The 70926-nt window shown below is 49.2% G+C and overlaps 1 protein-coding gene across 3 annotated transcripts; it reads right to left on the bottom strand.

Moving 5' to 3' along the window:
* Nucleotides 1–636: 636 nt before the first annotated feature.
* TCEA2 (transcription elongation factor A2) lies at nt 637–27292 on the bottom strand. 3 transcript variants are annotated; one of them, XM_077335879.1, is made up of 11 exons: nt 26991–27292; nt 25153–25269; nt 21605–21667; nt 20424–20529; nt 19344–19434; nt 10324–10448; nt 6882–6938; nt 6357–6511; nt 4899–5045; nt 3504–3575; nt 637–953 (listed from the first exon to the last, which is right to left on the bottom strand). In XM_077335879.1, the coding sequence occupies exons 3-11, from the start codon at nt 21656–21658 to the stop codon at nt 945–947; spliced, it is 816 nt and encodes a 271-aa protein (XP_077191994.1). In that variant the 5' UTR covers nt 21659–21667; nt 25153–25269; nt 26991–27292; the 3' UTR covers nt 637–944. The 3 variants fall into 3 exon arrangements, with proteins under 3 accessions (XP_077191994.1, XP_077191993.1, XP_077191995.1); XM_077335878.1 differs by lacking the exon at nt 25153–25269 and having other exon boundaries at nt 26991–27291; XM_077335880.1 differs by lacking the exons at nt 25153–25269; nt 26991–27292 and adding an exon at nt 24371–25070.
* Between the last annotated feature and the right edge of the window lie 43634 nt (nt 27293–70926).

Consider the following 70926-nt stretch of genomic DNA (forward strand, 5'->3'; position numbering starts at 1 on the left):
TGTGGCGTGGGATTTTTCAAAATGGCAGCTGGAGAGGGCCCTCCTACCCTGCACCTGCCATTTCTGGCTCTGAGTGAAGAGGAGAGAAAAAGGTTTTCATTTTTCTTTAGTGTCTGCCCTTGTTTGGGCAGGTTAACCCGCCCCCTCCCTCCCAAACTGGCCAGTGATGGGCCTGGAGGTGGTGGGAAGGGGAGGGCTCCCAGATATTTAAACCTTTTCCCGGTTGAATCTCCTCTCTCTTCTGGGGGCCGTGGCAGAGAGATGTGGCCAGGTGACATCACTTCCTGGTACCACGAAGCCTGAAAAATATTTCAGTGGTACCTCCACGGTCCAAAAGCTGGAAAAGCCTGTAGTCTACATCATTATACTGGCTTGGAACTGGTCACGCAGCCAGTTCTAAGAACCGCACTTGGCCAGTGAAGACTCCACGAAATCTGTGAAGAATGCCCAAGTCTGAAATAGCTTTAGATCTGCAGCACTGGCACCCACCTCCATAGCAGGGGTGGTGTTGCAGTTAAAATGACATTCTACGTCTCATGCATGGAGCTTCACCTGCCTCTCTGTGGGAGACGAGTTCCTTTTTACAGAAGGTGCGATCGAAACAAGGAAAGCTGCAAGACTCGATGCCTGGCCGGATTTTACAAAAAAAAAACAAACAACACGTTTAATACTGTTCCAAACCCCTGGCAATACGGACTAGGATGAGAAACGACGAAGGCAGTCCGGTGGTGAGCGTTCCGGGCGGCGCTGACCCAACCTCCGTCCCAGCTGCTGCTTTCCGTGGGGTGTTCCAACGGGCAGCCGGGCCGTCCTCCCTCGCTTGGCGTAGCAGGCGCGAAGCAAACTCGGTGATGAAAACGGTACAAAATCTGCTGGCAGCGTTGGGGGATGCAAGTCGGAGATCAGGCCCGGGATTGGCTGTCGCTGGTCTCGTTGGAGACGTCTCAGCAGAACTGCAAGAGGCAGGCGGGGGAAGGCTTGGGGTTAGAGAAATGGGGAAGCGGCAACGGGGATTTCCAGACGCTCCAGTCAGCCAAGACTCCCCAAAAGTAGGGGAGAAAAGGACACTGCTGCCCAACGGTTGCCCCCTCATGTCTCTCCCTCAGACTCTCGCTGGCTGGCAACCTTGGTTGTGATGCTACCACATCACGATTCACTTGGTATAATGAATGTGATCTATGCTAAGCTGCCTTTACTCTGCTCTTTACTCTGCTCTGATTCGGTTTTGCTTGGAGTCCTGTGTTCACTTTTGGGCACCCCAATTGAAGAGGGATGTAGATAAACTGGAGCGTGTCCAGAGGAGGGCAACAAAGATGGTGAGGGGTTTGGAGACCAAGACGTATGAAGAAAGGTTGGGGGAGCTTGGTCTGTTTAGCCTGGAGAGGAGATGACTGAGAGGGGATCTGATAACCATCTTCAGGTATTTAAAAGGCTGCCATATCGAGGATGGAGCAGAGTGGTTCTCTCTTGCCCCAGAGGGACAGACCAGAACCAATGGCATGAAATTAATCCAAAGGAAATTCTGTCTAAACATCCAGAAGAAATTCCTGACAGAGCAGTTTCTCAGTGAAACAGGCTTCCTCGGGAGGTGGTGGGTACCCTGTCTTTGGACATTTTTAAACAGAGGCTGGATAGCCATCTGACAGAAAGGATGATTCTGTGAAGGTTCAAGGGGGTGGCAGGTGACAGTGGATGAGCGAAAGGGTTTGAGTGTCCTGCATAATACAGGGGGTTGGACTAGATGACCCGTGAGGTCCCAACTCTATGATTCTATGATTCTTTGCAAAGCATTTGATTGGGGAATCGGGGCTTTATCGTCATGAAGGATGAGGATGGAATGCATCAAGGAGAAGAGGGATAAGCCTGGCAAGGGGGGGGGGGGATGGACTGGGCCTCATGTTAAAGGAGAAACCCACAACTATGCTGGTTTTCATGCCCAAGCATTTGGCTGTAATCCAATTACCCATTCACTGAAAAATTCTACCCGCCTAGATTTTCAAGGTTTCACAACGAGGTCAAAAATACAGCTACCATCATCAGTGTATCTAATTCTCAACACAGCGGATACCTAAATCCAGAGATTGGGGCCAAGCACAGACAAAGGAGGATGTATAAGGGCCAGGCCAGGCAGCATCCATTGAGCAACTTGATATGTAACTTGCAGGACTCTCTGGCCCAGCTGCTTGCTACTGTTCAACAGCAGCTAAGCCATGGAAGCCAGAGTGGTACTGGACTTTTGGGGTCTTACTGAATTCATATTCAGTATGCTCTACTGCTTAAACTGGTTGAATAACCATCCCTTCTTTTCAGAAAATTCTGAGAACGGCACTTCCCTGACAGTGTTTCAGGACAAGGGGGCAGTATTTCTGACGCATTTTCAGTGTCCTCATTAAATTAAAATTCCCAGTTTTATTGATGAACAGCCATTCTAGTAAGTGAAACCAACCTGATTTTGTAACCTTGCTGTGCATTGGACAGAAGCCTTTGGTCAGAATGCAAGGAACAGGACCACTAATTTTCTGTGCCCTGGGAAAGCTTTAGGCGCCTTTTCGGAGGCGAACCTACCTGATCTGCCATGGGACAGTTACATTTGAGCTCAGTAGCACCTTAGACACCAAATGTTTGGGATAAAGGCTCCCTTCATCAGATAGCAGGGATGTAATACCAGGGGTGGCCAAACTGTGGCTCTCCAGATGCCCACGGACTACAATTCCCATGAGTCATAGACTGAAAGCTCTGTTTCCTTCAGGGGAAACTGATCGCTGAAGTCTGAAGATCAGCTGCCATTCTGGGAGAACTCCAGACCTACTTTGAGGTTGGTAACCCTAGCATTTCTGGACGTGAGAAAGCTGGAAGTTTCACAAGTAATGCATGGCTTGGTTGGTCTACTTTTCCAAAGGGGGAAATATAGAAATGTCCTGGGTGATGGCAAGCTCTTGCATGCAACATCATAGAACAATATGATTTGGATCTCACCTTTCCCTTTCCCTTTCCCTTTCCACAGCAGCAAGCAAGTCAATTATCACTGACACCAAATTCTCAATGTCACCTATTGCCCCCTCCCCAAATCCTGACTGGAGGACAGGGGTTCGTGGACCCCCAGCAAGAGTGTGGGGGGAGGAGAAAGGGGGAGTCTGTAGTAAGGGTAGGGAGATCCCACCTACAGGGGGAAGATTTAGGTAGAATCCAAGCCATCCTCTCTCTGCAAATGTGCCATGAAGACAATTGAGAGCGTTTGGGCTTTCTTTTGTTTGAGCTGAAAAGGAATCAGTGAAGGGAGCCATTCTGAGCAGAGAAATGTCAGGGATACGCAGCTTGACCCTTTTTCCTGCTCACAAAATGTCTACTGAAAATCCTCTTCCTGAACTGCATTTTCCCCTGCAACAGAAAGAGAGAGAGGCAACGCAAATCTGCCAGAATGGCAGAAAGGTCACGAAGTCGTTTCAGGTGGGAGGAGGCTGTGTTGCCAGGCCTCAGGCCAAGATGCAAGGAGTCCCTCTTACCTTCCAGCGGTTTCCACACTCGTTGCACACGACAAAGGTGGTCATTGGCTCATCCGAACTGCGGGTTTGCACCTGTGCGAAAGAAACAAGCAACAGAGGGAGGACAGCCACCTGGAGGACTTATATCTTGGAGGGCTTATATCCAGTTTATATCTGGATTATATCTTGGAGGGCTTATATCCAGTTTATATCTGGATTATATCTTGGAGGGTTTATATCCAGTTTATATCTAGATTATATCTTGGAGGGCTTATATCCATCTTATATCTGGATTATATCTTGGAGGGTTTATATCCAGTTTATATCTGGATTATATCTTGGAGGGCTTATATCCAGTTTATATCTGGATTATATCTTGGAGGGCTTATATCCAGTTTATATCTGGATTATATCTTGGAGGGCTTATATCCAGCCAGTGCTACGCCATCTGCACTGGTTACCAGTCTGTTTCCGGATCAAGTTTAAGGTTTTGATTTTAACCTTTTTCGGCTCGGGCCTCAGCTTGGCGGAATGCTCTGCCAAAAGCAATCAGGGCCCTGCAGGCCTGTAACCAGTTCCGCATGGCTTGTAAGACAGAACTGTTCCACTAAGCTTATGGCTGGGGCCAAGGAGGAACACCAAAAAAATGCTGGTCTCACCACTGGAAACTGAAGTCAGATCTGCCCCAAAACTCTGAACCCCCCCCCCCCCCGATCTGTTTTTATTAATTGGGGGTAAATGACAGAACAACGTGATTTTAACTTATTGTGTCCATATTGTTGTTACCTGCACTGAGATGAACAGGAAGGGCTGGTTAGAAAAATAAATATTTAATTTTATGTATTCATGCCAATTCCATGGATTCCCTCTCCCATCCCATCTCATGCCATTCTCAAGGACTTTGCAACTTTCAAGGTTTCTTCGGGGAATACGGCGGTATTACAGAAGGGGGGGGGGAATAAAGACCTATTCTATGAACAGAAAGCTCACAGCTGACTTATAGCAGCCCTTTGGTCTGTGGCCAAACTGGCTCTCCAGATGTCCATGGACTGCAATTCCCATGAGCCCCTGCCAGCATGTGCTTTCCTTTAAAGTACGTGCTGGCAGGGGATCGTGGGACTTGTAGTCCATGGACATCTGGAGAGCCACAGTCTGGTCACCCCAGAATATGGGAATGACACACCGACTTTCCTGGGAAGTCCCCTCTGCTTCCTCTTCCTGTTTTCATTAGCCGCAACTAACAGGCATCTCATTCTTTTTCTCTCTGGTTCTGGGGTGGAGGACCGGATCCTGACGGTGGCTCTGTGGAGAAGCCAGGCTCCCTCACCTCTCAGCAGGAAAGGAGGAATGAACAGAGCCTTGGTGAGCGAACCAGCAGTTCTCTTTAGGCTGTGCAGAGGCAGCCCCAAGCCTCACCTGGGTGTAGGTGCAGTTCTTTTTCTTGCACTTCCCGCAGGTGAAGAGGTCGGTCTGGGTCCCTCCCGTTTTTGCCATCTGATGCTCCCGTATAGCCTCCTTGGTCATGGCTTTACGGATCTCTTTCAGCTCATTGCTGGCCATTTCCTGACAAGGGAAAGAATGCAGATGTATTTACACATGTGCAGTTCTGTTAAAGAAATAATAATCCAGTTTCATCTGATCTCGGACGCTCGGCAGGATCGGTACATGGGAGGGAAACTACAAAGGAAGATTCTGCAGACATAGCCAACCACCTCTGCTTGTCACTTGTCCTGAAAGCCCCTTTCAGAGGTCACCATAAGCCAGCTGTGACTTCATGGCACTTTGCAATCATACAAACAATTCTGCTGAAAATATCCAAAGTTACTGACAATGGTGTTTTGCCCCACACTGAAATCCTGAAGCAAAAGAGCCCCCATCCAGAGCTATGCTCTTAAACAGGAGCACTTAACACTTGGAGATGAACTAGAAGCGTTGGTTCTTATATGCCGCTTTTCTCTACCCAAAGGAGTCTCAAAGTGGCTTCCATTCGCCTTCCCTTTCCTCTCCCCACAACAGACACCCTGTGAGGGAGGGGAGGCTGAGAGAGCCCTGATATTTCAGAAGAAGAAGAAGAGTTGGTTCTTATATGCCACTTTTCTCTACCCAAATGAGCCTCAAAGTGGCTTACAATTGCCTTCCCTTCCTCTCCCCACAACAGACACCCTGTGAGGGAGGGGAGGCTGAGAGAGCCCTGATATTTCAGAAGAAGAAGAAGAGTTGGTTCTTATATGCCACTTTTCTCTACCCAAATGAGCCTCAAAGTGGCTTACAGTCGCCTTCCCTTCCTCTCCCCACAACAGACACCCTGTGAGGGAGGGGAGGCTGAGAGAGCCCTGAGATGATGATGATGATGATGATTTCGATTTATTTCCCGCCACTCACAAATGGCTCGTGGCGGGTTACAGTGTCTTAAAACCCCATTAAAACTCCCATCAAAAGACTTTAAAATGTCACAACATGGCGGCACAATAATAAGATCTCCTTCCTACCCCCCTTCCTTACTGAAGAAGAAGAAGAGTTGGTTCTTATATGCTGCTTTTCTCTACCTGAAGGAGGCTCAAAGTGGCTTCCAAATGCGTTCCTCTCCCCACAACAGACACCCTGTGAGGTGGGTGAGGCTGAGAGAGCCCTGCTATTCCTGCTCAGTCAGAACAGCTTTATCAGTGCTGTGACTGGCCCAAGGTCACCCAGCTGGCTGCATGTGGGGGAAGGAGCAGGCAATCAAACCCAGCTCTCCAGATCAGTAGTCCACACTCCCAACCACTCCACCAAGCTGGCTCTCAGCTGGCAGGGCTGTGTGGGAGCCTGGAGCTCAGGAAAACCAAGCACTGCCCCATCAGATCCGGCTCCGCTCGCTCCTCACCCCCATCTCACCTCGGAGGTCATCACCGCAATCTGCTCCGGCGTGATCACTCCACATAAGACATTCTTCCGGAGGTCAGGATTCTTGGAGTCCTTCAGATTGGAGAGCCGGCTCCGGATGCGGTTCTTGTATTTCAAGTCTGTGTTCTTGACATCTTGGTAGATGAGTTCAAAGGCCATTAAGGAGCTTCCACTGTTAAGAACGGAGAGTCGTTCCAGAGACCATTTCTTTATTTTGCTCATGGAACGGCCTTACAGGTAAAACTTACGCTGCGTTACGCAGACTCGCACTGCTATGAATTCTCAAAGCAGTCTGGAACTGCAGGTCTGTGGAAGAGGGTACGGAATGACTGCCCACAAACTCTCCACGCTCTCAGAAATGCCCCGGGGTTCCTTAGGAGAAGGCAGTTTTGGGGTCAATTTACACAAGGGAGGGCGGAGGAGAAGCAGGGAAACAGAACGACTAAGGGCTTGCATCTGAAAACATCAGTCGCTCACAGACGGTCTTTCCCGATACCCCAAACAACGCAAGGATATATTCTTCAATCTGGGCAGCGAGATGCTCGCAGTCGGCACCGATGGCGACGTGGTCGTCTAGGGAGAAACAAAACGAAGGGTGTTAAGAAAGAACCCTGGGCGGGGCATGGGACGGATCGCAGCTTTCTCCCCAAAGGGACGGAATGTGAGTCTTGTTGAAGAGGGGGCCGACTTCCTTACTGCGACTTGGGAGACAAGGAGAAGGAGCAAGGGGTTCCAATGATGGGAAAGGAAGCTCCAATTAAATATTACACAGCATTTTCCAACCCCCCTGCACTGTGCAGGACACTCTCGCTCACCCACTGTCACCTGCCACCCCCTTGAGCCTTCACAGAATCAGCTTTTCCGTCAGATGGCTCTCCAGCCTCTGCTTAAAAACCTCCAAAGATGGAGAACCCACCACCTCCCGAGGAAGCCTGTTCCACTGAGGAACCGCTCTGACTGTCAGGAACTTCTTCCTGAGGTTTAGACGGAATTTAGAATCATAAAATCATAGAGTTGGAAGGGGCCTCATGGGTCATCTAGTCCAACCCCCTGCACCATGCAGGACACTCACAACCCTCTCGCTCCTCCACTGTCACCTGCCACCCCCTTGAGCCTTCACAGAATCAGCCTCTCCGTCAGATGGCTCTCCAGCCTCAGTGCAGGATCAGCCTCAAGCATCCAGGATAATCCCCCCTTTCTCACCAGGAGCTCCATTTTAAGCCACAACAGTTTCTTTTAGACTGAGACATGAGGACGGCCCCAAGGTCACCCAACCTTGTAGCTGAGCAAACATGGGGATTCTGGGTTTTATTTACAGATATACAAATGTTTTCCTCTCGGCTAACAAACCAGTTCATGAAAGCGTGAACTCCTTACAATCACATTCAAGACAATGACCGCCGTTGATTCCCCTGATCTCTAGGTCTCTGAACTAATCCAGCAACTAACACCCTGTAAGGATGTTATTCTTGTAACCCAAGCTTTAGATTCAGGTTGAACACCACCCCCGAGATGGCCAGTCTAAGAGTGGAGGAATAGACGCCGAAATAATAAATAAATATTGTTCCATATATAATTTCCTTATTTCACTCGCGGAACTGTATGCTTATAATTAAAACATTTCTGCACTGCAGGCTTACTCGGCATTATGCAGACTCTGACTGCTAATCACGGCTGCAGTCAGGTGTGGAAGGGGAGATGCGTGCAAATCCCCATTCAGCTGTGAAGCTTCCTGGATGACTTTGGGACGGTCACTCTCTCACAGGCTTATTTTATTTACTTCAATAATACCTTGCTTTTCTCCCCAGTGGGAGACCCGAAGCTGCTTTCACCATTATCTTGTCCTCACAACAACCCTGTGAAGTAGGGTAGGCTCAGCCTCTGCACTGGCCCAGCTCACGTGGTTTGTGGAGATAAAATGAAGAACAGCCACATAGGCTGCCCTGAATCCATGTAGGAAGGACTGGACCAAGGGACCAAGCCCTATGAAGATAGGTTGAGGGAATATTCAGCCTGGAGAAAAGGAGGCTGAGAGGGAACATGATAGCCCTCTTTAAGTATTTGCAAGGTTGTCACTTGGAGGAGGGCAGGATGCTGTTTCCGTTGGCTGCAGAGGAAAGGACATGCAGTAATGGGTTTAAACTACAACGATATAGGCTAGATATCAGGGGGGAAAAATTCACAGTCAGAGTAGTTCAGCAGTGGAATAGGCTGCCTAAGGAGGTGGTGAGCTCCCCCTCACTGGCCGTCTTCAAGCAAAGGTTGGATACACACTTTTCTTGGATGCTTTAGGATGCTTTGGGCTGATCCTGCGTTGAGCAGGGGGTTGGACTAGATGGCCTGTATGGCCCCTTCCAACTCTATGGTTCTATGATTCTATGGATAAAAATGTGACTGACAGAGAGGGGTGACTGATGGACTGACTGGGGTTCTGCACCAGCTTTTGATTTTGTTTCTTTTTAAAGCACAGAGTATAGACAGACACCGCTGTGTCCATTCCTTTATCACAGGAGGCTCCGTGCAGAGCAAAAGACGCTAGAATCGCATTTGCAGAATGTCGCATTTGCTGTTGTCTCAACTCCCTGCACCTTATTCATCATAAAGAATATTTATATTCTTCAGTTGTTTTCTGTTGCCCCAGAGAGTCAGACCAGAACCAATGGGTTGAAACTAATTCAAGGGAATTTTCAGCTAAACCTCCGGAAGAAGTTCCTGACAGTTAGAGCGGTTCCTCAGTGGAACAGGCTTTCTTCAGGAGGTAGGGTCTCTCATTCCTTGGAAGTTTTGAATTTAGGCAGATTGTGAGTGGGTGGGCAGAAGGGACTGTGTACATGCTTGGCTCTTGTGGCCCTTTCTTGCACACCCAGGGAAATGCCGATTGCCACTTTGGGATCGGGAGGTGAATTTCATCCAGGCCAGACTGGCCAGGAATTCTTTTTTCTTTTCTTTTCTTTTCTTGTCTCTTTCCTTTCCTTTCCTTTTTTTTTTTTTTGGGGGGGGGGGGGCAGGAGCTCACCTGGGCATGGAACTAGGGACACTGTGGGTAGACAGATAATTGTGAGTTGCCTACATTCTGCAAGGGGTTGGACTAGATCAGGGGTAGTCAAACTGCGGCCCTCCAGATGTCCATGGACTGCAATTCCCAGGAGCCACTAAGGCTCCTGGGAATTGTAGTCCATGGACACCTGGAGGGCCACAGTTTGACTACCCCTGGACTAGATGACCCTGGATGTCCCTCCCAGCTCTATGGTTCTGAGATTCTATGATCCCACTTTGCCAGTTTGCTCAAAGCGGCTGGCGGGGATACGCAAGGCCATCCGGCCAAGACTGTGGTTCTTAGAAACAAGGTTATTATTTCTGACTCATTTAACTGTTTCTAAGAACAACCGCGAATCAGCGTGGCCTGCGAGAGTTTCCCCGTACGTGTTTTCAAAGGGAAATGAGCAACCAGTTGGTTGAGAATTTCAGGACTTCTCCGCGATCGCTACAAACGTTTCCGAAGGGTATTCCTTTGGCAGCATCCAGATTCCAAGATCTCAAACATGAAGATACCGTATACTGTTAAGTAGGGCAGCACCCCTGCCTTATACATTGGCACACTGTACTCCATAACCCGTAGTACACCGCAACTGTCTAGGCTTAGGAGCAAGCCAGACACAGGAACACCCCGAAACACCCTGACCAGACGCACAACTAGGGCAGAATCCATCTTGGAAACCAGGACATGCCTCGACTTGCCCTTTGCTACAGGTTGGAATTTCAGGTGCTTCTGGACTCTGATTCCCCCCCATACCCTATAGCAGGGGTAGTCAAACTGCGGCCCTCCAGGTGTCCATGGACTACAATTCCCATGAGCCCCTGCCAGCGTTTGCCACAGCGCCTCCCGTCATGAGAATGTCGATGGGAGGAGCAAAAGGGGACGAAGGGCTGCCCCACACTCATCCTCCTGGCTACTCACTGTCTGTCTGCAGAGCAGAGGTCAACATTTCCCGGCATTTGTTGCGCACGGTGTCGCATGTGACAGGCACTGGCGGGAAGGTGGTGATTTTGGGAGTCGTTGGGGTCTTCGGAGGGTCCTGCCTTCTGCGGGAGCAACGAGAGAAACTGAACTGGTCAGAAGAATTTCTCGGGGGGGGGATCAAGAATAGCCTTGACGGCATCGATTTAGATGAGCTTTGTCAAAATCTGCTGGTCCACAGATTTGGAACAGGCGGACTAAAAGCACTCCTTGGATGTGGTGAAGTCTACGAGTTTAGACACATTCACAGAAGAAACTGTATCACTGACCAAACTGTATTGAGGACTATTAGCTGGGATAGCCAAATCTGGAGGTAGCATATTTGCAAAAACCATTTTCTAAGGGAGAAACTACAAAGAGACTTCCACCCCCCACTTATGGGCCGTCCAGAACATCTGGTTGGCCATTGTGGGAATCAGGACCCTGGACTAGATGGACCACTAGTCTGTTCCAGTAGAGTTCTACTTCTGTCAAGTGCTAGACTCCCAAGACGAGTCTTGTACACATGTCAATTCTTCAGAGAAAGTATAAGCTAAAATAGTTGTGCTCAACTCTTTTACCCTTGAGAAACCCCTGAAACATTCTTCAGGTTTTGAGAAACCCCAGAAGTGGCGCGATTGTGCAGAATATGGTTGGGAAGCAGAGCTGTGGACACGCCCACCCAGCGCCCCTCCCCTTTCCACCCCTCCAGGACTGTCATTGGCCATTGTGGGGGCAGTCAAAAGAACCATGTAACCTCATAAATATATAACAAATGTTATATATAGACAGAGAAAAATGTGTAATATATATAAATTTATATACCGGCACTCACGGGAGTACCATCTCATGGCGGTTTAAAATAAAACAATAAAATTACAATATAAAAGCCCCAAATCCACCCCTCACAACAAAGAGACTGATACCATCATGATCTGAGTCTCCAGCTTCCTCAAAAACCTCTTTTAACCCCATATATATGAGTAGGCAAATAGTAACGAACTTGTTGTATAACTTATCAGACTTGGTCTTAATTGCAATATGTAAATGTTCCAAAATGTTTTATGTAAACCACCCAGAGCCGTAGGGAAGGGCGGCATAAATAAATAAATAAATAAATAAATAAATAAATAAATAAATAAATAAATAAATAAATAAATATATATATATATATATATATATATATATATATATATATATATATATATATATATATATATATATATATATATATATATATATATATATATATATATATATATATATATATATCTTGGTGGCTTTCACCACATCGCTTGTTTGATCAAATCAGGGGATTTTTTAACCCATTATAAGGTTTCAGTAAGACAATTCCTAGGCAGCTGACAGATCCCTTGACATAAAAGCAGACAATTCAGGTGAAAGAGTAAGGAAGGTGAGAAGAGACAAATATTTAGCATTTGCTTTCTAAGAACACAAGTCATGAGGAATTCTCTTGCACCATCTCTTGCATCATAGGTAATGCAAAAAAAAAAACAAAACCCTGCATTAATAATGAAGAATGGAATTAATTGTCAGTAGTAGAAATTAACTAAGTAATTGAACAATAGCTGAAATACATGAGGTTTCTCGTCAGAAGCAGCAATGGATATAGTTGTAGCTGATTTTAAGGACTGCTTCTCCGGCTTCCCTTATAAGGAGTCCAGTTTAATGACTGAGCCACGTTTTACATCACTTATCTCTCTAACACATCGACAGCAGTAAAAAATGGGGGTTAGTGAGAATACATAGTTGCCCCCATCCTCTCTGAACACAAAAGAGCCAGTTTGGTGTAGTGGTTAGGAGTGTGGACTTCTAATCTGGCAAGCCGGGTTCAATTCCCCGCTCCCCCACATGCAGCCAGCTGGGTGACCTTGGGCTCAGCACAGCACTGATAAAACTGTTCTCACCGAGCAGTAATATCAGGGCTCTCTCAGCCTCACCCACCACACAGGGTGTCTGTTGTGGGGAGAGGAAAGGGAAGGCGACTGTAAACCGCTTTGAGACTCCTTCGGGTAGAGAAAAGCGGCATATAAGAACTAACTCTTCTTCAGTAATCTCAGGGTTCTCTCAGCCTCACCCACCTCACAGGGTGTCTGTTGTGGGGAGAGGAAAGGGAAGGCGAATGTAAGCCACTTTGAGACTCTGTCAGGTAGAGAAAAGTGGCATATAAGAACCAACTCTTCTTCTTTAAAACCTATGGACAGGGAGGTGCAGGGTCCTCCTACATCACAAAAATAGCCAAGGCATCGGCTGTGAAAAAAATTGATTGTTTTGGAGTACGTGATATCTATTGCAATACCCGACTTGTTTCATGCCAGCAAACCAAGATCAGGGATAATAACAGCATTTAACGCTATGTTAACATTAATGCAAGATTTTATTGAACGTTTAAAGTGCTTATTCCAAGATATTATCTACATATTGCAGATGGGCTTGCTTAAGTCCAGTCAGTTGCATTTGGGGCAGAACCGGCAGCTCGGTCCCCATGCTAACCGAATTCGTTAAGCAATTTAATGGAATCATAAAAATTCCTCACGTGCTGCCCATGGAGGAAGCCACCCTCTCTCCGTCCCTCCCACCTTGCATGTGAACCCCTGGCAGAAAGAGCAATCAGACAAAATAAATAAACAAATAAACAACCATAAATAAAAGCCACTTAAATTGGAAGAAGGCGTCAAAGGCTGGAGGGAGACATCAAAGTCGGCTGAGCAGAGGGACACGCCACTGATTTGATGAGGTCAGAATTGCCAGCCTGCCTAGATGGGAGGGATAGTGGAAACCAGATCTCGACAGACCTTGGAAGTTAAGCAGGGTCAGTGCTTAGATGGGAGACTGCCACGGAAGACTGCAGAGAAAGCCAATGGCAACCCGTCTCTGCTCCTCACTCCCCTTGGAAGCCCCTCTCTAGGCTTGCCGTAAGGCAATATATAACTGTGCTTACATATGGAACTGGCCTAGAGAAAAATATCCAGAACCTGAACGGGATGATACCTATATCCAGGTGTGACTGACCTGAGCTCAGCAACTTTCCGTGGCAGAGCATGGATCTGAACCTGGTTTTCCACGATCCGAGTCCAACACACAAACCATCTCACCATGTGGGTGTTGTGGGTTTATGAAGCATCTGAGAAAGTGGGCTTTGGCTCTCAAAGGTTTCTGGAATATTTGTTTATCTTTAAAGGTGCCACAAACTTCTGATCTTGGCTACAATAGACCACCCCTTAGTTTTGGTGGGGATTTAATAGAAGAATTGGTTTTTCACTACCCAAAGGAGCATCAGAGGGCTTCCAATCGCCTTCTCCTTCCTCTCCCCACAACAGACACTCTGTGAGGGAAGTGAGGCTGAGAGAGCCCTGAGATTCCTGCTCGGTTGGAACAGCTGTAATAGGGCTGTGACAAGCCCAAGGTCACCCAGCTGGCTGCATGTGGAGGAGCAGGGAATCAAAGATCTCTTGCCAGGTTAGAAGCTGCTGCTCTCAACCACAACACCAAGCTGGGTGCCCACATTCATTAACTGCACTTGTGATGTCCACAGAGAGGACATCATTGGGCTCTCTGTATTCCAAGATGATGCAGGAATTGTAGCACCTTCTACCATGCAGTTTTTGACCAAAAACCGGAGCGTTACCCCCTAACATCACCTCCAGGTGATATCAGAATGGCGCATTACTTTTCGATGCTCCTCCCCACTCTGGGAATGCAATCCCACCCATCCACGCCCTGCACCTTCAAGGGACCTGGCTAGCCTAGTGGAAAGTGATGCTGTGAACGGGAAGAGATCTGTTTGCCACCTGTAGGCAAATTTATATGCCTCACATTAGGGGTAGTCAAACTGCGGCCCTCCAGATGTCCATGGACTACAATTCCCAGGAGCCCCTGCCAGCGTTTTCTGGCAGGGGCTCATGGGAATTGTAGTCCATGGACATCTGGAGGACCACAGGTTGACTACCCCTGCCTCACATGATCACAAGGATCCCTCCCTCCCACTTTCACGCCTCCTGAGGGTTGTGTGTATTGACTCCTTCACTCAACTACAGGTGGTGGTTTCCTCTACTGCAGGAGTGGCTCAACTGTGGCTCTCCAGATGTCCATGGATTACAATTCCCATGAGCCCCTGCCAGCATGCCGGGATCTTTTGCATGCAAAGCTATTAGGTTATGTGGGAGAAGTCGCAAATTACAAACCTAGCGGGACAGCAGCCAAACCTGGGCGCGAAGCAGAATTCGTCTGCTTGCATTGCAGCTGTTTTTTAAATTTTTTAATTATTTGTTCAAATTTAAACTTGAGCTGATATTTGCTTAAAAATGGAAAGAATGATGTAAACAGCTTTGAGTCCCCAGGGAGGAGAAAGACAGGGTATGAATGAATTAAATATTGATTTAATCTCAGGGTTATAAATCTCAGTATTTAAATGTCAATATTGAAGCCTCCACTATTGAAGAATCTGCCCCCCTACAAGGGAGACGGTTCCGGGGACCTCTCAGGAAAAGGTTCAATAGATGGGCTTGGTTTTACACTCATCGTCATATTTGGGTCTCAGACCAGATTGGTATTACTTTTACATCCCCCCAGAATGTGTGGCGTGAATCACGCATTTGAGTAATCCAGGGCTACTTGCCATACAAGCCGCTGGTCCGTGCTTGCAGTGCACCCACCTTGATGGATGTATTACACTTCACCCTCTGTTCATTTTCCCACTTCTGTTTTGGAGATAAATCAAAATGGGTAAGCATGAATTCAGGTGGGTAGCCGTGTTGGTCTGGAGTAGCACAACAAAATAGGAGTCCAGCAGCACCTTTAAGACCTTGAATAAATCTTTGTTGGTCTTGCAGGTGCTACTGGGCTCTGATTTTGATGGGTAAGCAAAGTGGCAAAGAACAGACACGATGTTTGTGGCAGGGGGATGAGCTTCCATGAATCACTACTCACTTCTTCAGACTCACAAAAGCTCATGCCCTGTGACAAATTATGTTCACCACTTGCTCTTTTCTAGCACTTCTATCATGACCCAAATAAGAGGTTTTTGCTAAGGGTATGTTCAGCTAATCTGAGTCAAACCACCTCCCCACAAAAAATACCTGACTGTGTTACTTCAGGCAGATATCTATTTTGATCTTTTTTGCGGGTATCCAATGATTGTTTGCATGACTTAATTTTAGCTAAACCTATTTTATTCTGTTTTTAATTAATGTTGTTATGTTTACATGTTGTACACTGCCCTCAGCTGGTTTGCTGGGCGGGTAAGTGTAGAAATCATCAAATAAATAATAATAATAAAAATGCCTTTGAAGTGAACTCTCAGCTTGAAAGAGGCATTTAAAGGGACTGCAAGCCCTTTAAATGCCCTCAGATTTCACTTTTACCACCACTGTGCCTTGTGAAAGGCTTTTACATTTTAAAAGGACTGGATTCCCTTTAAAGTTTAAATGCCTTTTCCTCCCCTGGAAACAATGGAGGATGGGGTCACTTTCTTTGGGGGCCCATAGAATTGGACCCCTTGGCCTAAATTTTTGAGGCATCTCAAAAAAACAGCTACCCCCCAGCCCAGATAGCCCCATAACAATGGACTATAATGGTCCCCATGGGCTATAATGGAGCTGAAAAGACAACATTCCCAAAGGGAAGACATCATGGGGTTGGGAGTGAAATGGAGAGTCCCACTCAGTTTATTATCCTTTCCCACCACTCTGACATGAGGGGTGGAATCTCATGACCACTTAGGATGCAGGGGATGCTTCCACACAGAGAGGATTTCTCACAGGGCACTCATTGACAATGTAGGTATAGCTGCATTTGTGGCAGCAAAGGAAAACCAGGGCAGAATCTCCATCCTTCCCCTAGGCATCCCCTTCAACACCCCAGCCGTCCGTGCCGATGCAAAGGTGGTAGGAGGCCACTGTAATTCTTAGAAATTCATTCCTAGCCCAACTTCCCCCAATCGGGATCAAAAGAGGCTTGCCCTGTTCTCCTCCCCTTCATTTTATATGCACAGCAATCCTGCCAGGTAGGTTAGGCTAACAGTCTGACTGCCCCAAGGTCACCAAGTGAGCTTCCACGGCACAAAGTTGGGGTCTGAACCCACATCTCACGGATACTAGCCTGACATTCTCAACTGCTAAGCCAGGGATTCCAAACCAGGGGTCCACGGGAGCTCCGGAGGGCGTCTGTGGCCTTTCCCCCACTGGCTTAATGGACTTGGTTGCAAGCTAGGGAACTGGCCACTCCCATTGCTCTCCCTCCCAAGTGTGATGTGAGTTCTCTCGTGGTCAGGGAGAGAGCAGAGCCTGTATGCCTTCCCCCACTTTCAACCTCCTCGTGTCTCTCCCTCCCTCAGTTCTCCTCAACTCTGCCTGCTAATGTGGGGTGGTGATGTCACTTCTGGTGACATGTCACTTCCAGGGTTGGGAGGTTGGGAGGCGTGGCCAACTGACATCACTTCCAGGGCTCCTCCTCAATCAAAAGGTTGAAAAGGGCTGCACTAAGCACACTAGAAACCACCATTTATTTTAAGGCAGTCCTTGCAACTTCTGAGGGGAAATGGGGGCTGTCGCTTCATCTGTAGTCCTGCTGGGACTTTGCAGAGCCAATATATAAGGCAGAAATGCCCCCATTCTTCCACTTACCCCACTGCCCAGTGGCCGGCACACACAGCTGTTCCACCAACCTCCCCAAGCAAGACCCTGAGTTTGAGTCTAATTCTATTCTCAAAAAAAAAAAAAAATCCGCCTGCCCTCGTCATTCCATCTTTCCTGTTTTCCCGTCTGTGCACCTGTCAAGCACAGCTTTTCTGGGAGGTCACAAATTTTCTTCTTATCATCCCTGAGGCTTTGGGGTGCTCTGGCAGTGTGCCCAAAGAGGAAGAGCCAGGCCAGGCCAGCCCCTACCCACCTGCCTGGCATCTTCTCTCTCTTTTTTTTAAAGACCCAGTGAGGAGGTGACACCAATGAGGAGTTCCAGAAAACAGCATCCATCTGGGTGTGGAAGTCTGAAAACCCAGATCTTCCCACCCACACAAGACCAAACCTGTTTTGAGTATAATCTTATCCACGTTGGTCAATCTGGAGCAGCAGAAAAGAGCCAGCATCCAGTAGCGCTTGATAGACTAACACAATTTGGGATAGGGGAGGAGCTTTTGAGAGTCTCTGCTCACCTAGTTATTTCCCAGAAGGGAGACATCGAGAAATCCCAGGATCATTAGACAGAGGCAAATAACAGCAAACAAACTTTGTCTCTCATCTCGAAAACCCTGTGGGGTTGCAGTCAGCTGGCTGAAGAAGCAAACAGTGACTCACAAAATCTCTCACCCCGTCACAAACTTTGTTAACCTTTAAGGTGCTGCTGGACTCTTGTTCTTTTCTACTGTACTAAAAACTAGTGAGGCAAGGGAAAACTTGGAAGGGTGCCAATTGCATGAGGGCGTTGTGCCAAATGTCCCGGAAAACCCTCTGCTGTTTTGGAGGCACTACAGAGCATGTCTTCTGCATGGACACAGCCTGGGGCATGAGAACCAAAGTAGTGGCAGCCTGACTCACAGGAGAACTGGTCATTTGAAACCACTGGAGATGACATATCCCTGTCACCCGCCATTTCCAAACAAATGCATGAGTGTGGCTGTGGTCAGCTTGCTACAACACTGGGGAGTATATACAACCAGCTTTCCACCCCCTTGCAGTTCTTGTTGGGTCAGAATTGTAAGGAACCATCATACTGCTTAGTGGCTTTGCACTGCCCCCACAAGGAAGTTTTTATTTCATGTTTAGAACAGCTATGTCACAAACCAGTATGAATAAGATGACCTTCAAAACTACAGCATTTACTCAAATGCAAAACTAAAGGTTTTTTTCTAGACATACCATCCAAAGGGGGAGAGGGGACGCATCTTAAATTTACATATCGGTTAGCTATGTCCAATAAGTTCTTATATGCCACTTTTCTCTACCAAAAGGATTCTCAAAATGGCTTACAGTTGCCTTGCCTTCCTCTCCCCACCACAGACAGGGAGGGAGGTGAGGCTGAGAGAGCTCTGACAGGACTGCTATCAGGGTTGGGATGAGCCCAAGTTCACCCAGCATGTGGAGGAGCAGGGAATCAAACCTGGCTCGCCAGATTAGAAGCTGCCGCTCTTAACCACTACACCACATTGGCTCCCTCCTTTTACCATTTGTAAATTCTGGAGAAGGGAGTTATATTCAGTTATATTCATCTTCCTTTCAAGTAAATAAAGTTGGGCTCCCCATTTTATGCTGTATCTATGCAGGTAGATCCACACACACACACCTGATGCAAAACAAGTTTCTGTGCTCGTGCCCTGAAATTCAGCATGCACGTTGGGCAGCTTAGATTGTAGCTGCAGGAATGTTCAATGGCCTGCTATTTATATTTCAATGAGAGAAGTTATCCCTGCTGCCCTCTCTTCTGCTCCAACGGCAGCAGAAGTACAAATCCTTAGCATTCCTAGAAGTAAACGGTGCCGTGTGGTTGCATGTGTACGTTGTGGAAGGGGAAGGGAGGGGCGCAGAACATGTTAATAATAAAGAAAAAAAAGGAATGAAACAACCAAGTAAATCAACAAAACCAGAAGTGATATTTTTATTAATAAAGAAAAGACAAGCGTGAGAAAGAATCGAGAAGATATGAATGCAAAAAATAAACCATAAATAAAGGTAATCAAAATAAACTCACAAAAGTCCGTGGGTTTTGTAGATATTTATTTTTTTTCCATTTACATCTGTTCCTTTCAAAATAAAAATAAAGGAGGCGCTAAAGTGATGGATCTACTTGTGCCCACCCTCTGCTGTCCCCCCCTTCCCTTCAGTCAGGTGTCATTTGCACTGGGTCTAATAAGAAATCCCATCCTGATACAGCAGGGAAGACCAACGTATTAATACTTGGAAATGGAAAACAGGCAAAGGGTAGGAGGGGATAACAGAGTGTCACCTCTGGCTAGAAGGAAGCATTACCTTTGGTCTCTTGAGTCACCGCTCTCCTTGGAGGAGGAAGTAGGCAAGGAGGAATTCCTTTTCTTCTCATCACTCTTCTCCTCTGAGGCATCTGCACGCAACACCGGAGGGCAGGGGAGAGAACAAACAGAAGCAAACAAACAAAAATCAAGTTGCCGTGTGGAACTACAGTTCTCTCACGCAGCTTTGCAGAGGTTGAGGGGATGTCGAGCAGCTTGATCATTCGTAAACGAAGCTTTTCTAGAGGCCTGATCCTACCATCTATGGTGGCTAAGACGGCCGGCATGGGTTGGGTCGCTAGGCCACCTGCTCAGTGGGAGATCCTGGAGAGCCAGTATCAGATCCTGGTTAAAATGCCAGATGAAGACCTGGGAGCCTGGTTCAAATCTCTACTCAGACATGAAGGCTGCTGGGGGACCTCGAACCCGTCACTCTCTCACAGCCTCATCCACATCTGCATACATTACATCTGTGTCCATGGAACAACAGCGGCAATCTCAATGCTGTTGTTCCATGTTCCATCTCAATGATGCAGGCATCTCAATGGCGCTGCTTGGGCATTGAAGTGCCAAAATGGGCACTAGCGCTATAGTGTTCCAATGGGAGTAGCGCTATAGTGTTCCAATGGGCACTAGCACTATAGCGTTCAACTTAGAATGTTAAAAAAAACAGTTCAAGAAAGATCATACGGTGAAAAGGGACAGGGAAAAAAGCACGGTGCTACTGAAATCGCTGCAAACATTTTAAATTGCACACTGCAGCGAGTCAGGTGTGCAAAGAAGAGACGAAAATGGAAGAAAGCCATTTGCCTCAAGAACAGCCCAACCACACTTTGCTATCTGTCTGAAAAGCTGTTTTAAAAATCGGTAAGCAGCCGGTTGCTAAAACAGATGTGTTTGAGATGGCAAAAAAAAAAAAAAAATCAGTTACCGACCGGCTACCAAAATGGATTACACAGGCTGACTGAAAGGAACCAGGAACAAACAAACGACAGGGGAAACTCCTCGTGTCCTGCATCTGGCAAACCCCTGCTGGAAACAGAAACCTGGAGAAAATGGCGCTTGGGTTCAATCCGCTTACCTAGGAGTTTCTTCCAGGCCTTGATGAGCGATTTGGCAAGGGCGATCACCTCTTCGTCTGTGCTCTGCTTCCGGAGGGCATTCACAGATATCCCGATGCGAGTGGACTGCAGACCAATGGGCAAGAAAGAAGCAGTCCATCACGTTAACTGGCAAGGCAAAAGTGCTAGCAAGGATGCTTCAGAAAAAAAAAAAAAAAAAACTCCAGAGGGGATCAAGAGCCTTTGCACCGGAGCTCTTTTGCAAGTGCTACATAGAAATGTAAAGCCATTCATTCCACTAGGGATTTCCCTGCATAAGAGTTCAGTTGGGCTGGCCTGCTTCTTTTGTCATTTGACCTCATTCCTCTGGCCCCCTTGCCCTACTTCAGCCTGATCAAGAGATTCAGGACTAACAAAAGGAAATGTTTCCCACTCAACCACCAATTAAGCTGTGGAATTCCCTGCCCGTGGATGTAATGATGGACCCAAGCATGGATGATTTTTAAAAGGGATTAGACGATGCATGGGGGAGAGGTCCAGAAGTGGCTACTAGCTCTACGGACTAAAGGGAGTCTTCATACTCAGAGGCAATAAACGTTTCGAGTACCAATAAGGTTGAGACAACATCAGCAGTGTATGCCCTGTTCACTGACCTTTCAGGGTAGCTATTTGGCCACTGTAAGAAACAAATTGCTGGATTACATAGACCACTGCAATGATCCACCTCAATTCTTATGTTATTTCCCAAAACATCTCAAATCAGTGAAAACTTAAATGCTGAAGCCACAGTGCATTCTTGGGAGAAAGCAATAATTTGCTTTAATTGGTTATATAAACAAAATTGGGGTTTCCTTACCACGGGAATTTGAACTGTTTGAGGAAAAGCAGGCAGAAAACCCTCATAATTTTTGATCTCTTAGGCCAGGGGTAGTCAAACTGCGGCACTCCAGATGTCCATGGACTACAATTCCCAGGAGCCCCTGCCAGCGCTGGCAGGGGCTTCTGGGAATTGTAGTCCATGGACATCTGGAGGGCCGCAGTTTGACTACCCCTGTCTTAGGCATTCTAAGATTTGTCCACAGACCATAAAAGTAGGTGACTTTACAACCAAGTGACCTACATGAAACCGGGGATGGGGAGGGGGGAGTCAGGAATTGGTGTCTAAGATGGTGGTTGGAGGATACGCCACAGCACAGTTTACCTGCAGCAAGCCCAGAGTTATTGGCATACTTTTCAGCTCCCTCAGCAAATCCATTGCTCCTTCCTGAAAAAGGAAATAAATAAATCCTGTAAAATGACAATGAAAAAGAACCAGGACAGCTTCTATGAAAACAGAGTCGGCAAACACTGAGGTAATTTACAGGCTCAATGGAGCACAAGGCATCCTCTCAGGAATGCACTCGGAAATTTTTGCTTGAGCAGCTGTGAAAGTGAATGGTGTGAAAGCTCAGGAGGTCTGCAGATTCTTCCAACAGGAGGCCATTTGCAAGCATTCCTCCCTGGAGGGGGATTGGCAGGTGACTGAATTGATCACACGTCTTATTCAGCGACCATAGGGAAGTTTCCTGTGGGTTGCAGACAGCTATGAGCTGAGCCCGGAAGCCACCTTGGACCCAGCAAGGGCCAGACCCACTGGCTTGCTAAGCCACTGTCTCTTCTTACAGCAGTGCAGAGCAAGTGATGGGTATGCTAATTGTTGCTTCTGCCGGCTGCATCCAGACTGAGAATCCCTGGCACTGCCAGCACCACTCAACTCAGCATGCTCCTGAAACCGTCCCAATGAGAAGCACCTTCCCCCCCCCAAATGTCCCCTCCCTTCATCTCCTTCAAGCTAGTTCCCAAACCAAGGTGTTCCTGCATCACAGTCTGGATCCGCAACAATTAGGCTTCACTGTCCCTGGTTCATGTCTATATTTAGAAGAAGAGTTGGTTCTTATATGCCGCTTTTCTCTCCCCCCAAGGAATCTCAAAGCAGCTTCAGAGATCCAAAGGATTAGAGCACACATGTGGATTTAGAAACTCAATAAACCTGGTTCATGTCCACCTGTCCATTTGGGGTCCACCTGTCCATTTGTGGTCATTCCCCCCCTTCTCTTTGTCCACCTCTCCACGTGACAAAAACATTTGCACCGGCCAAGTTTCTGCTGTGCTAACTAGCCACACGTCAGCCCGGAACATAACATGACTGTCCAGCAGCTTCTCCACCCATTCCGTCAAGCAGGGCTTTTAGCTCTGCAAATGTCCTGGACTTCTTCCAAACATGAGCTCTGCAGAGGTGAACCACAGAGGTGGGAAGAGGCGTGAACTGGTAAGTCTCGCTGGCCTTTGATGCCTCCCTCTCCACTAAGCGGATGTGTTACTGATTCATCTCTCAAAGAGATTCAGTCATCAGGCCAGTCCCGCAAGGCCGTGGAAACCCTGATCAGAGAGCAGACAGTGGAAAGTCAAGCCCTCCAGCCACATTAGGAATATAGGAAAGTAGATTCGGAAGGGGCCACACGAACCATCTTGTCCAACAGCCTACTCAACGCTGGATCAGCCTAAAGCATCCAGATGGATCTGTCCAGCCGCTGCTTGAACACAACCAGTGAAGGCGAGCTCACCACCTCCTTAGGGAGCCAATTCCACTGCTGAACTACTCTGTGAATTTTTTCCCCCTGAAATCTAGCCAATACCATTCTCCATGTAGTTTAAAACCATGACAGCGGGCCCTCTCCTCCGCTGCCAACAGGAACCTTTCCATGCTCTCCTCTAAGTCAGTGGTCCCTAACCCGCGGGCCGTGGCCCAGTGCCGGGCCGCGAAGGCTATGGCGCCTGGCCGCGGCTCCTTCTCCCCGCAGTAAGAAACTTCCCAGGCCGCAAGCTTGCGGGAAGCTTCTTACTGCAGGAGAGGGAATCAGGGCCGCGCATCGCGCATGCGCAGCACTTTTGCGGCACTTTTGCGCGGCATGCGCAGGCGGGCAGTTGGCCTGCCGGTCCCCAGCCTCGAAAAGGTTGGGGACCACTGCTCTAAGTGACAACCTTTCAAATACTTAGACAGCAATCGTGTCCCCTTTCTACCTCTTCTCCATGATATACGGTTTGCTGTTTAGCTGTTCGTTTGGTCTTTGTGGAAGTCAGAAACGACATCCACCCCAAGCCGGGCCCCCCGCAAAGTGAGCTCATTTGGACGTTTGCTGAAGAAATGTTCATCATTACTTCGAACTGCAGCCTGGTTGACGCGGTGGCTTACTGCAGGGGTCTCTGACCTTTTTTGAGCCTGTGTGCAGCTTTGGAATTTGGACACGATGGCCGCCAAAGCTTACCTTCAGTCGCACAGTGACGAACCTTGTGCTGTGGTGGCAGCGGCGGCCAAAGCACAAAATCTGCACAGCCAATCAGATCTCCAATGGCCAGTAAGAAACCTAACAGGGCAGAGCCTCACCTGCCCTGGCCATTTTCTAAAGAAACCTGGCATGTCCAAGGAAGGGTGTTGGCAGGCATCCACGGGGTCACCCCAAGGCAGGCCTTGGTTGACTGTGTGAGATATTTAAGGACTTACTGCATTGTGCAGGGGGTTGAGCAGGCTTTCTCAACCAGGGTTTCATGAAACCCTGGGGTTTCTTGATGACTCACGGTTTCCTGAATGGGTAGGAGTTAATAGTTTATATAGATATTTTTAAATGTGTTAAACATTTATCGGGTGATATGACCATGTCAACCTGCCCCCCCCCTCCCCAAATGGCCAATGATGGGCCTGGAGGGGATAGGAAGGGGAGGAGCTCTGCTTCTCAACCATATTCTGCACAATCGCCCCAGTTCTGGGGTTTCTTGAAGCCTGAAGAACATTTCTGGTGTTTCTCAGCGGTAAAAAAAGTTGCTAAAGGCTGCCCTTGAGGTTCCTTCAAACTCCATGATTCTATGATTGTACTTTAGCTGTTTGTCATGGTGCCTTAGAGGGGCAACCCAAGCAAAAAAAAAAACAAACCTTGTGTGCAGTAATGAAATATGAGATCAGCTCATTTCTGGAACCGGTGTGCAATCTAGAAAACAGGGGTAAGAAAAACTAACGTTTTGAAAGGCAATTCAACGCCACGGATTTCTTTGCAAAAAACAGCTTCTCTGAAAGGCCAAACCGATCTCCGAAGTGAGCCTGTTGCTGCCAAGCCAGCCGGAGGCTCTCTGGTGCAGCTCTCATTTCCAGAAATTGGGAACAGCAAGGAAGGACTGGCTTCAATTATTGCTTAGGACAGTTAAAAAAAAATAAGAAAAACATTACATCTCTTTTGTTTCTCTTCCTCTGGCAGAAGGCAGCTCTCTGGGAGCAACTGGAGAAGGGTCCTCAACACACAGCCCCTGTACAGAAAAGGTTAATTTCCGGGAAGTCTGACACACACACATTTTTGAAGTTTAGAGTTAATAGCTGGACAGAATAGCAAATTAGTTGCAGGGAAAGCCTAGAAAGAGAAGGATTGCAGCCATTTTGAGGCATCTGAGCAGCTTTCCCAGAGAACATCTTAGGTGGCTGGTTGCCATTTCAGCAAGACCACATTTTTGACAAGCTTGACTTTTGGCATTTGGGAGGAGCTATCCCTGTGCTGGGAGCCAGGATGCCCATGGGAGCCATCTTTGTTTCTTCATTGCAGCCTTTACCATCTAAGGGAGCCCTATTTTCTGAGAAATAGGTTACCTCTGGGCTAAGGCAAGAAATGCATGGGAGAACACACGGCAGGAGGCGAGGAGAGAAGAGAGCATGCAGACAATGGTAACCTTTCTCAGACAGTTCCTCTGCAGGGTATTATTTCATCTGCTCTCATCAAGTCAGTTGATATGTCTTTTTTCAGAGTGCATCCAAACCCCAGTCTCTGTTCCAAGACATGCATGAGGCTGGAAAAGAAAGAGAGACCTGTGCATTCTTTCTCACATTACCAGCAGGACTGAGTTTACTCTGCACCAAACAAAGCAAAGCAAATTATCAGTTGTCTTTGACAGCTGCCACAGAAGGAGCAGAAGACAAACATTCAGCAAGGTAAACCAAGTGCTACTTCATGACGAGCTGAACACTGCAACCTGTATTACTTATGCAAATTAAATGTAGGTTTAGACTTATTTATTTTGCCTAAAGGGATTCTACTTCGAGGGAGTCGCCCAGAAGACACACCTAGTGAAACTCTGCTTCAGAGAGCTGTTTAGTACCGTTAAGTCATAGCGGGCTTAGGCCAACCCTGTAGGTCAACCTTTCTCAACTTTTTTACCATTGAGAAACCCCTGAAATCTTCTTCAAGCTTTGAGAAACCTTAGAAGTGGTGTGATTGTGCAGAATATGGTTGGGAAGTCTATGCCCCACCAAGGGGCCCTTCCCTTTCCCACCCCCTCCAGGCCCACCATTGGCCATTTTGGGAGGGGGGGAAAACAGGTTGACATGACCACATATGGTCATATCACCCAATAAACGTTCACAATTTAAAATATGTTTAAAATTAATTAACTCCCAACCATTTGAGAACCCGTTCCAGGGCCCTGGCTGAGGAAACTGGTTGAGGAAGCCTGCCATAGGGTTTTTAAGGCAAGAGATATTTAGAGGCTGTGCCTCGGGACCCCCACCCTGATATTCCTTGATACCACTTGCTGAGGCGGCCAACAATACGAGGCCACCATGTTGACCTTAATCTTTTCTGACAGCACCATAACTCAGAAATGGGCGATCGCCTCAACAACACGAATGTCACTGCTTTGCCCTCCTCACAGGGTTGTTGTGAGAAGGAAATGGGAATTAGCTTTGAAGGGTGGGCAAAGCAGAAATGTCAAAGGTACAAAACCAACACTTGACAATAATATCCCACACAAGAGCCACTCTCGCCCAAGCTGAGGCAAAAGGGGGGTGAAAGGTGCACATAGGAAGAGGAGGACAAGGTAGTGGGCGGGTCTTGCCACCCGCAGGGAGCCAATCAGATTGTGAGAAAGGCAGACAGGTGAAGCCGCAAGGGCGGGAAGAGAAGACACGAGCCTGTGGGCGGAGCTTACCACCTACGAGGAGCCAATCAGATTGTAAGACTAGCGGACAACTGGCGCTAAACGCAGCCCGTAAAGGCGGGAAAAGAAGGCACGAGACAGTGGGCGGAGCTTGCCACCTGCGAGGAGAAAGACAGCGGAGGCGGGAACAAAGAACATGAAGCCGAAAGGCGGGAAAGGAGCAGGAGGCGGTGGGCGTGGCCAGGGGAAAGAGGCGCGACTGACTCCCAAAGGAGGGTGGAGCTTCTCTGGGAAAAGGCTGTGGCGGGCGGGGCTAAAGCGGTATGAAGATTTAAACTGCGGCTGGTGGGCGGGGCCAAGCCCGAGGGCGGTTGTTGTGGGCGGGGCTAACTCCCAGCGGCGCGAGGAAGGAACCGTTGGTCGGGAAGGGGGGGGGGAGAAGAGAAGCGCCGTTGAGGAGCGGCGGGCGTAGCGCCGCGGATTCCCTCAGGAGGCGGCGGCGGGGGGCGGGGCCTGCGAGCGGGAGCGCGCGCTGCCGGGGGGCGGGGCTCTCAAGCGGCGAGGGGCGGGTGGTCGGCCGGTCCGTCAGTCAGTCAGTCGGGCGGGCTCGTTCGCTCGCGGCGCCGGGCACTCACCGCGCTTTTCTTCGCCACCATCTTGTCGAGCCGCTTGGCGATGCGCACGATCTCCTCTTCCCCCCCGCCCATGGCGGCGGGACTGCCTCGGCTGGGGCGGCGAGGAGGGCGGGGGGACAATGACGCCGAGCGAGCCGTGCCGCAGTCCGGCCGGCCGCGAGCGAGAACAGACGCTCCCTCGCCGCCACCGACTCCCGTGGATGCGCCGGCGCGGGGCACGGTGGGAGTGGTAGTTCGGCCGCGCTCCGCGGCGCCTTCGTCAGCTCGGCCGCGCTCCCGCCGGCCTGGACTACCGATCCCAGGGGGCAGCGCGGCGGGCGGGCGGGGTGGTGCCGCGAGGCAGCCTGGGAGGTGTAGTTGGACGGCGTGGCCCCGCCCACAAGCTTTGTCGCGAGGAAAGCGTTGTCGAGCGCGTGCCGTTGGACGAAGGTTCTCTCCAGCAACCCGGGCGAAAGTGGGATAGCGTCGCTGGAAGGAGAAATGGGGCATGGTGGAAGAGCTTCAAAATGGAGACAAGGAAGAAGAGGCAAAACGGGGAATGGATGACTGGAAAGACCCGGGAATGGAGTCAAGTGGGGAGCCAAGATTTGAATGCAATGGCACCTTGAAGCCTCACAAAGGCGTTAGCATGCACACTGCCACGGACGATGGAACAGGGATCGTAAGAGTACCGATATTAGGAGGAAGTAAATTAGTAGCATTCAAAATAATGCAGTATAATTCCTTGCTAGGAAAGCAGATCGGTCCTTTGGGCTCAGTTGTCATTCACATAAAGGCTTGGGGAGTAAAACCGTGAAGGTTAGTGATTAAGGGCAAACACTCCCAGGTGTGCAAAGAAGTAATTAAGTGGGGGAGAAACTGGCTATATAGCACAGAGTCCAGTAGTACCTTTAAGACCAGCAAAGATTTATTCAAGGTGTGAGCTTTCAAGTGCAAGCACCCTTCGTCAGACCATGATCTTCTGGCTATATAGCTGTAGCCATAGAACCAGTAAGAGCGCCTAACCAATCTGGTTGTCCCATCCCAGATTGGCCTTCCCCAAGGTGTCCTGGTGGCCAAGGAGGTGACATGGATCTTTCAGTCTGATATAATTTAGGAATTTCAGGTTTTGGGGTAGACTTGGCTTTTTAAAACAATGCTCTGCAGCCTGATCCTTCTGGAGATTTTAAAATATGTTAAATACTATTAGGATAACAAAATCAGAGTCCAAGAGCACTTTTAACAAAATGTATTCAAAGCGTGAGCTTTCAAGTGCAAGCACTCTTCCTCAGACTATGAACTACCATCATAAAGGTAAAGGTGTCCCCTGTGCAAGCACTGAGTCATGTCTGACCCTTGGGGTGACGCCCTCCAGCGTTTTCATGGCAGACTCAATACGGGGTGGTTTGCCAGTGCCTTCCCCAGTCATTACCGTTTACCCCCTAGCAAGCTGGGTACTCATTTTACCAACAGGAAGGATGGAAGGCTGAGTCGACCTTGAGCCGGCTGCTGGGATTGAACTCCCAGCCTCATGGGCAGAGCTTTCAGACTGCATATCTGTTGCCTTAACACACTGCGCCACACCATCATAACAGTGGAAATATAGAGCAAAAGTTAATTCTGTTAAATTAGTAAGCTGTGTCATGACATCCAAATTCAGTCATATAATAATTCTTTGCTAAAACAGCCAATCAGTCCCCTGGAATTCAGTTGTACACAAAAACATAGGACATTAGGATAATCAAATCATATTAAAATACTATTAAGATAATCAAACCATGTTACTTGCCCCCCAGTTTCCCTTCGTGTTCCGTCAGTGACCTAAACAGCCCAGGCAAGCCCAATCGCATCTGACCTTGAAAACTGAGCAGGGTTGTCCAGCTAATACTTGGATGGCAAAACACCAAGATCTGCTATGCAGAGGTGGTCAGTAGCAAACCACCTTTGTTCATCCCTTGCCCTGGAAAAAACTGGATGTGGTTGCTGCAATTCACTTGCAACTTGATGGCACATCAGAAGTCCTGTAGATGGCGCTGTTGGACTGTAGGAGAAAGTATGTTGTTACAATTTTGGTCCATTTCCAGAATGAAATTTTCTACATAACCAGTAAAAGGGTTTGCCCTGATCTGGTTCATTCAAGCTAGCCTGATTTTGTCAGCTCTCAGAAGCTAAGCAGGGTCGGTCCTGGTTAGTGGTTAGATTGGAGACCACCAAGGAAGCCCAGGGGCGTCATACAAACAGGCAATGGGAAACCATCTCCCAATTGTTTCTTGCCTTGAAAATTCTACAGAGTTGTCGTAAATCAGCTGCAACTTGACAGCACTTTCCACCCCCACCTCTGCATGATGTGAGAGAGCTTGTAGAAGGCTAGGTTTACATTCAGAGGGTGCAACTTAATGACCCTTTTGACTACCACAGGTCCAAGGGTGTCCCAACCATATTGTGTGTATTGGCCCAATGTTCATTTGTGACCCTTTTCAAGGAAAATAATGCAGTTACTCTTCAGAATGGGAAAAGAGTAATATGTCTGTAGTGATCTGCATGCATTAATGAAGCATGCTTTATGATCGTCATGCTTTCTTGAAGATCTGGTACTACAAGTTTGTTCTTGTGCTAAAAAGGAGAACATGCATAACTCCCAGTTCTTGAAATGAGCATCGCTTCTGGACTTGAAGGAAACAGAAAAGCACCCTTGGGAGACCAATTGATGTTCTCGGGTTGCTCCTTCACTATTTGGTTCTGTTGAAAGAATGGAATATCTGATTGGAAGTATTGAAGTCTATGCCCGATCATAAAAATGCTCTCAGTGGGAACCCTAGGAAAGGTTCACTTCATACACCGGCAAGGACCATGAGCGGTGCCTTGCTAGAGGACTGCAGCCAGAGTTGGAGGGCTCAGCTTTTTGTTGGGAAATTGTTATGTATGTGGGCAGCCCATGCCACAAAGCATTGTGCAAATGAAGGTTTGTCAGCGTCACAATTGCAACCAATCACAGATGATGTAAAGACTCTGAAAATGTACCAATGAACTGCTCTCGTCGAGGACCAATCAGGTTTTTTCGTGGGCTAGCCAAATGGTATATACGTTTGTGTTATGTCTGCTCATCCTTCCGGGTTTAGAGTTGGTGTTGGATTTAAAAATGCCATCTGGATTTTCAGATAGTTAGGTGGATAGGGAATTGGTTAGAGAACCATACTCAAAGAGTTGTTGTCAATGGTGTTTCATCAGACTGGAGGGAGGTGGGTAGCGGAGTACCTCGGGTCTCAGGGATCGGTCCGGTACTTTTTAACATATTTATTAATGATCGATGAGGGGGTGGAGGGACTACTCATCAAGTTTGCAGATGACACCAAATTGGGAGGACTGGCAAATACTCCAGAAGATAGAGACAGAGTTCAACGAGATCTGAACACAATGGAAGAATGAGAACAAGATGCAATTTAATAAAGATAAGTGTAAAGTTGTGCATCTGGGTCAGAAAAATGAAAAGCATACCTACTGGATGGGGGATACGCTTCTAGGTAACACTGTGTGTGAACGAGACCTTGGGGTACTTGTGGATTGTAAACTAAACATGAGCAGGCAGTGTGATGCAGCAGTAAAAAAGGCGAATGCCATTTTGGGCTGTATCAACAGAGGCATCACATCAAAATCACAAGATGTCATAGTCCTATTGTATACGGCACTGGTCAGACCACACCTGGAGTACTGTGTGCAGATACAATTGAAAGGGTACAGAGGAGAGCAACGAAGATGATCTGGGGCCAAGGGACCAAGCCCTATGAAGATAGGTTGAGGGACTTGGGAATGTTCAGCCTGGAGAAAAGGAGGTTGAGAGGGGACATGATAGCCCTCTTTAAGTATTTGAAAGGTTGTCACTTGGAGGAGGGCAGGATGCTGTTCCCTTTGGCTGCAGACGAAAGGACACGCAGTAATGGGTTTAAACTACAAGTACAACGATATAGGCTAGATATCAGGAAATAAATTTTCACAGAGTAGTTCAGCAGTGGAATAGGCTGCCTAAGGAGGTGGGGAGCTCCCCCTCACTGGTAGTCTTCAAGCAAAGGTTGGAGACACACTTTTCTTGGATGCTTTAGGATGCTCTGGGCTGATCCTGCATTGAGCAGGGGGTTGGACTAGATGGCCTGTATGGCCCCTCCCAACTCTATGATTCTATGATTCTAATAAAGAGCTGATAGTTTTCAAAGAACTTTGTGGTCTGTGTCTACCAAGCCCGCAGACTTAGCAGAAATGACTGGAGATTTTGGAAGTGGGACCTGGGAAAGATGGGGTTTGGAGAAGGAAGGGATCTTAGAGAGAGAGAGAGAGAGTCCACCGTACAGATCAGCCATTTTTCTCCAGGAGATCTCTGTAGTTTGGAGAGTACTTGTAACTCCAGGAAATCTCCAGTCCCCACCTGGAGGCTGGCAACCCTGGCCTGGACGGTGGAAATGCAAGGCACCTCGGAAGGTAACTGGCACATGGTCATCATGTTTATGTGAACATCATCTAGGACAGCAGTCTTTTCACAGACCACCTGTTTATATCAGAGCCTTGCCAATGTATTTTTCCAAATACCTGATAGTGGAGTCTATTCCCTTTTACCACTGGTGGAGAATTCCAGACCCTCTACATCTGGATGCTACCTACCAATAGGGACTCAATGCTTTCGGTGGGCAGGATTCTCTGGCAAATGTGTGTTTTGTGTTGCGACTCTTGGATAAAGGGGAGAAAACAGAATCTGGGGGTATGCTCATTTGCCCTCCCAACACCCAGGACCGAAGAACAGTCCACCAAGGATTTTTAATGGATTTGTTAGCAATTAAGACACCACGTCACATCGACATCTAGTAACCTTGATTATTTCTTTGAACTTGGCCGAACTAGAAATCCACACGCATGCAACTTCTGGAGTCCCAACAACGATGTGCCTCCATGTAGTTCGAATTAGGCAGATGTCCAAACCAGGATCTGGAAATCATTCGGTGCCTGGAAATCATGCGTCGGCTGGCCAAACTGAGGGGGCAGGAGAAAGAATAGGGTGGCTAGAATTTGAGCAAAAGGACGGATCTTGACTGAAAATGCGAGGCACTTTTACACGCACTAAATTGTGCACTTTCAAGCCATTCCCAATGTGTATTGCAGTTGGATAGCACTGTTTGAAACAGCAGAGTCTACTTGCAAATGATTGCTAAAGGGCACTGAAAGTGCATTATTTATTGTGGGTTGAAAGCACCTGTGGTCTGGACATTCCAGCTCAAACTGAAGCAAGGTGTGATTTTCTCCCAGTTTCCAAAATGCTCCTTCGTTCTGACGAGGGAGGTAATGGGCATGAAGAGGACGTGCCTCTCTCTTTTTAGAACTTAGTATTTTTATTCTTAAAGAATTTGCATTTTAAAAAATCTAGCAATGTGGTGGGGAAAAAATGGAAAATGGTGCAGTTTGGCTATGGGCAATACATTCTTCCCAATAGCAAGTACAAGGCTTCCTAGGCCTGTGCTTAAACTGTCTTCTAACCGTTGTTGTTTAGATTTATAATTTGCCCAAGAGAAGTATCATTTCCTTATTTGCAGCGTTTTTAAGCACTTCCAATCAGGAGGATCATCCCGCTGAGAGCCAGAGTAGCGAAATGGCAAAGGCCCAAGCTAGACGTGGCATGTGGCCACACATATCTTCTTCAACTAATCAAAAGCATCCCAGAGTAGGAAAGTAGCAGGGAAAAGATTTGGAGAAGAGAAATGGCTGGAAGAGGGAAAGGTCATGGCCCTCTCAACCAATCTGTTGCTCTGCTTCTACTTGCAGCTTTCAGAAACTGGTTTTTTTTAATGGGGGGGGGGAGTTAAAAAATGCTTGGGGGAAAGATACATGTTCAGGTTGGGCCTAATTGTGCAAACCGGGGTCTCCTGGGTTTAAATCTTGCCTCAGCTATCAACGCGCTACTAATACAATCCTGGGTTGGTGCAATTCTAGGCATGGCACGGTAAGCAACCATAGGTTGTTGCCAAGTACCATTGAGTTGCTTTATTTATTTATTTATATTTATATACCGCCCTCCCCGAAGGCTCACATAAAACAGAAACGATACAGATAACTTAGATTAACAATAATCAAGTCATAACAAGCAACATAGAACAGTAGAAAAATATGGAGAACGTTAAATTAATGCATACCAATAGCCCAGTGGGTTGGGCGGAGTCGAGGTGGGTGCCCTAGGAGGGAGGCTCCAGGGGGAGGGCCCGCGGGAAGTGGTGGTTCAGGTCGGCCTCAACCAAATGCCTGGCGGAGGAGCTCCCTTTTGCAGGCCCCGCGGAAGTGTTCAAGTTCCGTTAGGACCCTGATCTCCTCTGAGAGCTTGTTCCACCCGGTGGGGGCGGGGATGGAGAATGCCCATTCTTCTTGAATTCGATGAGGAGAAAGATGCTTCTGAAGGGAGGGAAATGCACTGCAGAAAGCAACTGGATTTCATAAGGCAGCGGACTGTACCTCTCCCCCAACCTCTCCTAGGCGTTTGCTCAGAGTTATTTGTATGGAGAACAATGCATTGTAACATCTTGTCATGTGGAAACCACTTCGCTCTCTGCTACCAACCATCCTCTGCAAATTCCCACGGAGCCTGGAGCGGTGATTCACCCACCTAAGTTCCAAAGAAAGCTCCCAAACCTTTTTTCCATGTGCATAGTCTCCATCTAAAGGACAAGACCCCCATCCTAGGGAAAGATCTGGCTGAATGAAAGAGTAGAGGCAGCAGATGCCCTCCGGATGCAACAGCGCTGGCATACTTGCATATCAAGGAAATATTACAGGGAGGTCTTGTGTGCCTACTGGCTTTTTATCCAGAGGAAACCAAACCCAAGCACTGTTGCTGATTTCTCGTGCTGCTGGGAGAAGCTTAGAATGTGTAACATAACATTCGCTGCCGCCTTTTGCTGGCCACTTGCGATGAGCCGCAAGTCCTCCATGCACTCCTTTGTTATTGTGTGTTTATTGTGGTGGCGGAAGGTGTCATGAAGTCACCGCAGGCTTAGGGTAGCCCTGTAGGGCTTTCAAGGTAAGGGACAAGCACCGGTGGATGGTCATCGCCTGCCTCGAGAGCCAGCGTGGTGTCACGGTTAAGAGCAGCGGCTTCTAATCTGGCGAGGCGGCCTTGATTCCCGCTCCTACATCTACTGTAGGGAGAGGAAGGGAAGGCGATTAAAAGCTGCTTTGGGCAGTGAAAAGTGGGGTATAAATACCAAGACTGCTACTTCTTCTGCATCTCAACCCTGGCCTACCTTAGTTATCACTCATCCAAATGCTAATCCAGGCGGACCCTCCTCATCTTTTGAGATTAGAGTTGCTCCTTAAGCCATCCAGGGCTGAATCTGCACAGAGCTTTTATTCCAATTCCAGGTCAATTCAGTCCCTGCTCTCTGCGATTTCCATTTTCATTATGGGTGCTTTAAATTTTCCCTCTGCAACAAGCATGATTGATCCGGAATGACTGTACCTTTCCTCTGCACTATCCTGGAGTTTATATAACCTTCCATATTTGAAAAATCGGTATTAGTAAAGGTGTAACTCTTTGCTTTTCCCCGAACTAATTTACTGCCTCTAGCCTCCGAAGCTGTAGAAAAGCCCTGATTGTCCAGGGTGTCACTTCAAAGGCTTCCTCGTTCTCCTTAAAGGGGAAGCCCCAACTTCTCTCAGCACAGATTTTCCTCTTGGATTTATTCCCCCTCTTCTGCTGTCTTTAATCCTCTCACCCCCTTCAAGAAAAGAAAGAGGCTCCTGCTGCACTTGGACCCCCCCTTCTGAGCTTCCCGAATCATGTGCAGAACACTTTGATGTTTCAATGGGGAGGGGGGGGATAGAGGAAGACCTGAGTTCAAATCGATCTGAATTCAGCAGGATCCACAACGGAATAAACAGTAAATGCAGAATCAGCCCAGGTCAGGGCAGATGAAGAGAGGTGGTTGAGTAATACCTAACTGTCCAAATGCCAACCAGAGCCCAGCTTGTTTAACTTCCGAGATCAGACAAGATCGAGTTAGCCTGAGCCATCCAGGCTAGTGCATTGCATTTACAATGTTTTGTTTTGAGGAAATGTGCTTTTAATTTGTACGTTGTCTTGTGCGTTTTGCATAAAGTGGAAAATGCAGCGCGGGGGAAAGAAATGGATGGGTTTTTTTCTTTGTTGTTTTAGATTATCCAGGGCCTTGACCAAATTTCTTTGGCTCTAAGCGCTACCTCAAAAATTTCAGCAGCGGATTCATTTGTTCAGATTTCAGGTTTTATATGTGAATTACCACATAGAATCCTAGAGTTGGAAGGGGCCACACAGGCCATCTAGTCCAACCCCCTGCTCAACGCAGGATCAGCCCAGAGCATCCTAAAGCATCCAAGAAAAGTGTGCATCCAACCTTTGCTTGAAGACTGACAGTGAGGGGGAGCTCACCACCTCCTTAGGCAGCCTATTCCACTGCTGAACTAAAATCCTAGAGTGGGAAGGGGCCATACAGGCCATCTAGTCCAACCCCCTGCTCAACGCAGGATCAGCCCTAAGCATCCTAAAGCATCCAAGAAAAGTGTGTATCCAACCTTTGCTTGGAGACTGCCAGTCTTCTACTCTGCTGTGTACTCTGACTGTTAAATTTTCCCCCCTGATATCTAGCCTGTATCGTTGTACTTGTAGTTTAAACCCATTACCACATTTTTGAGCGTTTCGTACCACCAAACGGAACTCTTAAACTCTTCCCAGTGTCTTGTAGTTTTATCTACCACGATGATGACAAACATGTATCTAAATAAATCAACGCGAGGAAACACAGGTTGTCATCATGACAGGAAGCGGACCTCCTTGCCAGTTTCTCCGAGAGTCACGGTTCCTTTCCAAAACCCCTTTGAACCGAATATGGTTGCCAAGGATTGAAAGCAGCTTCATGCGCCTGCGCTTCTACGTGGTGCAGCAAACACGTTCTGATGTGTAACGATAAATAAGCGTTGAACTTCCCTTGAGGGTTGACAAGAGATGCCACAATAAACACATCGCTGCAAATTCTAGGCTCCGTAATTTAACGTCTTAACATCTTTGTTTTCTCTTTTGAAAACCTGTTAATATGCCAACATCTTTTCATTTTGTCATTTTTCCCCCCATCAATATTTCAATTTCTTTGCAGGGATCCTCAACTCAGAATTCTCTTTTTTTTAATTTATACCCAACACAATCAAATTTGTTAAGTGCCGTGATGGAGAGGGGGAAAGAAGTCCAGATGTGCACATCAGCAGATAGCAACGGCCCAAAGTCACTCAGCAAACTTCCAAGGGCAGAGTGGGGGTTTCATCCTTGGCCTCTCACATCCTTTTCTGACACCCAGTGGTTCTTAACAACAACCCTGTAAGGTAAGCCAGTCGTTAAATTTCCCCATGTTGTATGGTTGGGAAGGGCTCATTGAAGGCTGCTGACAGACTTCTGGGATGAACCAGGAATTCCCCTGCATTGAAACCTGTCTAACCATCTGCCACCTCCCAAACTAAAATACTTGTGTCCCACTGTATACCGCATTGGTCAGACCCCCACTAAGAGACCTGTGTGCAGTTCTGGAGGCCACCCTTCAAGAAGGACATGGACAAAATCGAGAGGGGGCAGAGGGGAGCGACGAGGATGATCCGGGGCCTGGGGACCAAGCCCTGTGAGGAAAGGCTGAGGGACTTGGGAATGTTCAGCCTGGAGGAGGTGGAGCGGGAACAAGATTTCTCTCTTGGAGTATGTGGAAGGTTGTCGGAGAAGAGCAGGGAAAGGTTCCTGTTGGCAGCAGAGGATCAGACCCACAGTAATGGAGTTAAACTACATGTAGAATGGGACTGGCTAGATATTGGGAGGGGGGATTTCACAGTCCAAGTAGTTCAGCAGTGGAATTTGCTGCCTAAGGAGGTGGTGAGCTCCCCCTCACTGGCCGTCTTCAAGCAGCGGCTGGACAGATCCTTCTCCTGGATGCTTGAGGCTGATCCTGCACTGAGCAGGGGGTGGACTAGATGGCCTGCATGGCCCCTTCCCACTCTAAGATTCTGGGAGTCTAGTTCAGCTGTGGAAGGGGCTGCCTAAGGAGGTGGGGAGCTCCTCCTCACTGGCTGTCTTCAGGCAGTGGCTGAAGAAAGTAGAGGGCTGAACTAGATGGTCTGTATGGCTCCTTCCAACTCTATGCTTCTATGATACAATTCTTCACAACGTTCACCTTTCCCGCTCCCAATAAGAGCCAGATTTATCATCTGGGAAAAGTTGGATGCCCTCTGTCTTGAAGCGGCTAAAACGGTGTTGTCTGACTTTGCCCCTGGACGCGGGAGAGCCTTGCCAGCACATCTGGGTGGAGACCGAGCAGGAGGAAACCCCACCTCTGCAGGAGCCAAGCCGACCCGTTGCTGCAGCAGGAATTCCCAGGGAGAGGAGAAAGTTTCCCGCTCGGCCCGGCAGATTGGCGACCTCTCGCTTCCTGCAAAGTCAGCAGGCCATGAACGGGCAAAGGTTTTGCACAGGTTTGGGGCAGAAGGGCCCAACCCCCTTCCATTTCAGAGCCAGCCAGGCCATAATGTCCAGCAGCGAGGGGGTAGTTCTAGGCATAGACTCCTAGAGTCCTAGAGTGGGAAGGGGCCATGCAGGCCATCTAGTCCCACCTCTTGCTCAATGCAGGATCAGCCTCAAGCATCCAGGAGAAGGATCTGTCCAGCCACTGCTTGAAGATGGCCAGTGAGGGGGAGCTCCCCACCTCCTGAGGCTGCTCATTCCACTGCTGAACTAGACTCCTAGAATCCTAGTGTGGGAAGGGGCCACACAGGCCATCTAGTCCCACCCCCTGCTCCGTGCAGGATCAGCCTCAAGCATCCAGGAGAAGGATCTGTCCAGCCGCTGCTTGAAGACGGCCAGTGAGGGGGAGCTCCCCATCTCCTTAGGCAGCCCCTTCCACTGCTGAACTAGACTCCTAGAATCCTAGAGTGGGAAGGGGCCATGCAGGCCATCTAGTCCCACCCCCTGCTCAATGCAGGATCAGCCTCAAGCATCCAGGAGAAGGATCTGTCCAACTGCTGCTTGAAGACGGCCAGTGAGGGGGAGCTCACCACCTCCTGAGGCAGCCCATTCCACTGCTGAACTAGACTCCTAGAATCCTAGAGTGGGAAGGGGCCATGCAGGCCATCTAGTCCCACCCCCTGCTCAGTGCAGGATCAGCCTGAAGCATCCAGGAGAAGGATCTGTCCAACTGCTGCTTGAAGATGGCCAGTGAGGGGGAGCTCCCCACCTCCTGAGGCAGCCCCTTCCACTGCTGAACTACTCTGTAGTCATCTAGTCTCACCCCCTGCTCAATACAGGATCAGAACTCTAGGTGGCATCTGACCAATGCGGTATACAGCGGGACACAAGACAATGCATACTGCCACAAACAAATTTTAATTTTCAGTATATGTCAATGGGGTCTGAAATTGCCTAGGCTCAAATGGAATGAGGAAGAAGAAGAGCTATGGGTTTTGTACTCCACTTTTACTGCCCGAGGGAATTGCAAAGCAGCTTACAATCACCTTCCCTCCCTCTCCCCACAACAGGCACCCTGTGTGCTAGGTGGGGCAGAGAGAGTTCCGAGAGAACTGGGACTGGCCTGAGGTCACCCAGATGGCTGTATGTGGAGGAATGTGGAATCAAACCCGATTCTCCAGATTAGAGGATGCCACTTTTAACTGCTACACCAAGCTGGCTTTCAACATTAGCATTTTGGGCTCCCTCTATACAGATACAAAATGTTGACCCAGTTTACAGCAGCAATGAAAACAGCGAACGCTGTGCTGGAGATTATTTAGGCAAAGGAAGGTGAATAAAGGAGCCAGTATTGTCATGCCTTATATAGAGTGAAGGTGCACCTACCTTTGGAAGAAGTAGACTTTTTTTCTTATTTTTTAAATTTATAACATTTATATACCGCTCTCCCTGGAGGCTCAGCATTCTCATTTCCTCACTTGACTTCCCCTGTTGCTTCGAAGACATGTAGGTATTTCTGTCCTGCACATGTTTGACTCCCTCTAGTGGTCAACTCAATATTACATCCCGTTCTGTCTGGCCTAAAACCCGGCAGTTTAACTCTGCAGGGAGACATATTGGACACAAAGCGATGTGATATGGAATCGGCCAGTAGAGGGAGCAAACCACGTAGAACAGTCCACCCACCCTCCTCTGAAGCAACAGGAACATACCAGGGAGGAAAACGATGCTGCAGAAAAGCCCCGTATCTTAAAAAAGGATATTGCAGAGTTGGAGAAAGTATAGAAGAAGGAAGCTCAGGCATTTTCCCCATGAAGAAAAGGGAAAGCACTTGGGACTTTTCAGTTTAGGAGAAGGATTCTGTATGAAGGCCTTATAATTCTGCTTCCCTTTTGTTTGCTAGTAGCCCAACTGTGCAGCTCTTCCAAGGGTTCAAAGATCTTCACGTTGTAATCATCACACCGGCCCTGGACAGCACGGTGGAGCCTTGCAATCCCCATTTTTTATCAGACAGGAGACTGAGGCAAAGGAATCGTCGGCTTGCCTGAGGTCATCTAGTGAGCCGATGGCCAATGTGAGATTGAAACCAGGAATTCCCCAACATCTTCACCTTTCAAATGCATCCATCCGAGAGTCATGTGTTCTGGATGGGTGTCGACCCTTGACTGCACATTGGCGTGGTCCGTGCCCATGGATCAAGGCCTAAGTCTTGACAATGTAGACCAGTGGTTCTCAACCTTCCTAATGCCCACGGCCCTATAATACAGTTCCTCATGTTGCAGTGACCCCCCAACCGTAAAATTATGCAAGGGCTCTTTCACAGAAATTGAACCGAAACTGACCAATGATGTGAAGATCCAATGCTCATGATTGTCTATAAATTGTTTTTTTTCTGGGGGTTTCTCAGTTCAGTTCTGCCTCTTGTCCCACCATGCCCATCTCTCTCTTTTCCACTGCTCCAGACAGATGAAAGCTCTATCTCGATCTACCTTGCAAGGCTGTTGTGTAGATGGCATCCCCGCCAGCCAAGCTGCTTGCCCTGTCGTGACCCCTGTGAAAGGGTCGTTCGGCCCCCAGGTTGAGAACCACTGATGTAGAGACTCCAAGACTTCTGATCTGGCACATTCATGCTTTGGGAGTGAAGGAAGGTGTGGTGAGCAGCACTCATTGGCCTACGTGCCAACTGAACTACCCTTTAATGCCATCCATCCATTATTTTGTGATTCCTTTTTGGCCTCAGGCAATGCGTGAGCCACCCGGGCGCTCTCCGCCTCCCTTACCAGCTCCGCCTCCCCACTGTCACACCGGCATCTCTCCTCTTGGCCCGTCGGGTGTCCTTGACCCTGAGAAATCCGGCGTTTGGTTATTTCCCTTTGGGCCGCTGCACAATCCTTCTCTCGACAGGCGCCACGGCAAAGCTGCCTGTGGGAAGGCAGGGGCTCCTGAGCTCTCACCGAGGGTTTTCCTTTCCCACTGAGCGTTTCCTTCAGCATTTCCCTTCCTCCCTTCACCCCCTACCCCGCCTCAGACACACACTTCTAAGAGTCGGAGCAAAACAAGAGCAAAGACGTGGATACAGCGCTGAAAAGCATCTCTAAGGACCGAGGTCCCTTTCCCCCAGTTTTTAGATCTGCTTTGTTTAGGGTTGCCACCTCCAGGTTCCGAAATACCAGGAGGTTTTGCGGGTTGCCCGAGGAGGGAGGAGTATGGGGAGGGGAGGGATTTCAGCCACGCAGTCTACCTTCTAAATCAGTCATTTTTTCTAGGGCAGGGATTCTTGACCAGGGGTCCGTAGACTCCCGGGCGTCCGCGGGAGTTCTGGAGAGGTTCCGCTGCCTTTCCCCTCCTATCTAAAGACTCGGCCACAAGCTGGACCACGTTGCTCCCCTCATCCCCTCTCAGGCATAAGTGAGTTCTCTCGTGGTTTCTGTGTGCCTCGGAGGGGCCAGAGCCTGCATGCCGTTGCCCACGTTAAACCACAGCCAGGCCTCCTTGAACCTGCCGATTAACACAGGTGGTGATTTCACTTCTGGTGACATGGCACTTCCGGGGGCGCGTGGCAGGGAGGCATGCTCAGATGACACCACTTCAAGGGCTCCTCGAATCCTGAAAAGTTGTTCACCCCAATGGTTAAAGCAGGGGCAGTCAACCTGTAGTCCTCCAGATGTTCATGGACTACAATTCTCATGAGCCCCTGCCAGCATTTGCTGGCAGGGGCTCATGGGAATTGTAGTCCATGCACATCTGGAGGACCACAGGTTGACTACCCCTGGGTTAAAGGATTGAAAAATTCTGCTGCTGGGGAACGGATCTCTGTCACCCGATGATCAGTTGTAATCCCAGGAAATCTCCAGCCACTGCCTGGAGGTTGGCAACCCTAGCTCTGTGGTAAACCCCGGGCCTTTGAGGCATTCCTGGCCTAGGGCTGCCACTTCTGGATTTAGAATATTTAAATGCCTCCAGAGACCTGCAGTGGACCAGTTGGATCTCTGCCCTTCACGCCCCACCGGAACAGGTTCATAGTTCATTTATGACGGGTATCTGTGTTCACTTTCTGGCCATTGGAGCCCATGCAAATGCTCCACAAAATCCTAAGGGGAAAGAACCCTTGTGCCGTCCCCAATAACCCTGCATTCTGGTTTGCCCTGAGCCCAGCAAGGCTGTTACTGCCACGTGAATCTGCCTCGGACTGAATCAGAACCTTGGTCCAGTAAGGTCTGTATTGTCTACTCGGACTGAAGAAGGACTTCCTGTCCTCTATTCTAAACCTGTTGTTGTTAGTTGCGAAGTCGTGTCCGCCCCATCGCGACCCCATGGACAACGATCTTCCAGGCCTTCCTGTCCTCTACCATTCCCCGGAGTCCATTTAAGTTTGCACCGACTGCTTCAGTGACTCCATCCAGCCACCTCATTCTCTGTCGGCCCCTTCTTCTTTTGCCCTCAATTGCTCCCAGCATTAGGCTCTTCTCCAGGGAGTCCTTCCTTCTCATGAGGTGGCCAAAGTATTGGAGTTTCATCTTCAGGATCTGGCCTTCTAAGGAGCAGGCAGGGCTGATCTCCTCTAGGACTGACCGCTTTGTTCGCCTTGCAGTCCTTGTTTGTTCACCTTGTTCACCCTCCAGCACCAGAGTTCAAAAGCCTCAATTCTTTGACGCTCAGCCTTCCTTATGGTCCAACTGGGAAGACCACAGCCTTGACTAGATGCACTCCTTCACCCTCATCAACAGGCTCTTTAGTTCCTCTTCACTTTCTGCCATTAGAGTGATGTCATCTGCATATCTGAGGCTGTTGATATTTCTCTATGGACAGTACCAAAAGTCAAAAATTCTAAAACTATGGCTCATTAATTTCATAGAGTGCCTTGCAAGAAAGGAAGAAAAGGACTTTCTCTACCTTCTCAGCCCTGCGCATAGCTTGGCAGCTCTCTTATGGTGCCACCCCTTGGAAGTCCTTTCTCCAAGCTGGAGAGCCCGAGCCCCTTTAATTTTTTCTCCGCAGCGAAAGGAAGGCGATTGTAAGCCACCTGGAGACTCCGTCATTTTAGCTCCCCACCATCTCAGCGGCCGTCTCCCGCTCCTAGCCCCCTGCGGTGTCTCCTTCCCCAAGTGCTGATCTCACATGCCTGCTGCAAGCCCAAAGCTAGAACAATCACAGCCTCCTTCCTTGAGCCACACAATTCCCAGAAACACACAGCCGCCTGCTAACACCTCCCTGGGGAGGCCGTGCCAGCCAGCCGGCCTGTCGGCACCAATGCAAAAAAAAAAAAAAAAAATTCCCTATACACTCCCTTCCACCTACTGGCAAAGGAAGCCCACAAAGATCTTGAAAGGCATGGGCCTCTAGAGATTTGCATAACAATTACAAAATGAAGAATAAGAAGAGTTGGGTTTTGTACCCTGCTTCTCACTACCTAAAGGAGTCTCAAAGCGGCTTAGGATCTCCTGCCTTTCCTCTCCCCACAGCAGGCACCCTGGACGGGAGGTGGAGCCAAGAGAGCTCTGACAGAACTGCTCTGCAAGAACAGTTCTAACAGGACTGTGACAAGCCCAAGGTCACCCAGCTGGCTGCATGTGGAGCCGGAGTTGGGAATCAAACCCAAATTAGAAACCAGTGGTCTTAACCGCCACACCCATGAGGAAGGTAAGTCCAGGTGTGTCCTTATAATTTATTCCATTATATATCTTATCATCTGTGCCTATTTACCTTAGCACATTTGCATTGAAACAATAATCAATAATTTTGTTATGCCATACTTCAGAACAATAATTCATTCCAGATCCCCTTTTAAGAAGCAAACAACACGTAAGTTCTGATTATTCAGCTTCAAATTCTTTATGAAATATATTAATTTATCTGATAGGCATCTTTGCAAATAGAGTGGCCAACCCTACTTTCTTCCTTCTCCCGTAATAATTTTCTCTCCTTCCTCTAAGACGAGAACCCGGAGTTATCCACGGAAGCGGAAAGGGTTTGGGGAGATTCCAGACTGAAAAACTTCTCCTCCTTCTTCTTTACTCCTCCAGTACCAGACCCAGAAGGACTATACCAGGGGTAGTCAAACTGCGGCCCTCCAGATGTCCATGGACTACAATTCCCAGGAGCCCCTGCCAGCATTCGCTGGCAGGGGCTCGTGGGAATTGTAGTCCATGGACATTTGGAGGGCCGCAGTTTGACTACCCCTGCCTCACATGATCACAAGGATCCCTCCCTCCCACTTTCACGCCTCCTGAGGGTTGTGTGTATTGACTCCTACACTCAACTACCGATGGTTTCCTCTGCTGCAGGGGTGGCCCAACTGTGGCTCTCCAGATGTCCATGGACTACAGTTCCCAGAAGCCCCTGCCAGCATGCTGGAATCTTTTGCATGCAAAGCTATTAGGTTATGTGGGAGAAGTCGCAAATTACAAACCTTAGTGGAACAGCAGCCAAACCTGGGCGCGAAGCAGAATTCGTCTGCTTGCATTGCAGCTGTTTTTTAAAAATTTTTTATTATTTGTTAAAATTTAAACTTGAGCTGATATTTGCTTAAAATGGAAAGAATGATGTAAACAGCTTTGAGTCCCCAGGGAGAAAAAAGGCAGGGTGTGAATGAATTAAATATTTATTTAATCTCAGGGTTATAAATCTCAGTATTTAAATGTCAATATTTAAACCTCCACTGTTGAAGAATCTGCCACCCTACAAGGGAGACGGTTCCCGGGACCTCTGAGGAAAAGGTTGGGTCTCAGACCAGATTGGTATTACTTTTACATCCCCCCAGAATGTGTGGTGTGAATCACGCACTTGAGTAATCCAGGGCTACTTGCCGTACAAGCCGCTGGTCCGTGCTTGCAGTGCACCCACCTTGATTGATGTATTACACTTCACCCTCTGTTCATTTTCCCACTTCTGTTTTGGAGATAAATCAAAATGGGTAAGCATGAATTCAGGTGGGTAGCCATGTTGGTCTGGAGTAGCACAACAAAATAGGAGTCCAGCAGCACCTTTAAGACCTTGAATAAATCTTTGTTGGTCTTGCAGGTGCTACTGGGCTCTGATTTTGATGGGTAAGCAAAGTGGCAAAGAACAGACACGATGTTTGTGGCAGGGGGATGAGCTTCCATGAATCACTACTCACTTCTTCAGACTCACAAAAGCTCATGCCCTGTGACAAATTATGTTCACCACTTGCTCTTTTCTAGCACTTCTATCATGACTCTCCCAAATAAGAGGTTTTTGCTAGGGGTATGTTCAGCTAATCTGAGTCAAACCACCTCCCCACAAAAAAATACCTGACTGGTATTTTTCTAGTGTTACTTCAGGCAGATATCAATTTTGATCTTTTTTGTGGGGATCCAATGTGACCAAGCCCAAAAAATCCAGAACATATTCAGGATTTTTCAGGACCACCAGATACCCATGGTTGAAGTGCATTTTAAGGGCATTTAATGGGCCCCACCATAAAAGCCACCTCTGGACTCTGATCTAGTCCTAAGCGAGTTGAGCAATATAATATCCATCCAGTTGATGCTGATTGTTTGCATGACTTAATTTTAGCTAAACCTATTTTATTCTGTTTTTAATTAATGTTGTTATGTTTACATGTTGTACACTGCCCTTCAGCTGGTTCGCTGGGAAGGTAAGTGTAGAAATCATCAAATAAATAATAAGAATAAAAATGCCTTTGAAGTGAACTCTCAGCTTGAAAGAGGCATTTAAAGGGACTGCAAGCCCTTTAAATGCCCTCAGATTTCACTTTTACCACCACTGTGCCTTGTGAAAGGCTTTTAAATTTTAAAAGGACTGCATTCCCTTTAAGGTTTAAATGCCTTTTCCTCCCCTGGAAACAATGGAGGACGGGGTCACTTTCTTTGGGGGCCCATAGAATTGGACCCCTTGGCCTAAATTTTTGAGGCATCTCAAAAAAACAGCTACACTCCCAGCCTAGATAGCCCCATAACAAATGACTATAATGGTCCCCATGGGTTATAATGGAGCTGAAAAAAAACATTCCCAAAGGGAAGACATCATAGGGTTGGGAGTGAAATGGAGAGTCCCACTCAGTTTACTATCCCTTCCCACCACTCTGACATGAGGGGTGGAATCTCATGATCACTTAGGATGCAGGGGCTGCTTCCACACGGAAAGGATTTCTCACAGGGCACTCATTGACACTGTAGGTACAGCTGCATTCGTGGCAGCAATGGAAAACCAGGGCAGAATCCAGATCCCCTTTTAAGAAGCAAACAACACGTAAGTTCTGATTATTCAGCTTCAAATTCTTTATGAAATATATTAATTTATCTGATAGGCATCTTTGCAAATAGAGTGGCCAACCCTACTTTCTTCCTTCTCCCGTAATAATTTTCTCTCCTTCCTCTAAGACGAGAACCCGGAGTTATCCACGGAAGCGGAAAGGGTTTGGGGAGATTCCAGACTGAAAAACTTCTCCTCCTTCTTCTTTACTCCTCCAGTACCAGACCCAGAAGGACTATACCAGGGGTAGTCAAACTGCGGCCCTCCAGATGTCCATGGACTACAATTCCCAGGAGCCCCTGCCAGCATTCGCTGGCAGGGGCTCCTGGGAATTGTAGTCCATGGACATCTGGAGGGCCGCAGTTTGACTACCCCTGGACTATACCATACAGTTATCTGAAGTTGCCTACCACTTCTAGTTCTGTTGCAAGGATAAATGGACCTTGCATGTTATTTGGAATGGGTTTTTAATTAGGACTTTGCGACCTGCCACGAGCCATTGTATAGGAGCGGCGGGATATAAATCACATAAATAAATAAAATACTGAATCAGGCCATTGGCCCACCCAGGTCAGAATTGCTTCCCAGCCATACAAATCCATGTGGTTGAGGCTGACTGGATTCCAGAGAGGTAAGTCCTCTCATTTTAACAGCTGTGGGGGGCAGCGGGACAATAACGGAGCTACATAAGCTTGCCCCGAACGATTTTCTGCAGGCTACCTTTGGTCAGGCCACAGTACAGGTCTGGTTCTGTTCACAAATCATCTGAAAATATTTCTGTGCTGTCATTTCCTGTGCTGTGGGAGGGGCCAAGTGATGTCACATCCGGTGGGAGTGTCCGAGTGATGGCATGTCTGGTGACATGTGACTTCCGGGGGCGTGCCAGGAAGGCGTGGCTTGCTGACATCACTTCCGGGATTTCTTCGAAGCCTGAAGAATGTTTCAGGGGTTTCCCAATGGTTAAAAGGTGGACAAAGGCGGCCCTGAATTAACAAATAAGGCAGTGCTGTAAAGAAATGACCAGGAAAGGTGCCTGTTTGTTGCTGTTACGTCTGCTGCAATTTCGTAATTCCTGCAGTGCTTAATGGGTTGAGTTCAAAGGCTTAGGATTTGTTTCGGGTTCCCTTCGGCTCCGTTTGAGATTTCTGAATTGCACTGTGTATGGGGCATCCCATCCCGTTGACTGTATCGACTACATAATTGGGTTTTGGTCTCAGTTTGGTGTCGTGGTTAGGAGTGCAGACTTCTGGCATGCCAGGTTCGATTCTGCACTCCCCCACATGCAACCAGCTGGGTGACCTTAGGCTCCCCACAGCACTGATAAAACTGTTCTGACCGAGCAGTGATATCAGGGCTCTCTCAGCCTCACCCACCTCACAGGGTGTCTGTTGTGGGGAGAGGAAGGGAAGATGACTGGGACTCCTTCGGGTAGAGAAAAGTGGCATATAAGAACCAACTCTTCTTCTTCTTCTGTGAGAAAGGTGGGCTAGGAATGATGTAAACAAAGAGAGCCCAAGTACTGGTGGAAATTCTGTGAGGAGCTGGGATCCTCTGGAAGGCGAGCTGCGGGGCAGTGCTTAGAGTAGAGTTGCCGTCTCTGAACTGGGGAATACCTGGAGATTTTGGAGGTGGAAACTGCAGAGGATGGAGTTTGGAGGTCCAAGAACAGGGCAGAGAGTCCGAAGCCTTCATACGAACCTCATAAGAGCCCTGCTGGATCAGACCAGGGGTCCATCGAGTCCAGCCTCCTGTCTCACACAGGGGCCAGCCAGTTCCTCTGGAGGGCCAACAACAGGGCAGAGAGGCCGAGGCCTTCCTAAGGATATCAGAAGAGGCCTGCTGGGTCAGACTAGGGAGGGTCCATCTAACCCTCTGCAGGGCAGAGAGGCCGAGGCCTTCCTAAGGATATCAGAAGAGGCCTGCTGGGTCAGACCAGGGAGGGTCCATCTAACCCTCTGCAGGGCAGAGAGGCCGAGGCCTTCCTAAGGATATCAGAAGAGCCCTTCTGGGTCAGACCAGGGATCCATCATCCTGTCTCACTCAGTGGCCAACTAGTTCCTCCAGAGGACCAACCACAGGGCAGAGAGGCCGAGGCCTTCCTAAGAACATCAGAAGAGCCCTGCTGGATCAGACCAGGGAATCCATCATCCTGACTCACACAGTGGCCAACCAGTTCCTCTGGAGGGCCAACAACGCCAGTGGTTCTTTCTTGCCTGACCTACCTCGTAGGGTTGTCGTGATTGTGAAAGGGAGCTTCCCGGATGGATTGGGTGCGTCGCAATGTGCTGAAGACATGCCTCACCCCTCGCTGAAGCTTTCCAGTGGCGACTGGGGGGGGGGGAACCAAAGGAGGTGAAATCAGCACAGCTCCAGCCTCTGCCCTCGGGCCCCGTAGCACGCCTGAGGCGAAGGACGGAGGGCCTGAGGGCTTATCTGATGGAGGCCGGGGGTCCTGCCAAAGCCTCTTGCTATCAGCTGGAGACACATGTGCAATTGGCATCGCTTCGGGGAAGGAACAATACAAACAGACTGCTTTGTGGAGTCAACAATGCTGAGGGAAGGAGCCGGTGTGCCGTGCGCGGTCCGAGAAGCTCACGGCGGGCGATTCCGAGCCAGGAAGATGCTGTCAAAATCAAACGCCGGGAGGGGGATGGGTGGGATGAGGACGGCAGGTTTCTGGAGCATGGCTTCCCCCCCCCCCAAAGTTGGGTGTGTTCCCAAAGGGAAATCCATCCTTTGGGAATGATGTGGAGCCAACCAGAGAGAGAGAGAGAGGTAGATCTAAAAGAGTCTGTCCCGAACAGTCTTCGGTGAGCTTAAAATAACCGGCTGTCGCCAAGCCGTTTTGACAAGACCTTGGGTTCGCCAAGGCGCTAGTCCTCTTTGGGCCTGGTGGTCTGTCTATAGGAGAGCAGAAGAGAAGAAGCAAACGAATGAAGAAAAGGCGCCCTGAAATGGCTACACCCCGACTGAAATTTATCCTGAAATTTGTCGTGAAATTTGTAAGCTGCTGGATGTTCAAAAGGTTGGAGATCTATTTGAACTTCAAAGCTAACTACGTCTTCCCGAAGAAATAAGGATGTATATCCAGCGTCCCTAACTCGTGTGTAGCCCTGTATTTCAATGCATTTTCTTGTACGCTAGCATGACCAGGATAGCACAGGATATAAGAAGCAGAAGAGTTGTTTTTTCTACCCCGTTTTTTCCTCTACCAAAGTGGCTTACAATCACCTGCCCTTCCTTCTCCCCACATAAGCACCCTGTGAGATAGGTGGGGCGGAGAGAGCTCTGAGAGAACTGCTCTCTGAGAGCAGCACTATCAGGGCTGTGACAAGCCCGAGGTCACCCAGCTGGATGCCTGTGGAGGAGCAAACACCGGTTTTCCAGATCAGAAGCCGCTGCTCTTAACCACGACACCAAGCTGGCTCTCTAGATAGCAAGTCACCTCTGAATATCTTCTGCCTTGAATATACCCCACAGGGTCACCAGAAATCGGCTGTACCCTCACATCACTTTTCACCCTTTGCTTAGCAGTGTCTGCCCAATCTTTGACAGCTTTCCATTTGTCCTTTAAGAAGAGGGGAACCGGGCAATCCTACAGCAACCCCTACAGCATTTTGAATGTCAACAGGACTCAGTAGAACTGTGACCACTTTGGATATGTCAACTAGCAGTCAGGTAAAGCAATAGCTCTAACCGTTGTTGGTTAGGGAGAGTGGCACAATGCACTTCAATGCCTTCCTAAGAACATCAGGAGAGCCTTGCTGGACCAGACCAGTGGTCCATCTAGTCCAGCATCCCGTCTCACATAGTGGCCAGCCAGTTCCTCTAGAGGGCTAACAACAGGGCAGAGAGAGACTGAGGCCTTCGTAAGAACATCAGAAGAGCCCTGCTGGATCAGACCAGGGGTCCATCTAGTCCAGCAACCTGTCTCACACAGGGGCCAGCCAGTTCCTCTGGAGGGCCAGCAACAGGGCAGAGAGGCTGAGATCTTCATAAGGATATAAGAAAAGCCCTGCTGAATCAGGCCAGGGGTCCATCTAGTCCAGCCTCCTGTCTCACATAGCAGCCAACCAGATTTGAGAAGGCAATGAAGAAGGAGGAGCAGCAGCAACAGCAGAAGAAGATTCTTATATCTCACTTTTCAGTGTGAACTTCTTCAGTTATCTCTGTTCTCCCTTTTAAAGCATCAACTACCAAGGTGGTGGGATTTACTTTAAAAAAGAGCAGTCTTGAACCCAGGTCTTTGGGGCTACCTGACAGCATTCTACCTCGCAGATGAGGCAGGAAGAGTAGATCTGAGAAGTCCCAGGGCACAGAGAGAGACTTCCAGTTCTCCAGTGGTGTGGCGTCATGAGGGGCCATGGCTGAGAAATGGAAGATCTGCTTGGCACGCAGAAGGTCCCAGGTTCAATCCCCGTCATCTCCATTTGAAAAGGACCAGGCGGCAGGTGGAGTGAAAAGTCTTCTGGCTTAAGCCCTGGAGAGCAGCTGCCAGTCTGAGTTGGCGATACTGACCCGTATGGGACCAATGGCCTGATTCAGTATTCCTGAAAATGTGCAAGGTGTCCTTCTCTTTGGGGCAGAACTAGAAGTGATAGGCAACTTCAGAATAACCGTGTGGTATAGTCCTTATATAACCGTATGGTATAGTCCAGGGGTAGTCAAACTGCGGCCCTCCAGATGTCCATGGACCACAATTCCCAGAAGCCCCTGCCAGCGAATGCTGGCAGGGGCTTCTGGGAATTGTAGTCCATGGACATCTGGAGGGCCGCAGTTTGACTACCCCTGGTATAGTCCTTCTGGGTCTGGCATTGGAAGGAGAAGAAGGAGAGTTGCTTTCATGCCCCACTTCTCATGACCCAAAGTCATCCCAAAGTGGTTTACAGCCCCCTTCCTCTCCCCACAACAGACACCCTATGCGGTAGGTGAGGCTGAGAGAGCTCTGAGAGAGACTGCTCTATGAGACCAGCTTCCCGCAGGACTGTGACTAGCCCACGGTCGCCCAGCAGGCTGCATGTGGAGGAGCGGGGAATCAAACCCAGCTCGGCCGATCCAGGTGGAGAAACTCCTGAAGATTTGGGAATGGAGCTTGGGAAAGGACAGAGCTCTCAGGGGAGTACAACCCCATACAATCCACCCTCCAGAGCAGGGGAGCCGATCTCTGCAGTCTGGCGATGAGCTGTAATTCCAGGGGGGAGCTCCAGGTCCCGCCTGGAAGTTGGCATCCCTAGAATTATAGGTCAAAAACGGCCGGTCGCTTTGCATCTCTGCCAGTTCCCACACCCAGGCTGGCTACATTTTCAGTGGAAGGGAAAAGTGTTGCTCTGCTTCAACCTCCTTTCTCCTCGCTTCTCTTGCCAAGGTCCAGGAACAAGCGGAAGGAGGCCTTCATTTCAAAGCCATAAAGAGATCAGGGGTGGTGGTGGGTGGGGGGGGGAGGGTCTTGTTTCTCTTAAACCAGGAAAAAAGCACTCTATCAAAATGGCCCTGACATGCATCCTGCCCCGCCGGGCGGTGGTTATTTATAAAGAGGCAGCAGGGCCCGGGCGATGGCCTCGGATCGGTTTCGTCTGCCGTCGCTGTTGACTAATCTCAGGTTCACGGACCAGGACTCCGCAGGGCTGTGCGTCCTCCCTTTTTGCTGACATTGCCTTCTTGGTGGTGACCTCTTTATCCCACGACCTCTCCAGTGTGTGGGAAAGTGTGGCAGAAAGAGGCAGGGGGCATCTTGGACGGGTTTTTATTTTTAATCCATGGGGGGGAGGAGGAAGAGGAGGAGCAGAGGAAGACAAGAAGAATTGACTTATTTCTTTATTTAATTTGCAGACTCTTAGCCCACCCTTCCCTGAGGGCTCGAGGCAGATGACAGAAAAGTTAAGAGTATCAATCCAAGTGTTCAAAATCTCGGCATTAATTATAAAATAATATTGTAAAATATAAACACTGTAAAATGCGATAAAATCCAGACTAATGATGAAGTAACTATTCAGTTTTCCCTGTTCTGGTTCCTGTCCAGGGAGAGAGGATGGCAGTTTATGAGTTGAGAAGAAGAAGAAGAAGAATTTTGGTTTTTATACCCCACTTTTCTCTAACAGAAGGAGTCTCAAAGCAGCTAACAACCGCCTTCCCTTCCCCACCCCTCAAGAGGTCCTTTCTGGGACAGAGAGTTTGGAGAGAACTGGGACTGACCCAAGGTCACCCAGCAGCAGGCTTCATGTGGAGGACGAGCAGGGAATTGAGCACAGTTCTCCAGATTAGATTCCATTGTCCATAACCACTACACCACCACTACACTTCCTCAAAGGGAATCCAAAGTGTGCCTGGGGTTCTCTGAGTTGGGAAATTTCAGGTGATTTGAGGGCAGAGCCTGTGGATGGAGGGGTTTGAGGACGGGAAGGGCTTCAGTGGTACATCCTAACGTAGATCCCACCTCTATCACTTGGAGATTCGTTGCAATTCCAGGAGATCTTCAGCCACCAACTGGGCATTGGCAACTGGGCACCAACTGGGCATCTAACCCCAGAGTATTATCCCTCACATCTGATGGAGAGGCTGATTCTGTGAAGGTTCAAGGGATGGCAGGTTACAATGGATGAGCGAGAGGGTTGTGAGTGTCCTGCGTAGTGAAGGGGGTTGGACTAGATGACCCAGGAGGTCCCCTCCAACTCTATAATTCTTGACTGCCTTGGAAGGGTTCCCCAAATGGGATTGGGTTAATTCATTTAAATATTTTTAAATGTTTTGTTAAACGTTATCAGGTGATATGATCATATACGGACACGTTGACCCACCTACCACCTCTGAAAATGGCCAGGGTTGGTCCTAGAGCTGTTGGGGAGGGGCCCTGGTTGGACATGTCCACAGCTAGGCTTCCCTACCATATTCTGCACCACTTCTGGGTTTTCTCGAAGCCTGAAGAATGTTTCAGGGGTTTCTAAGTGGTAAAAAAAAAATTGAGAAAGGCAGGCTTAAAGTTTGCAATGTTGAAAGTATCCAGGGTATTCTTGGGGTGGCGGGGGGGGGGGGGATATTAAGCTACATCACTGTTTTTGCATTTCCTAGCGCTCAGACCCGCTTCCCCTGAAGTCGGGGAGATGACTCATTTCTATGAGCTGGCTCCGAATCCTCCTTCTCCTTCCCATCCGAACCACCGAGAGCGAGACAGACGAGGGGATGGGATGGGAGGCAGACGGAGCCCTTCCAAGGGGTTTTGATGAAAGGCCACGGGCCCTTGCTCCAGGGGAGCCAGCCAGCCAGTTGAGCGGCTGTTTCTAGCCCCCAACCATCTGCCGTCAGCCAGTGAGATCATGGTCTGTTCTGAGTTATCACACGTCAAGGACCCCGAGAAGTGGAGAAGAATGAAAAAAAGAAGAAGAAGAAGAAAGAAACCTTGGCCAGAGGCAAGCTTCCCAGATTATGAGATCACACTCAACAGAGCGGCGGGCCAGGATGCTTCCGTCCTCCCCACTCGTTCGGCCACCCTGGCAGAGAAGCAAGGGTTGCCAACTCAGTCGGGGAATCCCTGGGGGTTTGGGGTGCAGCTTGGGGATGGCAGCGTTTGGGAAGAAGGAGGAGCTCAGCCGGCCATGATGCCATACAGACCATCTTCCAAAGCGACCGTTTTCATCCGGGGAACTGAGCTTGGTCATGGGGAGGGGGCAGCTCTGGGTTGGTAAATATATGGAGTCTTTGGGGGCAGAGCTGGGAGTGGGTGGGATTTCGGAAGGGAGGGACTTCAGTGGAATACAATGATGTGGAGTTTACCCTCCCAAGCAGCCCTTTTCTCCGGGGGAACTGATCTCATACACCTGGAGATGAGCTATAATTCCAGGGGATCCCCAGGTTCCACCTGGAGGTTGGCAACACTAAGTCCACCTCCAAAGCAGCCCTTTTCTTCAGGGGAACTGATCTCTGTCACCTGGAAATGAGCTATAATTCCAGGGGCTCCCCAGGTTCCACCTGGTGTTTGACATTCCTAAGAGAGCCAGTTTGGTGTAGTGGTTAGGAGTGCGGACTTCTAATCTGGCATGCCGGGTTCGATTCTGCGTTCCCCCACATGCAGCCAGCTGGGTGACCTTGGGCTAGTCACAGCACTGATAAAACTGTTCTGACCAAGTAGGAATCTCAGGGCTCTCTCAGCCTCACAGGATGTCTGTTGTGGGGAGAGGAAAGGGAAGGCGACTGTAAGCTGCTTTGAGACTCCTTCGGATAGAGAAAAGCGGCATCTAAGAACCAACTCTTCTTCTTCAGGAATCTCAGGGCTCTCTCAGTCTCACCCACCTCACAGGGTGTCTGTTGTGGGGAGAGGAAAGGGAAGGCGACTGTAAGCCGCTTTGAGCCTCCTTCGGGTAGAGAAAAGCGGCATAGAAGAACCAACTCTTCTTCTTCAGTAATCTCAGGGCTCTCTCGGCCTCCCCTCCCTCACAGGGTGTCTGTTGGGGGGAGAGGAAGGGAAGGCGATTGTAAGCCGCTTTGAGACTCCTTCGGGTAGAGAAAAGCGGCATCTAAGAACCAACTCTTCTTCTTCTAAGTCTACTTCCAAAGCAGCCCTTTTCTTTAGGGGAACTGATCGTAGTCACCTGGATTGGAGATCCATTAATAGGAAGGTACACAAATTATTGCACTATTTTGGAGGTATAATAATAATAATAATAATAATAATAATAATAATAATAATAATAATAATAATAGTTATTATTGTTATTATTGTTATTATTGTTATTATTGTTATTATTATTATTATTAAAACTTTGCAGCCGTGAATCAACCTCCGCAAGGCTCCTCTCCCTGTCACATCTCTTGGTCCCAATTGCTTCAGTTCTAAGTTTCCAATGAATTAACTTTCTGGCTACTGTGAGACCCCTAGAATCCTAGAGTTGGAAGGGACCTCCTGGGTCATCTAGTCCAACCCCCTGCACTATGCAGGACACTCACAACCCATCACTCACCCACTGTCACCTGCCACCCCTTAAAGTTGAGAGAAACGGGCTGCAAAAAGCTACCTGTCTTCATTTAGCCTAGGATGCTCCATTGGCATGCCTTGGCGTTCCAAGCCTGATGATGGGGCTGGGTGGGTGTTTTGGAGTTTTTTTTAAATCTTAGCAAAACTGGTAAGTCTTTTTGCAAGGCAGACAGATACAAGCCTCGGGCATTATGGGCTGGCGTGCGCGATTGTCTGCCTGCCAGCGTGTGGGAAGCAACGCGGGAGCGCCTCCAAAACCCACCACGCGTGTGATACGGTCTCCTCCATCTGGAACATGCGGGATCAATTACCCAGAATGATGATATCAACACATTGGGTTTTTCCCGCCCTCATTCCGGGTGATTGGCTGACGCAGGGCGATGACATCACGGTGCCGTGGGAGGGTTCCAATGCCTTGCAGATGTGGGGTATGCCATTTTTGCTGGCAGCCCCGCATGGTTCAGAATGCGGCTTCCTGCTGATTCCCGCCATGGAGATTTCCCCGCTGGCTCTTGCTTGCTTTGAAGGATGGCCCACGAAGAATTCCCGGGGAGTCTTCCTTGACAGGCGGCCATGTTACGAATGATGCGGGGGCTGCCGACAGAAAGGGCATCAGGCGTAATAAAATCAAGAGTCCAATAGCACCTTTAAGACCAACAAAGATTTATTCAAGGCGTGAGCTTTCGAGTGCAAGCACTCTTCCTCAGACTAAACTGACCATCATAACTGTAGGAATATATCAGCATAAGTTAATCCTGTTACATTAGTAAACTGTGTCACGGAATCCAAACACAGCCACATAACTCTCTGCCAAACCAGCCAATCAGACCCCTCAGACCCATTTGTAGTTCACAAGGACATATATATTAGAAATAAAACTGTCAAAGGCAGTGATCCCCGGCTCACACCTCTGCCATATCCTGAGGTCCCTGAGCCTGATATTTCCCTGAGCCAGACAGAGGAACCAGAGCCCAATGGCACATGGAGACTACCAACATGCCACTGGGCATCTGTTTTGTTTTGAATTTCCCTGAGCTGGGGACATAAGACCATCAGAAGAGCCCTGCTGTATTAGGCCAGTGGTCCATCTAGTCCAGCCTCCTGTCTCACCCAGTGGCCAACCAGTTCCTCTGGAGGGCCAGCAACAGGGCAGGGAGGCAGGGGCCTTCCTAAGAACATCAGAGGAGCCCTGCTGGGTCAGACCAGGGGTCCATCTAGTCCAGCCTCCTGTCTCACACAGGGGCCAGCCAGTTCCTCTGGAGGGCCAACAACAGGGCAGGGAGGCAGAGGCCTTCCTAAGAACATCAGAGGAGCCCTGCTGGGTCAGACCAGGGGTCCATCTAGTCCAGCCTCCTGTCTCACACAGTGGCTAACCAGTTCCCCATGAGCTTCAAAAACTGGGCATAGAGGCCAAGGCCTTAACAAGAGGAGGTTACTTAAGAGGGGGAGGGGAGGGGAGATTACACAATGCTTCTGCCTTCACTGCAATTCTTAAACTGCCAAAGTTCCCAATAAAATGGAACTGGCAGCTCTGGGCTGGACCCATGGCACTCACGACATGTAGTCTAGCCCACAAGAGAAAGAGCTTTTTGTGTGCCCTCCCAGTTTAAGCAGCCACCCTGGCTTGCCACATGTTACGGGTGGGGAGATTGGGTTATGAGTATCGTGTTTGTTGGCATCTGGGGCACAGCTGGCATTCCTCTGCAGGCCACCCCACTGCCAAACTGGCGCGATCAGCCAAAGTGCAAATTCAGAAAATGTGTTCTCTTTCAGAAATGTTCATGTACGTTCCAGTTTGGACTCCAGCGCCGGCTCCCTGGTTCCCCACTATGTTGAAATAAGCAAGCTCTGTACTGTGCGTGATTCAAAAGAATATGAAGAATATCCTGCAGGGGGCATCAGAGTAGATGTGTATTTTGCATGGTTAAATCAGGAACTTTTTGAAATTTTTCAAACAATCTCCTGTGTCCTGATTGGCCGAATTGGAGACTTCCTGTTCCTTTGAGCACACTTCTCCTTGCTTGATCCCAAATAGACAGAATGAATGCAGACAACAGATAGACAGTTAGTTAGGTCTCTCTCCTTGTTTTCCATACAAAGTCCTTTCTCTTCACAGTAAAGCGTTTTTATCTTTTAAGCAGCCTCTTTGTGTATCTGTAGAGAGGCTAGTCCCTAGATGGGACCTGGGGATCCCCTGGAATCATCTCCAGAGACCAGTTGTCCTGGAGAAAAGGGCTCCTTTGGAGGGTGGACTCCATTGCATTACACTCCAGTGAGATCGTTCCCCAAATCCCATCCGCTCCTGGCTCCACCCCCAGAGTCTCCAGGTCTTTCCCAACCCAGAGCTGGTGACCCTAAAACTCTGCCCAACCCGTGTCTCTCTTCCCAACGCTGCAGTATGGCCTCTTCTAGCCAGGGCCTGCAGATTGCTACCATGATTTCATTTATTTGTTTCTTTCCTTTTATATTTCTAAGCCACCCATCTCCGGTGGCAGTCGCAGGGTGGCTAACAGCATTTTAAAATGTCACACCAAAATATAAGCATTTACATCAAAAACTGTATCTGTTAACAAACCCGGAGTTACCAGCTTTCTGCAGAGCTTGCAAGAGGGAGCTCTTCCGCCAGAGATATGGTTGAGGGCAGGCCGGGGTCTCGGTATTACCATCAGAGGATCCCCCGAATAGGTTAGATCTTGTTCCCCGCTCCCATCGGAAGAGAACTTGGCCCTCGGGCTGAATCGGGGGACAGAGGGTGGGGTGTTTAAAATCGTTTAGGGTAGTGTTCCCCGTCTGCTTGGTTTGTGCTACGGGCTGCTTTCATGGAGGTTTTATGGAAACTATTGTTTTATACTTGTAAGCTGCTGCGAGATTTTCCAAGAGCGTCGGTATAAAAATAAAAAATCAATCAATAAGTAAAATAAATAACTATCTGGGAACATGCTCCATCACTGTGACCCTTCTTCTCCTCCTTCTTCTCCTTCTCCTCCTTCTTCTCCTTCTTGTTCTTCTTCTCCTTCTCCTTCTCCTTCTCCTTCTCCTTCTCCTTCTCCTTCTCCTTCTCCTTCTCCTTCTCCTTCTCCTTCTCCTCCTCCTTCTCCTTCTCCTTCTCCTTCTCCTTCTCCTTCTCCTTCTCCTTCTCCTTCTCCTTCTCCTTCTCCTTCTCCTTCTCCTTCTCCTTCTCCTTCTCCTTCTTCTTCTTCTCCTTCTCCTTCTCCTTCTCCTTCTCCTTCTCCTTCTCCTTATTCTCCTTATTCTCCTTCTTCTCCTTCTTCTTCTTCTTCTTCTTCTCAGGGTGCAGCAAATCTGCTCCCAGACCTGCTGGCAACACAGCTCCGGAAGGTTCCCTACTCGAAGGGCCCTTGTTTCCGGGGGAGGAAGCCCGCAAGATCATAACGCGGTGAGGTCAGCGTTCAAATGTCCTGACATTGTGTCGGTTTCCTGAATGACCTCTTGAAAACGCCGGCCGCGAGGGACCCCCTCGGCTGCTTACAGGAAGCCAGCGAAGGGCTCCTTGGGACCCGCTCACGGCCGGACAAAGGTTATGGCGACGCCACCGAAGATGGCTTCTCTGCCTTTTGCCAGGCTCTCCGCGTCTCGCCTTTGTGTGTCGGAGGACGGCCAGTTCCTGGGGGTTGGACGGCAGCAGCAAGGGGGTTGCACCGGGTGCAGATATGACCCAACCGGCCAGAATTCTCACCCCGAGAATTGCCGGGAGAAGAGATGTTTCCATGAGCTGCAAAGACTGGGTGGAAAGTGTGGAGAATTCTGCTAGGACGGCTGTAAGAAGAAAAAGAGATGGTTTTTATATCTCGTTTTTCACTGCCCGAAGGAGTCTCCAAGCAGCTTGTCACTGTATGAAAAGGGAGGCTGGACTAGATGGACTCCTGGTCTGATCCAGCAGGGCTCTTCTGATGTTCTTATGAAGGCCTCGGCCTCTCTGCCCTGCTGCTGGCCCTCCAGAGGAACTGGTTGGCCCCTGTGTGAGACAGGAGGCTGGGCTAGATGGACCCCTGATCCAGCAGGGCTCTCCTGATGTTCTTAAGAAGGCCTCGTCTTCTCTGCCCTGTTGCTGGCCCTCCAGAGGAACTGGCTGGCCCCTGTGTGAGACAGGAGGCTGGACTGGATGGACCCCTGATCCAGCAGGGCTCTCCTGATGTTCTTAAGAAGGCCTCGTCTTCTCTGCCCTGTTGCTGGCCCTCCAGAGGAACTGGCTGGCCCCTGTGTGAGACAGGAGGCTGGGCTAGATGGACCCCTGATCCAGCAGGGCTCTCCTGATGTTCTTAAGAAGGCCTCGTCTTCTCTGCCCTGTTGCTGGCCCTCCAGAGGAACTGCCTGGCCACTGTGCAAGACAGGAGTCTGGACTAGATGGGCCCCTGGTCCGATCCAGCAGGGCTCTTCTGAGATTCTTCTGAAGCCTCGGCCTCTCTGCCCTATTGATGGCCTGATCCAGCCAGGAGCGGCAGCCTAAAAGTAGAATTCTAAATATAAACTTTTCTGTACCCTGAACAAGACAGTTCCGAGGAGCAATTGGGCAAGCGAGCCAGGCCGCTCAGTGCTGGAGCCACTTCCGAATGTAAGATGCAAGGTGGTGCCTCCAACTGCTTGTACTTGCTTTTTCTTCCTCCCCCCCCCCCCCCCGAGCTTTTGCAGATGCACAGCGCCCAGGTGTAGGAAATGCTCTGGACGCAGACCCACAATCAGGAAAATAAATTGCGTTCAGAGGGCTGCCATTGAACGGCGGCCAACTCTTTCCCTCTCCCCGGCTTGGCTCCGAGCGCTCTGCGTGCTTTTGGCACGCACGTCCATGTTGCATTGAGGTAATTCCTTAATGCTGAAACCGACGACAACAACAAGAAAACAAAAAAAAAATCGCTTCTGGGCATCTGGAAATGGTTGTGTGTGTGTGTGGGGTGTGTGTGTGTGTGTGTGTGTGGAGTGTAAGGCTCTCCTTTGGAAACACCGTGTTGTCATTGCAGTAAATCCCGAGCGCGGGAATAAGCAGCAATAAAAGAGGGCTGATTGGAAAGCAGGCCAGAGCGGTCTTCGGACCAGTTCATACCTCCCACAGTCACAGCGAAGCCAGCCTAGCAGTTCTTGATATCAGGGGAAAAAATGTTCTCAGTCAGAGTAGTTCAGCAGTGGGATGGGCTGCCTAAGGAGGTGGTGAGCTCCCCCTCACTGGAAGTCTTCAAGCAAAGGTTGGATACACACTTTTCTTGGATGCTTTAGGACGCTTAGGGCTGATCCTGCGTAGAGCAGGGGGCTGGACTAGATGGCCTGTATGGCCCCTTCCAACTCTATGACTCTGTGATTCTATGACTAGATGGACCCCTGGTCTTGTCCAGCAGGGCTCTTCTGGTGTTCTTATGAAGGCCTTAGGATGCTTTAGGATGCTTAGGGCTGATCCTGCGTTGAGCAGGGGGTTGGACTAGATGGCCTGTATGGCCCCTTCCCACTCCAGGATTCTATGATTCTGTTCACAAAGGCAAGCTGCCCGGATTGTCACTGACCAACACGTTAGGGGTAGCCCTGTGGTTTTTCTCCTTCAGGGATTTTGTTGGGAACATGCACACATACATAGCCGTGAAGCTGCCTTCTTCTGAATCTGGCCCTTGGTCCAACCTGGGCTGATTCTGCACTTACGTTCTTTTTTTCCATGGTGGATCTTGCTGAATTCAGATCAATTTGAACTCGGGTCTTCCTCAATTCCCCCCCCCCCCAACCCCAATTGAAACAGAAAGTGTTCCGCACTTGATTGGGGAAGCTCAGAGCGGGGAGAGGGAGCCAAGCGCAGCAGGAGTCTCTTTCTTTTCTTGAATGGGGAGGGGGGGTAGGATTGGAGAGAGCAGAGGAGGGCAGAATAAATCCAAGAGGCAGATCTCTGCTGAGAGAAGCGTGGGCTTCTGGAGCGCAGTCGCTTTAAGGGAAGCCTTGCAACCGGGAACCAGGAAGTCTTTGAACTGACACCCTGGCCAATCAGGGAAGACTGCTTTGCTATGAGGCATGGAGAAGGAAGTTAATTCACAAAAAAGTAGAAATCTGCACACTAACTAATGGCGATTTTTTCAAATATCGAGGATTTTTCAAATATCGAGTGATAACCACTTTTGGATATCACGGGGGAAAGGCAGGGTCACCACGAATCAATCATGCATGTTGCAGAGGGGAAATTTAAAGCGCCCAAAATCGAAATGGAAATCGAATTCAGTGTAGATGGGAGGGATTTATTTGAGCTGGGAGTGGGTAAAAAGCCCCGGGAAGACGACACCCTGGTCAGTATTGCCTACTCAGACTGGCAGCAGCTCTCCTATGGTTTCAGGCAGAGGTCTTTCGCATCCCCTACTGCCTGGCCCTTTTAACTGGAGATGCTGGAAATCGAACGTGAGACATATGAACGCATGAAGCTGCCTTTGAGTGAATCAGACCCTTGGGCCATCCAGGTCAGTATTGTCTTACTCTGACTGGCAGTGGGCATCCGGGATGTGAGGCAGAGGTCTTTTGACATCACCTATTATCCAGTCCTTTGGAGATCAAACCGGGGACCTTTGGCACGCCAAGGAAATGCTCTGCCACTGAGCCACGGCCCCTCCCCAGAATCGGCTTCCGATGAGCACATGTGAAGCTGCCATCTACTGAATCAGGGCATTGGTCCAACTGGCAGCTGTTCTCTGAGTCCTCAAGTGGAGGTCTTCCCCATCCCCTACTGCCTGGTCCTTTAAACTGGAAATGCCGGGGACGAAATCAGGAACTTTTGCATGCAAAGCAGTCAGAGGCTCTTCCACTGAGTTGCAGGTCCCCCCCTAAATGAAGATGGTTGATCAAAGTCAGGATTGCCAACTCCGACCGGCAGACGCTGTCCAGGCTCTCAGGCTGAGGTCTTTCACATCAGGGGTAGTCAACCTGTGGTCCTCCAGAGGTTCATGGACTACAATTCCCAGGAGCCCCTGCCAGCGTTTGCTGGCAGGGGCTCCTGGGAATCGCAGTCCATGAACCTCTGGAGGACCACAGGTTGACTACCCCTGTTTCACATCACTTATTGGCTGATCCTTTTAACTGGAATTGCTGGGGATTGAACCAGGGACGTATGAACACCTGAAGCTGCCTCAGACTCATTGGGACCCTTCATCCAGCAAGGTCTACGATTCTGACGGACAGGGTCTCTGGCAGAGAAAGGTCTTTCACATCACCTTCTGCCTGGTCCTTTTTAACTGGAGATGCCGGGAACTGAACCAAGGAGATGCTGTACGTCTGAGCGACAGCCCCTCCGCAGTGAAGCTGCCTTAGTTCAGACCATTGTCTGCTCTGACTGGCAGTGTCTCTCCAAGAGTGTCGGGCAAAGGTCTTTACCCTGATCTTATTTTAAACTGGAGATGCCAGGGATTGAACCTGGGACTTCCTGCATGCCTCCTGCAGAACCTTGGCTCAGTAAAAAACAGGCTATTAAAAAAAAACTCTTCTTCGTCCTTCAGGTAGCAAAAAACCAGGGTGCAAAGACCCATCTCTCTTCTTAAAAGGCTGCCATGTAGAGGATGGAGCAGATATGTTCTCTCTTGCCCCAGAGCAACAGACCAGAACCAATGGCATGAAATTAACTCAAAAGAAATTCCACCTAAACCTCCGGAAGAAGTTCCTGACCGTGAGAGTGGTTTCTCAGTGGAACAGGCTTCCTCAGTAGGTGGTGGGTTCTCCATCTTTGGTGAATTTTAAACAGAGCCTGGATAGACATCTGACGGAGAGGCTGATTCCGTGAAGGCTCAAGGGGGTGGCAGGTGACACTGGAGGAGCGAGAGGGTTGTGAGTGTCCTGCCTAGTGCAGGGGGTTGGACTAGATGACCCAGGAGGTCCCTTCCGACTCTGTGATCCTATGATTCTATGATTCTATCCTATGATTCTCTCTAGGGTTGACATAAGTTGAAAACAACCTGACGGACACGTAACGCACAGGAGGGAGCCCCATGCGAGAACACGGATTGTATAGAACTTTCCTCAACATCGTACCCTCGTTAGAATATAAGGTACCTTTCGTACAAAAACATCTGGTTCTATTTATTATTCTTTTCTAAATGATCTGTGTGTGTGTGTGTGTGTGTGTGTGTGTGTGAGTGTGTGTTGCTTTTATCCAAATTAGAGGCACGCATTGAGTTGCAGTGAATAAGGGTGGGAGAACCCTGTATGGGAAGCAAAATTCAAACCCCATTGCCTATTCGGGGCTTCGTTGACGTGGTGAAAATATCCTGGCATTTGAGTTCCCATCTGGCCAGGTTTAAGGGCTGCCTGACAAAGTTATTTTTTCTTTCTTCCTCTCGTGCTTCTTTTGGTTTGTCAGAGAGCCCCTCTGGACCTGGGAGAGCACATGGGAGGCCGGCAAGCTTTACCTGTTCCTACCATGGGCAGAAGGACGCATGGCCTGCTTGCACAACACACCTCAAATCCCAAAAACGAAAGACGTTTCCCAAGGAGACCCGGTGGGTGGGAGTCAGAACAGAGACCAGATATTACAAGCATGCTTGTTCAGTTCAGATCTCCCTGTTCCGAATTTCCTTCTCCCTTACTGAGGGATGAACCTTTTCGGGCTGTTTTTAAAAACTTCTTCATGCTGATTTTTCCACCCTGTAAAATAAAGGCAGTTTCCAGGAGATTAAGATGTTGACTGGGATATAATCGTATATAACAAACCAGAGAATCCCACCCAAGTCTGCCTCTTCTATAACATCACAGTATTGGTAAAATGCGGTATGGATCCTAATTCTGTCCGGTGGATCAATAACTGGTTGACAGATCGTACCCAGAGGGAACTTGTTAATGGTTCAGCATCTTCTTGGAAAAGAGTGACAAGTGGAGAACCCCAAGGATCTGTCCTGGGGCCTGTGTTGTTCAACGTATTTATAAATTGTTTGGATGAGGGATTAGAGGGGTTATTTATTAAATTTGCAGATGATACTAAACTGGGAGGGGTAGCAAACACAACTGAAGACAGCAACAGAATTCAGGATGATCTTGATAGGCTTGAGAAGTGGGCTAAACTGAATAAAATGAAGTTCAATAGGGACAAATGTAAAGTTCTGCATTTTGGTAGGAAAAACCAAATACACCAATATGAGATGGGGGAGACTCGTCTTGGCAGGAGCATGTGCAAAAAGGATCTAGGAGTCTTAGTAGACCATACATTGAACATGAGTTAGCAGTGTGACTCAGTGGCTAAAAAGGCAAATGGGATTTTGGGCTGTATCAAACGGAGTATCATGTCCAGATCACGGGAGGTGATGGTACCGCTTTACTCTGCTCTGGTCCGGCCTCGCTTGGAGTCCTGTGTTCAGTTTTGGGCACCCCAATTGAAGAGGGATGTAGACAAACTGGAACGTGTCCAGAGGAGGGCAACAAAGATGGTGAGGGGTTTGGAGACCAAGACGTATGAAGAAAGGTTGGGAGAGCTTGGTCTGTTTAGCCTGGAGAGGAGGCGACTGAGAGAGGATCTGATAACCCTCTTCAAGTATTTAAAAGGCTGGAGTATTTAAAAGGATGGAGCAGAGTTGTTCTCTCTTGCCCCGGAGGGATGGACTAGAACCAATGGGATGAAATTAATTCAAAAGAAATTCCGTCTAAACATCCGGAAGAAGTTCCTGTCAGTTAGAGCGGTTTCTCAGTGGAACAGAAAATTTTTAAACAGAGGCTGGAGAGCCATCTGATGGAGAGGCTGATTCTGTGAAGGCTCAAGGGGGTGGCAAGTGACAGTAGATGAGTGATTGGGATGTGAGCATCCTGCATAGTGCAGGGGGTTGGACTAGATGACCCATGAGGTCATCTTCCAATGAGGAACCTCTCTAACTGGTCCATCCCTCCGGGGCAAGAGAGAACAACTCTGCTCCATCCTCTACATAGCAGCCTTTTAAGTACTTGAAGATGGTTATCAGATCCCCTCTCAGTCCTCTCCTCTCCAGGCTGAACACTTGAGAAATGTCCAGTCTCTGATGAGAAGAAACACACATTTGTTCCAAACCAAAGAAGCTTAGATTGTCCAAAACGTGATTGAATTCTTCCCAATGCTCCATAAGTACAGTGAGAAACAAAATAAGGAATTATAGTCTGTGGACATCTGGAGAGCCTGATAGACAATGCTCTGTTAGTAGACCAGGTCCCCCATAAGATACTTCATATTACAGATGTAGACCTTATTTAGAAATTGGCTTTTATTACTTTGGGGTATAAGTCTCTCTTTGTATAACAGACAATTTATAAGGTTTTGTGTCTTACTTTTGAATGGAATAGTTACTGAATTTGGCAAGTGAGATATGTTTTCTTGGTGAAACTATATATGTGTTTTTGTAGCACTTTATAGGAGGTTATTTATGCTACCTCCAAATGTCATACCATAATAGGATCATAGAATCATAGAGTCGAAAGGGACCTCCAGGGTCTTCTAGTCCAACCCCCGGCACAATCCAGGAACTCCCAACTATTCATTGGTTTGGTTGTTTGGTATGTTTCACATATCACAAGTTTCAGCTAAACCTCCGGAAGAAGTTCCTGACAATTAGAGTGGTTCCTCAGTGGAACAGGCTTCCTCGGGAGGTGGTGGGTTCTCCATCTTTGGAAGTTCCTAAGCAGAGGTTTGAGAATCATCTGACAGAAATGCTGATTTCATGAATTTAGGCAGATGGTGAGTGGGTGGGCAGGAAGGGATGTGCCAGGGTTTGTCTCTTGTGACCCTTCCTGGCATACCCAGGGAATTACTGATCACCATTGTGGGATGGGAGGTGAATTTCCTCCAGGCCAGGTTGGATTCTGGAGATTTTTGGTGTGTGTAGGCGGGATCACTTGGGCATGAAATTGGGTAGGCAGGTTGTGTGAGTTCCTGCATTGCACAGAGGGTTGGACTAGATGACCCCAGAGGTCCCTTACAACTCTTTGATTATATGATTCTATCTTAGATGTTATTGATTTAATATGGATAGTGGCTGCTGAGGAATTCTATCAAAAAAAAACAATTCCGAAGAGAACAGCGTGGTTTTCAGCCATCGTTTTAAATAAATAGTGGCATTTATTACAGTTGATTCAGAAAGCGAATTTCTTCCAGGCTAGACTGGTCAGGGATTCTGGGTGTTTTGGGTGGAGCATCATCTGGACATGGAATCAGGGTCACTGTGCATAGGCAGATAATTGTGAGTTTCCTGCATTCTGCAGGGGGTTGGACTAGATGACCCTGGAGGTCCCTTGCAAATCTATGATTCTATGATTTCTGAGACTCCAAACAGAATTCATTACTTGGTTTCATCATGCCTGGCATTCCCATCTGTTGGGTACCACGCCACGCAGCCCGCTTTCCAAAGCAGCCCTGTCTTCCGGACAGAAACGGAAACGACATTTTCATTAAATCCACATCATGTCGATAAGCGATCTCCATCGTCTGTAGATCAGCTGTCCTTCTGGGAGATCTCCAGCCCGTCCCTGGACGTTGGCAACCCTAGCGAACAGAGGCATGGCCGAGGGAGAACAAGCCAAGGGAAGGCACCCCCCCCCTTCCCATCCCGTAAACCATTTTCATGTTTCACAGAAGCTGAAGTCCCGGAGTCTGCCTTCCCCGCAGCCGGGCTTCCTCTGGCCTAGGTGTGGTCCAGGCGTTTGGAGACACAAGAGGCTATAAAGAGAAACCGGGCGTGTGAGCCCAGCCAGGGGGAGGGGGGGTGAGGGACGAAGGAGGGGGGGGTGGATCTGAGGCTCTAATGTGCACATTCTGCAGAGAGACGGGGTCCAGACGCCAGCCCCGCTGGGGAGGCTGATGGGAGAGGTCACCCAGATGGCTTTGAGCGACGGATCTTATCTCTGCCCAGGGATATCCAACATTTCCGCCTTCTGTGCAAAGCTGCAAACACAAAGGGCGAGAGGCTGCTGAGAGCCAGGCCACTTCCCCGCCCCCCCCCCAAATGCTTCCAAGCCTCCCCCCTTTCCCCCACCCCCGCCTGCCCTGCAACGTCTCGGGCTCCCCCACCTTCTAGGATTTTGGGATTGTTTGTTTGCTTCTCTTTGTCCAAAGGCGGCCCCGGTGTGCCTGAGCAAAGGAGGCCCTTGGGAGGTGTTGGGGGGGGGCCCTCTCGCCTCCCCACAGTGAAAGTTAAGAGGCTGGGCCAAGAAGGTCATTGTTCAGCCAGGGACTCGCCGGTAGTGTGTTTATATCACGCCCCAAGCTCGCCGGCCGGCCGGCCGCTGCTCCAGCATCGCTTTCCCTCTTGGACGTTGGGAGAGGGCCGCGGGCCAAGACGAGGGTCAAGGCGGGCAGGATGCCAGCCACGTAGCCTGCCCCTTTCCGTGACCTTTTGACCCGCAGCTCCATTGGGATGGGCCTGGGGCATTCCGTGCCATGGTAAGAGCACAAGAGAAGCCATGTTGGCTCCAGCCAATGGCCCCTCCAGTCCAGCATTCTGGGCCACATGGGAGCCAAAATCCGGGGGCCATCAGGGGGCCCGCTAGTGGGACCAGGACTCCAGAAGCCCTCCCAGAGATGCCCCCCGGCCATAAGGATAAGGGCATCAACTGCCCCAAACGTAAGAACATGAGAGAAGCCATGTTGGATCAGGCCAGTGGCCCATCCATTCAAACACTCTGTGCCACACAGTGGCCAAATCCGAGGGATCACCAGGAAGGACACCAACAGGGCCAGAACTCCAGAAGTCCTCCCACTCTTACCCCACAAGCACCAAGAACACAGAGCACCCTTTCCCCAGGCATAAGAACACAAGGGAAGCAATGTTGGAGCAAGACAATGGCCCCTCCAGTCCAACACTCTGGGTCACATCTGTTCCATATGATATATTTCTAATAAGGGTTTGGAGGCTTTAGCGCCACTCAGTGCTTAACACCCACTCAGGGCAACTGTCCCGCCCCTGAATGCCTCCTCCTCTAATCGGCTCGCGTATCTGCCCAGCCAACAGGCAATTGCCTTCCATCCCCCACTCCTGACCAACCCCTCCTCCTTCCACTTCCCTCCGAGGCTCGGAGGCTGCAGATCCCTGCTGCGTGACAGCTGCCCCTACTGGTGAGTTACTTGACAGCTGCCTGCAGCATTCCCAAGTTCTGGAGGGAGGGGGAGGCAATCCGTCGAGTTCTTCCACCCCCCACCCCCCCCAATAGTCGACTATAGAGCAAGGATCTTTAGGTTTTGCATCCTGGGCTTTTGCCCAGTAGGGTTTTGGATGGCCCACAGGAGATCTGATTGGCTGTGTAGAGTTTTGGATAGGTTGCAATTGCAGCCACTCCCCCCTCCCCAGCACAAGCTTCTTCACTGAATGACTGAAGGTAAGGTGGGAAAGCTGGTTCGTGGCCTGCCTCCTGTGGCAGGTTTCGTGGCACCCGTTTAGTGCATGTAACCACCAGGCTGTGTCAGAATCCGAGGGGTTTGGAGACCAAGACGTAGGAGGAAAGGTTGGGGGAGCTTGGTCTGTTTAGCCTGGAGAGGAGACGACTGAGAGGGGATCTGATCAACATCTTCAAGTATTTAAAAGGGTGCCATGTAGAGGATGGAGCAGAGTTGTTCTCTCTTGCCCCGGAGGGACGGACCAGAACCAATGGGATGAAATTAATCCAAAGGAAATTCCGTCTAAACATCCGGAAAAAGTTCCTGACAGTGAGAGTGGTTTCTCAGTGGAACAGGCTTCCTCGGGAGGTGGTGGGTTCTCTATCTTTGGAGATTTCTAAACAGAGGCTGGAGAGCCATCTGACGGAGAGGCTGATTCTGTGAAGGCTCAAGGGGGTGGCAGGTGACAGTGGATGAGCGAGAGGGTTGTGAGTGTCCTGCCTAGTGCAGGGGGTTGGACTAGATGACCCAGGAGGTCCCTTCGAACTCTATGATTTTATGAAAGGAGCCCTCCAGCTCAGAAATGTCGAGGATCCCTGCCTTAAGACTTTGCAACCGGGCAAAATGTGAAATCTGACCCTGCGGAGGCACCTCCAGATGAAGGGCAGGAAGGAGGATGATGGGGAAAGGGCACCGCAGGGGGAGGTTTTGGCACCCAACGCAGTTTTGTTCATCACCTTTGCATTTCTTTCATTCCCTTCTCGCTGCCTTCAGCCTGGAAGAGAGCCTCGCACTGGCCCTGGGCTAGGTTAGTGCCTAGTCGAGATTTTCCCCCTTCCCTGCCACTTTTGGGATGGAATTTCCCTGCCTGCTCCATTGCGGACTATCATTTCAAACTGCATTGGCCATCTCCCACAACTGCCGAACTATTGCATAAACAGGACAATTGGATCAATGAGTGACACACACACCGGGGAGGGGGAGGGGGAGGGATCTACTGCAGGTCTTTCTCATTCCCATTTCTAAAATTTGCAAGAGACATCCTGCTTTTATCCCTGCAGACCTTCAGGGGTGATTAAAGGAGCAGAGCGGAGCAGATATAAACATTCCCATGAAACCGCCTTCTTTGCGTGTCCCTGTCAGCAAGGTTCCCCTCTCTCAAATCGACATTTTCTTCTTTTTCTATATTTACACCACTTTGTCCTTCGGTCAGCAAAACCCACTTCCCTGGAGTTAGGAGGAAACCACAAGCTGATAAGAGATTAGAACTCGCTGCTCTTCGGGGGACGAAATGCCCCCTAGAGGCACCCGGGCTAACGACGAAGTTCTTAGCAGCCTCCCTCTGAAAGCTGACGGAAAGCCGTCCATGCCTGTGGACTAAAATGTCTTTATTTCGAGAGTTCACAAGAAGAGGAGTCGGTTTTCACACCCCGCTTTTCTCTGCTTTAAGGAGTCTCAAAGCGGCGTATAATCGCCTTCCCTTCGTCCCCCCACAACAGGCACCTTGTGAGGTGGGTAGAACTGGGAGAGCTCTGAGAGAACTGGGACAGGCCCAAGGTCACCCAGCAGGCTTCCTTTGGAGGAGTGGGAAATCAAACCTGGTTCTCCAGCTTAGAGGGGGCCATGCTTTAACCACTACAACCATGCTAGCTCTCAATTTGGATTGCCAGGTCCCCTCTCCCAGGCCACTGAGGGGTGAGTGTGGGGGTTACAGCTGCCCACCTGGAGGTTTGGGGGTGGAGCTTGGGAGAACAGGGACCTCTGTGGGGTAAAATGCCCCAAAGTTCATCCTCCAAAGCAGGGGTAGTCAAACTGCAGCCCTCCAGATGTCCATGGACTACAATTCCCATGAGCCCCTGCCAACATGTCCATGGACTACAATTCCCATGAGCCCCTGCCCGGAAACCTTGCTAGTCTTTAAAGCAGGGGTAGTCAAACTGCGGCGTTTGCTGGCAGGGGCTCATGGGAATTGTCGTTCATGGACATCTGGAGGGCCGCAGTTTGACTACCCCTGCTCCAAAGCATCCACTTTCTCTAGGGGAAACTGACATGACCATATATGGCCATGTCAACCTGCCCCGCCCTCTCCCAAAATGGCCAATGACAGGCCTGGAGGGGTGGGAAGGGGAGGGACTCTGGGTGGGCGTGTCCACAGCTCTGCTTCCCACCCATTTTCTGCGTGATTGCGCCACTTCTGGGGTTTCTCGAAGCCTGAAGAATGCTTCAGGGGTTTCTCAATGGTAATAAAACGTCAAGAAAGGCTGCGTTGGGCAGTTAGAAATCTCGCTCTCTTTCCGCCCAGTTTGTTTCTCTTCACACTAAAATAATTTCATCCTTTTAAGCCAGTAACTTCTCCGCCCCCTGTGCACGGTTCATCCAGGCCAACCCCAAGGGGGTCTCAACCCTCGCCCTACTGACGGTGTCTGTCTCGAGTTAAAGAAGCCTGCAAGGGACCCAGAGTTGTGTGCACACCGCAGCTTGCTTTTGACCGAGTCTGGCTATCCGGTTATCATCTCTACGTAGCAGATTTCCGAGATCTTCCGCGGTGATGTTCCGAGAGGCCTGGTTGTTTTCGCCTAGAAGCCGAAGATTTCAACGGGAAGGGGAGGGCTGTTTGTTTTGTTGAGGCTTCAATACGGGATCGGGTTGTCCAAATCAGTTCCAGACACAACACACAACACCTCCCTCCTCCCCCCCCCCAAAACCCCCATAGCGTGCAATCTCCCACCACCGCTCTCCCACGTTGCTCAGCGCTCCCTTTCCAGGCAACGCAACGTTTCGGGTTTCAGCCTGGGGTTCGTTTGCAGGCTCAAGGGTTTGGAAGGGACCGGGGAAAGGGGAAGTGCGGGACCGGCTGGCCTGCTTCGTCTTTGGCCTGACTGCTGGGGGTGATGTGTGGGGGGCTCCCAGAGGATGCATGCGGCGTCAACCATCTCCTCGTGGGTCCAGAGGTGATTCACAGGCGTAACCG

This window comes from Paroedura picta, chromosome 4 (assembly GCF_049243985.1).
Source record: "Paroedura picta isolate Pp20150507F chromosome 4, Ppicta_v3.0, whole genome shotgun sequence".
In the NCBI taxonomy this organism is placed as follows: domain Eukaryota; kingdom Metazoa; phylum Chordata; class Lepidosauria; order Squamata; family Gekkonidae; genus Paroedura; species Paroedura picta.

Bases quoted from the DNA above. Each gene is read 5' to 3' on its own strand.
- TCEA2 (XM_077335878.1), bottom strand. From the start codon at position 27,062: ATGGGCGGGGGGGAAGAGGAGATCGTGCGCATCGCCAAGCGGCTCGAC. The intron at 10,449-19,343 runs GTAATGCTTCCT...TTGCTCCCGCAG, and splicing joins GGTGACTCAAGAGACCAAAG to AAGGCAGGACCCTCCGAAGA. The intron at 5,046-6,356 runs GTGAGATGGGGG...TTCCCTTGTCAG, and splicing joins TTGCGGTGATGACCTCCGAG to GAAATGGCCAGCAATGAGCT.